The sequence below is a fragment of the Eschrichtius robustus genome, chromosome 3 (assembly GCF_028021215.1).
Source record: "Eschrichtius robustus isolate mEscRob2 chromosome 3, mEscRob2.pri, whole genome shotgun sequence".
NCBI classification, from domain to species: Eukaryota; Metazoa; Chordata; class Mammalia; order Artiodactyla; family Eschrichtiidae; genus Eschrichtius; species Eschrichtius robustus.
The window spans coordinates 109,782,714-109,844,776 of NC_090826.1; the positions used below are offsets into that span (position 1 = coordinate 109,782,714).

Sequence of the window (62,063 nt, forward strand, 5' to 3'; positions counted from 1 at the left end):
TGGCCATCCTCTATTCTAGGCCCTTAAGATGCTAACCTGGGCTTAGAGAGCAAATACCACTGGAGAAGTTGAGGTTCATTCCTTCTCAAGAATGCAAATTCCTTTTAAGGCAATGTGTCCCGCCTCTCCCATCCATATAAGGGCAGCTTTGGTATAATAGCTTCTGCAAAACAAGCCCCACCCAGAGCCGAGCTTGCTTTGCCTTTGTCCTGGGCTTTCTGCCAGGGAAGGGCACCTGCCAGACTGGCTTAGGCCAGTCTGAGTGAGCTGGTCTTGGGAGCCTGTACAGTGGAGGAAATGTTTGCTCAGCTCCACAAAGCCTACAGGCTGGCCTATGTATAGGGAGAGGAGAATGCATGGAAGCTTTTTTCGAACTCCTCATCCTCTAGGGGCAGGCAGGGTGATTCTGTCTTACCAATACTGGTCTTGGAGCTGAAAGGGGAGGGCAAGACTAATGTTTGAGGTACAACCATACATAACGCTAGGCAAAACTTCAGTTAAGCAGATAAACAGCTCCCAAGCCCCACCTTTAGGTAAATCTGAGAGAGCGCAGATGGGCGCGCCCTGAAAAGTCTAGGCCACGCCCACTTCATACCTTTGCTCGCTCGTTGGCGAACGGCGTCCTAGGGGGTGTGTCCTATCGTGCCTCCGCCCCTGACGCGCTTATACAAGGGAAGGTTCGGAGCGCGCCAGTCTAGGAGAAGCCGGACAGCAGGGCCCAGGGTTGGGGTCCTAGCTGCTACCCCAGCAGAAGATGAACGGGACGCATAGCTGGTGTACATTGGCGGATGTGCACCCGGAGGGGCAGACCGCGGTAAGAAAAAGCGTCCGCACCGCCTCCCTCGCGCGGTATTCTCGGTTTCTAATTCCGCCCTTCCAGTGCCCAGCGAGGAGTTTGCTGACATCACCTGGTGCAGCGCTCAGTGCGGTCAGCTCCTCGCGGTGCTTCTCTTTTTCTGCCGCTTCGCGGCGGGCGGTGGAATCCCGGGGAGTTGCGGGATGAAGACTGTTTTGAGGCTCGAGGACAAGGGGCGTCCCTGTCCTTTGGGAGGACACTGCGGCTCCTGCCCGGAACTGAGCGCGGGTCTCCGGGTGCGCGCTGCTCAGGAGTCCTGTGCGCTGCTAGATTGCGTCGTAGGAGAATGAGCTCCAGGGACGGGATCCCTGTGCTCTTTTGGACTTTGGTTCCCAACGAGGGGGACTAGGCTTTTCTGTGGGTCCTGGTGACCTCAGGGGCCCTTCAAAGAACTTCATGGGGCTTTGGGTGAGCACTAGCAAGACAAAGGGTAGAGAGTGAAATCCTAGGGATTGGACTGGAGGGTGGGGGCGGTAGAACTCCAGGTACGCTGAGATTGGCCAGGGACTCTTATCTTTCGCTAGGGGGGGATAGGGCTGTCTGCTTGGGGGCCATCTCTCTGCTGAAAGAGGATTTCTCCTCTTTCCCCCATGGAGGGTCTCCTGCTCCCCTCCCCCCATCGGCCAACCGATAGCTTCCTGAGACGTGTTGTTGGTTTTGCTTCCGTCTCCAGCCTTCAAGCCCGGGGCAAGTGGATGGAGGGGATGCCAGAACCTGGGCTGAGAAGGGGAGGGAAGTGACTTACGCGAGAGCTTCTGGACGGAATGAGTGGGGGAGAGAGGAGTGCTAACCCGTCTGCTCCAGTGCTAACCGATCTGCCCAGCTCCCCTCACTCCCTTGGTTCCCAGTACCTGGTCTCCTCCCCACCCCAGCAGACCGTAGGATTCTTCCTCTCCAGAGGCAGAGGAGGGTAACTTGTGGCTGAGTGTTTCTAGGTCTGCTGGGGAACTTAACCCAGAATGGGTGTGTATTATTTCATCAATTTCCAAGCTACTGTGGGGGGAGAATGAAATGGGAGACAAGGTGATGGGGCGTTTGTATGCCTCCCTTTCCCCCACTCCACTCCGATTCTGATTCCCTTCCCCTCTTCCTCTCTCAGCATGCCCTTGAGATAGAGCTAACCCATGCGCACCTGAATTATGGCTCTTCAAAGAATATTTGTTGAATAGTTTCTCATTTCAAGTTTAGGGTATAGATGATAACTTAATTCTGTTCACAGTCCCCTCTCTGTTTCTGCCCAGGCTGTGAGAGTTTCTACCACATTACAATTCAGGTCTTGCTACTGCCCAAACCCAGTACCTCCATCCCTCATCTTCAGTAGATGGAAAAAATCCATCCTCTATTGTGTCAGCCCCAAGTCCTACTGCATGAGCTTGCTCACTGTCTTGGGATGGTTGAGGCAGGGAACGGGGTATGACGGAAATAAAGGAGAGGGGTGTTTGGGCTTCTTTTTGCTTGCTGTAGAAAAGAGATCCAGAAAAGTCTTAAGTCTAAGGCATTGGCAGTGTTGAGAATGAATTGACACTCTCTTCTATCACTTGATGTTTTGCTGCTTGTCTGGCGGGGGAAAATAGTGGATTGAAAAATAGCAAGGAATTCAAACAATCTCCAGCCATAGATTAGTTTGAAGCTTATCAGAGACCTCTAGAATGAGGGGGAGACAGAAATTCCCTTTTATCCCTTCTTTCTAAGCTGGGCTTGAGAGTTATTTGACTTCAAAGGTGGGAATGACATAACTATTGCTGAGATCTGGCGTTAGAGACATTCCTGAGCTCTTAAGGAAGGGGAGGAGATCGTGAACAATTGATCAGTCAGGAGACAAGCTTTTTCCTGGATTCCTCTCCTCTGAGCCATCCTGCAGATAGAATTTATGGCTCTGGACAGTCCTCAGGAACCTCTTGTATATTCACACCATTGAAGGAGTGCTCAGTGCATGTGTCAAGTGAGTGAGTGAATAAATAAACGAACAGATGTTTCTTCTGGTGTCCGCAGCGTAGACAGTTTAACTGTCTGGTGTGTCCTAGTGAATGTCAGGACCCTGGGACTGTGTTGGTATTTCTCCACCAGCCAGGCCATATGCCTCAGTGCACTACACATGGACATGGAAATATGGCTAATTCATTCTCTGGGTTGCTTTTATTGTTGGAGGCAGATGCGGCAGGTATAGGGAGCCAGTGTTTTTTTTTCAAACTGCTGATCATAATCACATAATCACTGAGATCAACTTAGTGGGTCAGAACCAGCGTTAAAAAAGAAATAGATGTGCTCAGAGCAGGAGGCCTGAAGAAATGGTTCCTCTGTTTACAACACACCCAACAGGAATCATTGTAACAAGGGGCACAAAACTTGTGGCCTTCCTATAAACAAATACCCTACACATGTCCCCCTGTACCTCCACTGGGCAGGACCAGTGGGACAGGGCTCAATATTAGAGGAAAAGTTGCAGTATTAGAAGAGTTTGTCCTTTAGATCCTGTCTAGTCCATGCATGGGTGGGCCATGAGTGGTCTTATACTCATAAAGGCTTTGAACTCTCTTTTCAAAAAGAAAGAAAGAGGGCTTCCTTGGTGGCGCAGTGGTTAAGAATCCGCCTGCCAATGCAGGGGACACGGGTTCGAGCCCTGGTCCGGGAAGATCCCACATGCCGCGGAGCAGCTAAGCCCGTGTGCCACAACTACTTAGCCTGTGCTCTAGAGCCCACGAGCCACAACTACTGAGCCCACGCGCCACAGCTATTGAAGCCCGCGTGCCTAGAGCCCGTGCTCCGCAACGAGAGGCCACCGCAATGAGAAGCCCGCGCACCGCAACGAAGAGCAGCCCCCGCTCGCTGCAACTAGAGAAAGCCCGCAGGCAGCAACGAAGACCCAACGCAGCCAAAAATAAATAAATAAATCTATTAAAAAAAAAAAAAAGGAAAGAGATTCCAACTATATGCCATTCTGGAAAAGGTAAAACTATGGAGACAGTAAAAAGATGAATGGATGCCAGGAGTCTGCAGGGAGAGGGGAGATGAATACACAGAGTACAGAAGTTTTTTAGGGCAGTGAAAATGCTTCGTATGATATTATAACGATGGATATATGTCATTATACCTTTGTCCAAACCCATAGAATGTGCAGCACCATTCACTTCATTAGAGTGAACCCTAAGGTGATCTGTGGATGTTGGGTGATTACGATGTATCAATGTATGTTCATCTTTGGTTAAAAAGTACCATTCTGGTGAATGATATTGATAATGGCTATGCGTGTGTGTGGGGAGGTATATGAGAAATTTCTGTACCTTTGTGCTAATTTTGTTGTAAACCTAAAACTGCTCTAAAAACAATAAAGTCTTTAAAAAAAGAAATAGAATTAACACTCTCAGAGTGTTAGGGTAGACATTTTGGCAAAACTTTTGTTTCAGTTATATCTGTGTATACGTATTATATATATGTGTGTGTGTGTTTATTTGATTGTGATGTAAAATGTATTTTTTAGGTCAAAAAAGTTTGCAAGCCACTGTAGTGGCAAATAAAAGCACAGATTAACCTCAAACTCATTTTTTTTAGACATTCCCATTAAGTTCCCTTATTATAAGCAACAGAGAGTGGCTCCAGCTAACTTAAGCAAAAGAGGAATTTATTAGACGGAAATGGGCAACTCAGAGGATTTAAAGGAGAGCTTAAAAAGTCCAAACCAAGGGAGTCCTGGGGCCTGGGTAAGTGGAAGGTACTAATGGAGGGTTTCTACTTCTGGGTGAAGTGGTTCCAGCTGTTTTAGGTCTTTTTGCCATTCTGCTCAAGATTCCAAGAGGGTGTCACTGGCCCCTTCCCCCACTTGGCCAGGGCATGTTGGGGTTCCTTGATTGACAGGCCCACCAGATTGCCCAGTGAAGGAGGGAGATTCTCCAAAGCCAAACCCAAGTGCTGTTATCAGTGGAGGAGGATGGAAACTGTGGCAAGAGCAACAGTAGACTTTGATTTGCATGATCTCTGATTTTCTTTCTTTTTCCTTTTTAATCATTTTTTATCAAAGGAATATGTGTGTATGATTTTTAAAAGATCTATTAATATCAAAAGGCCTTTAAAAGAAAATTGTAAGCAGTTCCCTATGCAAGGCCTGCCCCATGGAAGTTACCACTTTTAACTCGTTTAGCTCTTTCTAGTGTTTACTGCCATGTTTCTAAATAGTATGCTTATGATTTATCAGTTTTAGACATCATTGACTTCCTATTGTAGGAATTATAGGAAGGTTTATACTCCCACTCCTTACATGCTCCCCTTTCCTTCTCTCATCTTCCCAAAGAAATTATATCACAATTTTTTTTAATATCGTTATTGGAGTATAATTGCTTTACAACGCTGTGTTAGTTTCTGCTTTATAACAAAGTGAATCAGCTATACATATACATATATCCCCATATCTCCTCCCTCTTGAGCCTCCCTCCCACTCTCCCTATCCCACCACTCTAGGTGGTCACAAAGCACTGAACTTATCTCCCTGTGCTATGCGGCTGCTTCCCACTAGCCATCCATTTTACATCTGGTAGTGTATATATGTCAGTGCTACTCTCTCACTTCATCCCAGCTTCCCCTTTCCCCCTGTGTCCTCAAGTCCGTTCTCTACGTCTGCATCTTTATTACTGCCCTGCCACTAGGTTCATCAGTACCGTTTTTTTAGATTCCATATATGTGTGTTAGCATACGGTATTTGTTTTTCTCTTTCTGACTTCCTTCACTCTGTATGGACTCTAGGTCCATCCACCTCATTACAAATAACTCAGTTTTGTTCCTTTTTATGGCTGAGTAATATTCCATTGTATATATGTGCCACATCTTCTTTATCCCTTCATCTGTCAATGGACATTTAGGTTGCTTCCATGTCCTGGCTATTGTAAATAGTGCTGCAGTGAACATTGTGGTACATGTATCTTTTTGAATTACGGTTTTCTCAGGGCATATGCCCAGTAGTGTGATTGCTGGGTCATATGGTAGCTCTGTTTTTAGTTTTTTAAGGAACCTCCGTACTGTTCTCCATAGTGGCTGTATCAATTTACATTCCCACCCACAGTGCAGGAGGGTTCCCTTTTCTCCATACCGTCTCCAGCATTTATCGTTTGTAAATTTTTTGATGATGCCCATTCTAACTGGTGTGAGGTGGTACCTTATTGTGGTTTTGATTTGCATTTCTCTAATGATTAGTGATGTTGAGCATCTTTTCATGTGTTTGTTGGTAATCTGTATGTCTACTTTGGAGAAATGTCTATTTAGGTCTTCTGCCCATTTTTGGTATATCACAATTTTTGACTAAACTATGATTCTATTAATAACATTGTGGTTAAGAGCCTGGTTCTGGGAATCTGACCCAGTGGACTAGAGTCAGGGCTTCAGTGTTTGCTTTGCCCAAGATCACTTTGGTAAATTACTTTATCTCTTCAGTCTCAGTTTCCTCCTCCGTAAAATGGGGATAATAATTTCACCCTTCTCATAAGGTTGTTGTGAAGAATGCATATGAAATATTAAGCACAATGCCTGGCACATGGTAGGTGCTCAGATGTTAGTTGTTATATTCTGTTACTTACTGGCTAGAGTGTTTTATCTTCCCCTGGTCAAGGGATGGAGAAAGAGTCTGGGAACTCTGTGGTCTGGTCAAGGTTTGCTCCTTCTCATTATGTTGATGTTTGCTCTTACATGTTCCTTTCCCCTTTCCTCTGCCAGTGGAGGGTCTTGAGGATTAGAAGGGACCTATAGGTAGACCCAGAGTGAAGACCTGCGTAACCTTCGCTAGTCCCAACTCAGCCAGGACTGTCTTAGAGTGATAATCAGGGTTCATATTTTAGCATCCCACTCTGGGCTCCTTTCCTCCTCCTCCTTTTTCTGAAATCATGGCCAAGGCAGCTGGTATCCCATGATGCACTGGACTCTGATAAAGTGATTCCCTTTAAGTATCCTATCAGTGTTACCCTTCCTTAGAATATTTGCTCTCCCCTCCCCCGCCCACCACCAGTCCTCTCTCCTTTTTTTATATTGGTCAGTCTACGCCAGAGAGGTTCTCTCAATGCCTGAGTGGATTTGAAATTTTATATCAGTTGCACTCTGAACCTTTGTCTTTACCCTGGAATAGGTGTCATTCCTTTAGGACCTCAGAAGCTGCATTAGTTACATGCCAAGTCTTTCCTGAGCCCGACTCTTTTTTTTTAAAACTAAAGCTGTAATTTACTGAAGGCTTACTATGGGCCTCATTTCTTTTTTTTTTTTTTTTTAATTTATTTTTGGCTGTGTTGGGTCTTCGTTTCTGTGCGAGGGCTTTCTCCAGTTGCGGCGAGCGGGGGCCACTCTTCATCGCGGTGCGCGGGCCTCTCACTATCGCAGCCTCTCCCGTTGCGGAGCACAGGCTCCAGACGCGCAGGCTCAGTAGTTGTGGCTCACGGGCTCAGTTGCTCCGTGGCATGTGGGATCTTCCCAGACCAGGGCTCGAACCTGTGTCCCCTGCATTGGCAGGCAGATTCTTAACCACTGCGCCACCAGGGAAGCCCCTCATTTCTTTTTATAACAGCTTTATTGAGATATAATTCACATACTGTACATATCACCCATTTAAAGTATACAGTTCATTGGTTTTTAGTATATTCACAGTTGTATAGTCATCAGCACAACTGATTTTAGAATATTTTCATCACCCCAGAAAGAAATCCTGACCCATTAGCAGTCACTCCCCATTTTCTTCCAACACCCCCCCAAATCCCACCAGTCTACTTTCTCTCTCTATGATTTGCTTATTCTAGATATTTTATCTAAAGGTAATCATATAATATGTGATCCTTGGTGACTGGCTTCCTTCAATAAGCCTGTTTTTAAGGTTGATCCATGTTGTAACATGAATCAGTATTTCATTCCTTCTTATGGCTGAATAATATTCCATTGTATGGATATATTATGACATGTTCATCGTGAATAAATGTTAGTGGACTTTGGGGTTGTTTCTTTTTTTTTTAAATTTTTATTGGAGTATAGTTGATTTACAATGTTGTGTTAGTTTCAGGTGTACAGCAAAGTGAATCAGTTATACATATACATATATCCACTCGTTTTAGATTCTTTTCCCATGTAGCCCATTACAGAGTATTGAGTAGAGTTCCCTGTGCTAGACAGTAGGTCCTTATTAGTGGGTTGTTTCTTCTTTTTGTGTATTGTGAATTATGCTGCTATGAACATTTGTTTACAAGTTTTTATGTGGACTTACATTTTACTTTCTCTTGGAAAGAAATACCTAGGATTGGAATTGCTGGGTCAGAATGTTTGCATTTTAAAAGGGGATTCATCTGGAGTCATTGATGCTTACTCCAAAGGAATGAATGAATTCTAAAACGGTGGAAGCCCTGGCTCTGTCATACCTGGGTGGGGAAGAAACTCCTGGGCAGAGGAACCATTCAAGTTTGGTGACTGCCTGTTCCTTCCACTCATGAGACCTGCCTCAAGCTCAGCCCATAAATTCCTCCTCACCCCATTCCATCTCCCCCATTCATTGCCAAGTTCTCACCTTCAGGAGCACTACAGCTGATGTCTCCAAGCCTGCCAGGAATTTGGGGAATCCTGGGCTCTGTGGGAGGATCTGGGTGAGGAGGCTTACCCAGTCACCAGGCATTGGGCGCCAGAGTTTGCCCATATTTCTCCCGGGTGGGAGTAGTGGGGCGGTGTGTGCACGCAGATGGTTTTGGTTCCACACACGCGTGCTCAGAGCAGGTGGGGCAGGCTTCCTCGCCTGCTGGTAATTATGGTATGTGCCTCTTTGCGTCACGATGCAGAGTCTTGTGAAACACCTTTGTCTCCTAGGGGTGGGGAGGTTTAGTTGAGGGAACAGGTATGTGCCAGGGAGGCTGTTGGCCCAGATTTAAGCCTAGCCAGCAGGGGCAGGAAGAGGAGAAGAAAATACAGGGGTAAGAAGAGGAAATGGTCTTCTAGGGCCTGGAGGCAAAGAAGCAAAAATCGCAAAGCAAGGTAATCAGAGACTAGAGAAGGGAGAGGGTGCTGGGGAACTGGGAATTCCAGGCTGGCTGGGCACTAGGTGGGTTTCTTGAAGGGAGATTGGCTGAGCAAAAGGGTGTCTTCCTCAGAGTGGAGAGTTCAGGAGCCCACCTCCCTCTATGTACACACTCTCACTTCCAGGCCCTGGTGATTCCAGGGAATGAGAAGGGCTGCCCCATTTAGGGTGCCACCCTAAATCCGTTTTTCTCATGTCACCTCCCAGACACCCTGGTCAGCCCTCTGCATAGAGCTTGTCCAGCCCATGCCTCTGGGCAGGTAGCCAGACAAAAAACAAATATCTGTTCTGTTGGTTAATCTGTGGGGAGGAGCAGGAATGATTCTTTGTGCCATCCCCAACAAAGGGCCATCTCTGACCTAGAGAACCCTGTGAAAGGCAGGACCAAGGATACCTGAGATCTGTGAGCTGAGTGGGTTAGGAGTCTTAGCCAAGAGAGGGTCATCCCCCAACCTCTGCATCTGGCCTCTTTGACTTTATTGGGGCTTTCCTCATCCTGACCTCTTGGGAACCATTGTTTCAAGGTGCTGGCTATTCCCATTTCTCAGAAGGGGAAGGTTGAGGTGGCTGCTGCTGTAGCAGCTTGAGAGACCATGTACATTCCCGGTGGGACCAGGGAACAGGATTGAGAGACAAAATGGTGGAGGAGGGGGTTATAGGGAGAGGATAAATTAAGGATGCTGGTTTCCAGCTCAGGGGCAATCTTCCACTTCCCTTACTTCCTTCTCGGAGTCCCTTGATCCTCACCTGCCATCCAGTCCTCATGGCCCTCATAGCAGCCTGGGGAGTGGGAGCTGGGGAAACGTATTTTCCCATAGCTCTTTCCCCTATTCACATGAGCCTCTGGGGCCTCCCTGATATATCTCCATATCACTCCTCCTTAACGTCTTGATCTCTAAGCCCTCAGCTATGTGTTTACCCCCTCCCCGCTCTGAGGAGTGAGTCACAGCTGGAGATTTGTTTGAACAGAGTGGAGAGGCTGCCTGTAATTTGAAGGTGGCTGGGCTTCTCCCCAAGAATGTTTATGAGGTTAGAGACTGCTTACCTTGTGATTAGCTCTGTTCCTTTTTCCTTAGAGAAGATGGCTCCCTTTCCTATCTTGCTGTTCAGAGAGTACCCAGTGGGGACCACCCTGCTAGACATCTTGGGGTATTCCTAAAGCTTCCTGGAGCCTGCTCGCAGCCTTGGGGTCACTCCAGCCCCAGAAAACAACCAATGGCACCAAGCAGAGAGGGGCCTGGGTTTTCCTTCTTGGCTATGGTTTGGGGTTGTGGGGTGAAGTCTGTGGCCTTACAGACTGGCTCCTCTGGTTCTAGAGGATGAGGTGCCAGAGAGAACCCTAGATTTATTCATAGGCTTCTTTTAGACAGTTTGTCTCACCTACTCTCCTCCCTTGCAGTCTTTCCAGAGCTCCTTGGGAAAGTTGATGCTGCCTTACTTTTGTGAAGTGATTTATGGTTTGCAAAGCACTTTCACACTGTTCCTACACATCTACCTACCCTGCCTAAAGTGTAAGCAAGGTAGGTATTATTACCCCCATTTTGTAGACGGAAAATTGCCCAGAGAAATAAAATGATTTGCTCAAGGATTAGTAGGGGTCGGACTCAGATCCCACCTCTAAGTTTAGTACTTTTTCTTTCCTTCTCTTTATTTTATTTATTTTATTATAGGAATGTCACACAAATACATGTTTGTTGCAGAAGTTTAAAACACTATAGAAGTATATGGACTGAAAGTCCCTTGACTCCCTTGACTTTCTCTAGCTTAGTGTATATGAATTCAGTGCTTTTCTGTTGTGCTTACTTTCAAGAAATGCCAACGTGGCATGGTGGGTAGGAGCACAGACTCTGGAGCCACAGGGCCTGGGTTTGAATCCTGGCTCTGCTCCTTACTAGTTATATGACCTTGGGCAAGATACTTAACTTCTGTGCCTCAGTTTTCTTGTCTATAAAATGGGAATTTATACCTACCATATAGTTGTGTTGTGAGGATTAAATGAGTTAATACATGTAAAGCACTTAGAACAGCGCCCAGTAGGGCTCAGCATGTAGTAATTGCTTTATTTAGGAACCGGCAATTACCAATACAATGAATATATGTATGTACTTAAATAAATAAGAAGTCATATTTTATGAATGAATTTGTGACTTGCTTTTTTTTCACTTAATATGTCTTGGAGGTCTTTTCCTGTCAATTTATAGAGGTTTATTTATCAGCAGTGTAGTATTTCATGGTGTGGATGTTACCATACTTGATTCACACACTCACTCATGAATATTTATGCTGTTTCCACGTCTTTAACTATTGCAAAGAGTATTGCAGTCAACAGCTTTACACACATATCTTTGGGCAAATGTGCATGGATTTTCATAGGCCATATTCATAAAAGTGGAATTACTCAAAGGGTTTATAAAATATGCAAACTCTTTATTAATATCCCCAAATTAGTTTCTAAAAATACTTTTATAATCTCCAACGATATACATGGGAGATTAGTCTTTTTCCCTGCATCCTCACCAACCCTAGGTATTATCAGTATCTTTAAAATTTGCCAGTCACTTGATCTAAAAATGATATTTCTGGGACTTCCCTGGTGGTCCAGTGGTTAAGAATCTGCCTTCCAATGCAGGGAACCGGGGTTCGATCCCTGGTTGGGGAACTAAGATCCCACATGCTGCAGGGCAACTAAACTGGTGCGCCACAACTACTGAGCCTGCACACCACAATTAGAGAGCCTGAGCGCTGCAACTATTGAGCCCACGTGCTCTAGAGCCCGAGCGCCGCAATAAAGAGCCCACACGCTGCAACGAAGATCCCACGTGCTGCAACTACGACCCAACGCAGCCAAATAAATAAATAAGTATTTTAAAAAATAAAAATAAAAATAATATTTCTGTAGGATTCACATGAAGTAACTCACTCGCTTACTGAAAAGCAAGAAAGGATTCTTGTGTATATGGGAAGTTTTTTTTTTTGGCCACACCGTGTGGCCTGTGGGGTTTTAGTTCCCTGATGACCAGGGATCGAACCGTGCCACGCGCCCTGCAGTGGAAGTACGGAGTCTTAACCACTGGACCACCAGGGAAGTCCCTATATGGGAAGTTTTAAAGCATAGCAATAAAATGGTCCTGGTGTACTGAACAACCAGGTTAAGAAACAGAACATGACCAATACTTTTGAAGCCCCCTGGGGTCCTTTCTGGATCATAACCCCTCTGCTTCCTCCACAGAATTTGTGAATTTTGTGTTTATTTTCTTGCTTTTTATTATACTTTTACTACATGCTCAAGTAATATATTGCTTAGTTTGACATGTTTTGAACTTTGTATACATGGTATCATCTATATTCTACTGCTTACTTTTTTGCATAACATTAATTTTGAGATTCCTTCATGTCAATGCATGTAGCTGTAGTTCACTGTACTAATATGCCAGATTTTATTCATCCATTTACTTGTCAGTGCATCATTTGGGTTGTTTCCAGTGTTTTGCCATTGCAAGCAGTGCTGCTGTGAGCATACTTCTATGTGTCTTATCTTACACTCTTTAAATCAAAATTTAATGAAATTCCCCCCAAATGATAACTCATTATTATTTTAATTTGCATTTCCTTGATTACTGGTAAGGTTGAGCATCTTTCATATATTTATTAGCCGCTTATATTTCTTCTTAGTGTTGCCTTTCTTGGTCTTCGCTCATTTTTTTTTTTTTTTCTTGTTTTCCCCTTTTCATGTCTGCCTTTTTCCAGTATTCCATACCACTTCTCTAAACTGAGGAGTCTTATGTTCTCAAAAGAAAGAGAAGTGGGAAAATCCCAGACCACAGTACCTGAAATTCACACAACACATATTCTTTGATATGCCCGCTCTAAGCAAGGCACTGTACTAAATAAGCCATCAAGGTCTTCAGGGAGCTTATGATTTTATTGGGGAGATGAATGAATAAGTAGTTATGAAGGAAGGGGGCCAGTGTTACAGTGTAGGATATGTAGGGTGCAGGGGGTGCAGGAGCAGGCTCTGACTAAGGAGTGCTAGGGTAGGACTCTTAGAGCTGAGCCTTCAAGGTTGACTGGGAATTCTCCAAGGAGGCAAGGGAGGGAAGCGTATCCCTGGAGGAGAAAACGACATGTACATTTGTGGGGAGGTGGGAGCGTGTATTGCATTGGAAAACTCATCAACAGAAATAGAAATTTGGATTTGGATGCCTTCCTGCAATTGGATCAGGAACGTTTGGGATAGCTAATGTAGGGTACAGGTGGGGTACTGGTGGGAGTCAAGACATTATGTGATATATACTGTGATAGGTCTGATCATAAGGGGACTTTAATGCTGCAATAAGGCGTTTTAAATTTCTTTGTTTGCTTTTTTAAAAAAAGCATACATTTATGTATGTTAAACAATAACATACATACATAAACGTGCATACATCATATATGTACAGTCAAGTAATTTTCACAAACTGGATACACTTCTCTAACCATCACCCAGATCAAAAAACAGATCATTACCAGTACCACAGAAGCCCCCTCTTGTCCCTTTCTAGTCATTACCTACCCTCCACCCTCAAGGGTAACCACTGTCCTGACTTCTGAAGCATATATTAGTTTTGCTTGCTTTTATACTTTTTATATAAGTGGAATCATATAGTATACTTCTGTGTATGACTTCTATTGCTTAACGTTTCTGTAAAGTTCATCCATGTTGCATGTACATTAGTTCATTCTTTTTCATTGTTGTACAGTGTTCTGTTGTATGACTGTATCACAGTTTATCCATTCTACTCCAAAAACATTTGGGTAATTTCTAGTTTTTGGCTATTATGAAAAATGCTACTATGAACATTCTAGTGTGTATATATATATATATATTTTTTTTTTTTGTATGTACATTGCACTTTTATTCATTTTTTAAAATTTTTTAAATTTATGGCTGTGTTGGCTCTTCGTTTCTGTGCGAGGGCTTTCTCTAGTTGCGGCAAGTGGGGGCCACTCTTCATAGCGGTGCGCGGGCCTCTCACTATCGCAGCCTCTCCCGTTGCGGAGCACAGGCTCCAGACGTGCAGGCTCAGTAATTGTGGCTCACGGGCCTAGTTGCTCCGCGGCATGTGGGATCCTCCCGGACCAGGGCTCGAATCCGTGTCCCCTGCATTGGCAGGCAGATTCTCAACCACTGCGCCACCAGGGAAGCCCCTAGTATATGTTTTTATGGGGAAAGTATGTATGCATTTCTGTTGAGTAGATAACCAGGTGTGGAATTGCTGCGTTATAAGGTATGCATGTGTTCATCTTTGGTAGATACTTCCAAAGTGATTGTGATAATGAGCAAACCCACCATCCGTTCTGATTGTTCCACAGCCCCCGAAACTTGGTATTTTTTTTTTTCATTTTAGTCATTCTGATGGATAGTTTGTGGTATCGCCTTATGGTTTTAGTTTCTAGTTCTTTGATAACGATGACTAATAAGGTGAAACCCTTTTCATATGTTTATTGGACATTTGGATATCCTCTTATGTGATGTATCTATTGAAGTCTTTTGCCCATTTTTCTGTTGGGTACCACTCTCTCTCCCTCTCATGTTCCCTCCCTCCCCACTTTCTTTCTTTCTTTAAATATACTTTTTATTTTGAAATAATTTTAGATTTACAGAAAAGTTGCGAAGATAATACTCATGTGCTCTTCACCCAATTTCCCCCAATGTTAGCATCTTAATAACCATGGTGCATTTGTCATAACTAAGACATTAATGTTGATACAATACTATTAACTAAATTATAGACTTTATTTGGATTTCACCAGCTTTTCCACTAATGTCCTTTTTCTGATCCAGGATTCAGTCCAGGATACCACATTGTTTTTTTGTCTTTTTGTTTTGTAGGAATTCTTAATGTATTCTGAATATCCTTTGTCAGATAGTCATAGAGTGAATATCTTCTACTCTGTGGGTTGTCATACTCTCTTAGTGGAGTCTTTTGATGAACAAAAGTTCAAAATTTTAATATAGTCCAATGTATCCATTTTTTATGGGGAGGATTTTTTTGTGCTGTGGTTAAGAAAAATTTTGCCTTTCCAAGGCCATAAAGATGTTCTCCTATAAAACCTTTATTGTTCTGCTTTTCACACTTACATCTACAATCCACTTGGAATTAATGTTTGTATATAGTGTGAAGTAGGAGTTAATATGCATCTTTTTCCATGACAAGGCATATTACTTTAACCTATAAGCATATGGAATATGCTTATGGAAAATATTTTGAAGAGGAGCATTATGTCAAATTTGAGGAACTGGCATTTTTGTATGTCTATGTGTATTAGTCACTGTGTTCTCACTTAAATGTTGTACTATCCATCTTGCCAACTACTAAACTAAGGCTGAGGGAGAATAAAATTAATACACACAACAAATAAAAGCTGGAGCCAGTGCTTGAGCCAAGGTCTAACTGTTCCAAATGCTATTCTTTTTCTGCAAAGAAGAGAGAAAATCAAGTTGGGCTTGAGGAGTAATGGACCAGGCAGTAAATCTGGTGGTGATCTAGGTACTGCTGTGTATCATGTCATTCTATCAAAATAGAATATATTTTCTAAAATAAAAAAATAAATATATAAAAAATAAAATGCAAAAAGTTGATAAGAACCTGTACTGGGGTGGGGGGTAGGCTGAATAAATTAGTCTGATCTATTCGTGGAATACTAGTAGCCATTAAAAGCAAATTTTGAAGAATATTTATTTATTTATTTTTAAAATGTTTATTATTTGGTTGTGCTGGGTCTTAGTTGTGGCAGGTGGCCTCCTTAGTTGTGGCACATGGGCTCCTTATTTGTGGCCCAAGGGCTCCTTAGTTGTGGTACATGGGCTCTTAGTTGTAGCATGCAAACACTTAGTTGCGGCATACATGTGGGATCTAGTTCCCTGACGAGGGATCAAACCCAGGCCCCCCGCATTGGGAGTGCGGAGTCTTAACCACTGCGCCACCAGGGAAGTCCCTGAAGAATGTTTAATGTGATGGAAATTAATGATGAAATATTAAATGGGGAAAAAAGCAAGTATATAACTGTATATAGTAGTATGCCTTTCAAAAATATACATAGAAAAATTATAGGGAATACACTAACATTTTAATAGTGGCTATTTTGGAGTAGTAGGATTATAATTATTATTTTTTTAATAAATGTATTTATTTATTTAATTAATTAATTTTTTGCTGCATTGAGTTTGTTGCCGTGCGCAGGCTTTCTCTAGTTGTGGTGAGCGGGGGCTACTCTTTGTTGCGGTGCATGGGCTCTAGGCGCATGGGTTTCAGTAGCTGTGGCTCACGGGCTCAGTAGTTGTGGCTCGCGGGCTCTAGATCGCAGGCTCAGTAGTTGTGGCTCGCAGGGTCTAGGGTGCAGGCTCAGTAGTTGTGGTGCACAGGCTTAATTGCTCCACAGCCTGTGGGATCTTCCTGGACCAGGGATCGAACCCATGTCCCCTGTATTGGCAGGTGGATTCTTAACCACTGTGCCACCAGGGAAGTCCAGGATTATAATTATTTTCATTATATTCTTTAATTTTTATCTCTGGAAGTATTACTTTTTTAAAAAAAGACAGTTGTAGATTCACATGCAGTTATAAGAAATAATAGAGTTCTCTGTACCCTTTACTTAGCAATCCTCAGTGGTAACATCTTGCAAAACCATAGTGCACTGTCACAATCAGGATAGTGACATAAATACAGTCAAGGGACAGAATATTTCCATCACCACAAAGATACTTCAGGTTGCCCTTTTAGAGTCACACCCACTTCCTTCCCATCTCCATCTTCTCCTTAACTCCTGACAACCCCTAATCTGTTCTCCATTTGTATAATTTTGTCATTTCAAGACTATTATCAATACATAAATGGAATCATATAGTATGTAACCTTTTGTGATTGACTTCTTTCATTTAGCATAATTCTTTGGAAATTGTTGTTGCATGCATCAATAATTTGTTCCTTTTTATTGCTGAATGGTAAGCATTCCATGGTATGGCTGTACCGCAGTTTGTTTAACCATTCACCTATTGAAGGGCATCTGGGTTGTTTCTAGTTTGGGGGTATTACAAATAAAGCTTCTATAAACATTAGTGTGCAAGTTTTTGTGTGAACATAAGTCTTCATTTCTTTTGGCTAAATGCCCAGGAGTATAATTGCTGGGTCATATGGTAGTTGTAGGTTTAGTTTTTAAAGAAATTGCAAATTGTTTTTCAGAGTCGCTGTGTCACTTTGTATTTCCACAAGCAATGTGTGAGTGATCCAGTTTCTCTGCATTCTTGCCAGCATGTGGCGTATTTTTTGTTTTAATCATTCTGATAGGTGTGTAGTGGTATCTCACTGTGGGTTTAATTTGCATTTCCCTAATGACTAATGTTGCTGAACATTTTTTATATGCTTATTTGCCATCTGTATATCTTCTTCAGTGAAATATCTTTTCACGTCTTTTACCTGTGTTCTAACAAAATGTTAGAGAATAAAATCTCTGTATTCATGAGAGATGTTAGCTTGTAGTCTGTTTGTTTTTTTCTTTTTAAAATTGTCTTTGTCTGGTCTTGGTGCCACACAATAGGAATAGATTCATGAAATGAATTTGGAGGTGTTCCCTCCTCTTACTTTCTGGATGAGATTATGTAGAAATAGAATTGGTGTTAATTTTTTAAATATTTGGTAGAATTCTCAGTGGAGCCATCTGGGCCTGGATAGTTCTTCTTGAGAATATTTTATTTTGGCCTCGCCACACGCTTGTGAGATCTCAGTTCCCCCACCAGGGATTGAACCCAGGCCATGGCAGTGAAAGCCTGGAATCCTAACCCCTAGGTCACCAGGGAACTCCCGAGAATTTTTAAATTATGACTTTAATTTCCTTATTAGTTATAAGCTATTCATATTACCTATGTCATATTAGATGAGCTGTGGTAGTTTGTATTTTTTGAAGAATTGATTCATTTTGTCTAAATTGTCAAATTTACATTCATAGAGTTTTTCATAGTATTACCTTATACTTTTAATACCTGCAGGGTCTGTAGAAATATCCTATTTCGTTCCTGATATTGGTATTTATGTCTCTCTCTTTTGTTCTTTGTCAGTCTTGCTAGAGGTTATGATTTGTATCGATCTTTTCAAAGAACTGCTCTTTGTTTCATTGGTTTTTCCCTATTGTTGTTCTGTGTTAAATTTTATTTATTCATGCTCTTATCTTTATTAATTCCTTCCTCCTGCTTGCTTTGAGGTTGGTTCTTTTTCTAAATTCTTGTAGTGAGAGCTTAAATTATCTGATATTAATACAGCACTCCTGCATTCCTTTGATTAATATTTGCATGATATATCTTTACCCATTCTTTTACTTCAGCCAGCCTATATTTTTATATTTAAAGTATGTTTCTTATAGACAGCATATAATGAGTCATGTTTTTTTTTAATCCATTCTGCCAATCTGTTTTTTATTTTTATTTTATTTATTTATTTATTTTGGCCATGGCCATGTGGCTTGCGGGATCTTAGTTCCCCAACCAGGGATTGAATCCAGGCCCCCTGCAGTAGAAGTGTGGAGTCCTAACCACTGGACTGCCAGGGAATTCCAGCCAATCTGTTTTTTAATTGGTGTATTTAGACCGTGTACATTTAGTGTAATTATTGGTATGGTAAGTCTGCTATTTTATTTTTGTTTGTTGTTTGTTCTCTCTGTTCTTCATTTCTCTGTTTTCTTTTCCCTGCCTTTCTGTGGGTTACTTGAGCACTTTTTATGATTCAATTTTGATTCATTTATAGTGTTTCTGAGTATTATTTCTTTGTATAGACTTTGTAGTGATTGCTCTAGTATTACCTGTTTAAGTGAGGTATAGAAACCTTGCCTTCCTTTACATTCCTTTACCCTCTCCCATTTATAATTAATTTAAATATTTCCTGTGTATTCATTTAGAATTACATCAGTCGGGGTTATAATTTTTAGCTTCCATCATCAAACATAATTTAGAAAACTCAAGGAGAGAGGGAAAGCCTATTGTATTAACCCACGTTTTTGCTATCCATGTTGTTTCTGTCTTCCTAATGTTCCAAGATTCCTTTTTTATTGTTTCTTTTCTGTTTAGAGAACTTTCAAAGCCATTCTTGTAGTGTAGGTCTACTGGTAAGAAATTCTCTTAATTTTCCTTTACCTGAGAATGTCTTGATTTCCCCCTCATTCCTTATGAATATTTTTCCTGGGAAAAAATGGATTGAGAGGTTTTTTTTTCCCCAGCACTTGAAAATAGTGTCCCATTTTCTTCTGGCCTTCATGGTTTCTGATGAGAAATCTGTTGTTATTCAAAGTGTTTTCCCCCTATAGGTAAGGCGTCATTTTTCTCTGGCTGCTTTCATGACTTTTTCTTTGTCTTTAGTTATCAGAAGTTTAATTACAATATATCTTGGCATGAATTTTGGGTTTATCATGTTTGCTGAGCTCCTTGAATCTGCAGATTCGTCTTTTGCCAAATTTGGGATGCTTCAGCCATTATTTCCTTGAGTACTTCTTCAACTTGCTCTCTTTCTTGTCTCCAACTGGGATTCTGATGACATGAACAGAGGAGATGACCTCTCAGGGCCCAAATCCAGCCTAGTTGTCTGTGCTCTTCCAATTAGAATACTATGGTTGAACCCAGGCCACAGCAGTGAAAGTGCCAAATCCTAACCACTGGACCACCGGGGAACTCCCGAGATTGTGTTTTAATCAGAATGCATGCCTGTGTCCTGGGGAAAAGGAGTCGGCAGCCACTCTGGCTATTTTGAAATTATTTTTTCTTCTTTCTTTTCTAATGTTCTCTTGACCTAGATGTCATGGAACACTCACTATGCATTCAGAAAATACTTACCTTTGTTAGGGGCTGTGGCAGACAGCTGCCCACAAGGAGTTAACAGTTAGAAGGGGTAATTCCTCATGGATCACAAATAAGTGAGAGGCACGTGACACCGGAGGCCCTGTGATACAGAGGGAGCTCAGGGAAGGGAGTAGGTGTTTCCCACAGGACGTAGGGAAGTGTCATGGAAGATGTGGCAATTGAATGCAAACTCTTGAGGGACTTGCAGATGCCCCTGGTGAAAATGGGAGGAAAGAACATTTTTTTTTTTTTAACATCTATGTTGGAGTATAATTGCTTTACAATGGTGTGTTAGTTTCTGCTTTATAATAAAGTGAATCAGCTATACATATACATATATCCCCATATCTCCTCCCTCTTGTGTTTCCCTCCCACTCTCCCTATCCCACCCCTCTATGTGGTCACAAAGCACTGAGCTGATCTCCCTGTGCTATGTGGCTGCTTCCCACTGGCTATCTATTTTACATTTAGTAGTGTATATATAAGTCCATGCCACTGTCTCACTTCATCCCAGCTTACCCTTCCCCCTCCCCGTGTCCTCAAGTCCATTCTCTACGTCTGCATCTTTATTCCTGTCCTTCCCCTAGGTTCTTCATAACCTTTTTTTTTTTTTTAGATTCCATATATATGTGTTAGCATACATTATTTGTTTTTCTCTTTCTGACTTACTTCACTCTGTTTGACAGACTCTTGGTCCATCCACCTCACTACAAATAGTCCAATTTCATTTCTCTTTATGGCTGAGTAATATTTCATTGTATATATGTGCCACATCTTCTTTATCCATTCATCTGTCGATGGACACTTAGGTTGCTTCCATGTCCTGGCTATTGTAAATAGAGCTGCAGTGAACACTGTGGTACGTGACTCTTTTTGAATTACGGTTTTCTCAGGGTATGTGCCCAATAGTGGGATTGCTGGGTCATATGGTAGTTCTATTTTTAGTCTTTTAAGGAACCTCCATACTGTTCTCCATAGTGGCTGTATCAGTTTACATTCCCACCCACAGTGCAAGAGGGTTCCCTTTTCTCCACACCCTCTCCAGCATTTATTGTTTGTAGATTTTTTGATGATGGCCGTTCTGACTGGTGTGAGGTGATACCTCATTGTGGTTTTGATTTGCATTTCTCTAATGATTAGTGATGTTGAGCATTCTTTCATGTGTTTGTTGGCAATCTGTATATCTTCTTTGGAGAAATGTCTATTTAGGTCTTCTGCCCATTTTTGGATTGGGTTGTTTGTTTTTTTGATATTGAGCTGCATGAGCTGCTTGTAAATTTTGGAGATTAATCCTTTGTCAGTTGCTTCATTTGCAAATATTTCTCCCATTCTGAGGGTTGTCTTTTTGTCTTGTTTATGATTTCCTTTGCTGTGCAAAAGCTTTTAAGTTTCATTAGGTCCCATTTGCTTATTTTTGTTTTTATTTCCACTTCTCTAGGAGGTGGGTCAAAAAGGATCTTGCTGTGATTTATGTCATAGAGTGTTCTGCCTATGTTTTCCTCTAAGAGTTTTATAGTGTTTGGCCTTACATTTAGGTCTTTAATCCATCTTGAGTTTATTTTTGTGTATGGTGTTAGAGAGTGTTCTAATTTCATTCTTTTACATGTAGCTGTCCAGTTTTCCCAGCACCACTTATTGAAGAGGCTGTCTTTTCTCCATTGTGTATTCTTGCCTCCTTTATCAAAAATAAGGTGACCATTATGTGCATGCGTTTATCTCTGGGCTTTCTATCCTGTTCCATTGATCTATATTTCTGTTTTTGTGCCAGTACCATACCATCTTGACTACTGTAGCTTTGTAGTATAGTCCGAAGTCAGGGAGCCTGATTCCTCCAGCTCCGTTTTTCTTTCTCAAGATTGCTTTGGCTCTTCGGGGTCTTTTGTGTTTCCATACAAATTGTGCAATTTTTTGTTCTAGTTCTGTGAAAAATGCCATTGGTAGTTTGATAGGGATTGCATTGAATCTGTAGATTGCTTTGGGTAGTATAGTCATTGGAAAGAACATTTAAGGCTAAGGAAATGATGAGAGCAAAGTTACAGAAGTGGGAAGACATGGGACGTATTGGACCAGGGGCAGTGAAGAGCAGTAGCAGGAGATGTGAGTTGACTCAGACTGTGGAGAGCCTTAAATGCCACACTAAGGGTCTGGCTTTTATTTGGTAGGAATTAAGTGTTTTTGTAAAACTAGCTACATTGCCAGGATTGGGAAGGCTTAAGGGCCATGTGGAAGTGTCTTCCATTTTTCTTAAATTTGGGTTCATTACAAGAAGTGGGAGGAGGCTAATATTTGAGTACCTCCCTCTTATGTGGCAGAGAACAACCTCTATACATTTTCAGTTAATCTTCAACCAAAAAGCTCTCAGTTGGATGGTATTCCCATTTTATAGCGAGAACACTGAGAGTTAAGTATCTGACTACAGAGACTGATTACTTCTCCACTAATTCACTCTTGTGTAGGAAGGACTATTGCCTACCCAGAAAAGCTTCTCCCAACTCTCTGGGCAGAGTCCATTCTTTCCTCTTTCTTTCTTTCCAACAGACATTTGGAAGGTTAGGAGGGTTCCTTAAAATGTGTAAAGAGTAAGATGACATTTATACTTCTGGACCTCATGGCAGGGTATGACCAGATGACCTGAAGGTCACTTTCATCTTGGCTAGTTCAGCACCCATCTTCCCATCGTTGGATGGGAGAGGCATATACTCCTCTTTTAGGCTGCCATAATATCAAGGCTGGAAGGAGCCTTAGAGATACTTAGTCCAACGCTTATTTTTCCAGTGAGATCCAGAGGCCCAGAGTGGCTAAGCCTCTTGTTCACCTGTACACATAACATGGGTTATTGGCAGGATTTGGTCCACTCTGCCTTGCTGATTCTCTCTCAGTGTTATTATCTCCCCAAATCTCCAGCCCCCCACTTCTCCCTCGTATTGCATGCTTTCCCCCTCGGGTTTTCTATCTTCCTCACAATGTGTTTTTTAAAACTTCTTTGAGTTATGAAAGAACATCTGCTTTTCCCTTTGAAGTTAGGTGCCTGCTTTCATTTGGATAATTTCTGTGCGGCTCATAGAAATAGGGGTTTGGATTCATGTACCTTCCTATGGTTTGGTTCAGGAAGGATATCTTAGTCTTATAAAGTGTATCAATAACTACCTGGTTGGCTGTCAGGTGCAGAAATTCTGGATTGGGGATGACCAATCCAGGGATGCCGTCTTCAGGGTTGGGGAAAGGAGAGTGCATGCAATGTGCTTCCTGTAATCCAAGGACCAGGGTAGCCCCTCTGGAACCACACGGAGCAGTGTGCTGTGTAGTCTCTGTGCATTGTAAAGAGCACTGTCAAAGTCCCCGGAGACATCCTTATCACCTAAGAGCGAACTGATCTTGGACAAGCTGATGTCACCTCCCCGGACCTCAGCTTTTCTTGTCTGTGAAATGGCGATAATAAGGCCCACTCCACAGGGCTGGCAAAAGTGCATGTGTACTGGTAGTAGACTATAAAGGTAAGAGGTTATTGTTGCTGTCATTGTCATTATTAGGGCAGCGTGGACATTCTCAGGCTGACTCTCCAGGGTGAACTGACAGGAGATGAACTTGAACGCATAGCCCAGAAGGTATTGAGGTTTCTGGTGGGGCAAGGCCTCCTCCCCTCCGCCAGTTCTCCTTCCTTGCTGCTGACCCCTCGTCCCAGTGCTGGCTGGAGCCATCTCCTCTGCTGCCCGGGAGCATCTCCTTTCAGACACACCCAGCTGACCTCAGCATTGTGCACTGCTTTGGGGGATGGAGAGACCCCCATTAAAATTAAAACTAACCTGCAATTTCAACTAATTTTCCCCGTCCTGTGTTCTTGCTGCTGCTGTGTTCGTCCTGTGGCTTTTGGTAGAGGTTCTGAAATGAATTTTTGGAGGGGAAGATCGGACTAACCCTTCAAGTCTTTTGAGGAGCAGTTCTTCTGCATTGGTTGAGGGACAGAAGTTCTGTGCTTGTCGTATGGTTTCTGAGCCACTTTTCTCTCTCTCTCCGGTAGGCCGGCAGGAAGACCTATGCCATGGTGTCCGGCCGCTCAACTGGTCATTCTCTGGCCTCAGAACTGGTGGAGTCCAACGATGGACATGAAGAGATTATTAAGGTAAGCTTAGTTCACCTCCACTGTTTCTCCCTCCTCTCTTTCTCCCTATAGACACGGGAGAGAGAACGGCTGACTTCGTCAAAGGGACCTTGTGGTTTGACTAGGAATAACCAGACCTGCAATGCTAGCTCCTGACCATCTCCTGGAAAGATCTTAATTAACACCAGGAGACCACAGTCAGTCTGTAGTGACTTTGGTGCTACCCGGCCCTGGGCATGGGGATGGATGGGATGACCTTTCTAGGTGCTTATCCACTGTCCATGTTTAGCTGCTGGAAGTTGTGGAGACAGGGGGGAAGTGTGTTTATGGAACTTATTTTTAAAAATTAAAACAATTTTTGTTATTTCTTTTTTAAAAACAGCTTTTTGAGATATAATTCACATACCATACAATTGATTTGGTTAAAGTGTACAATTCAGTGGTTTTTAGTATATTCACAGAGTTGTGCAACCACCACCACTACTAATTTCAGAACATTTTCAGTCACTCCTTCTAGCTCCTGGCAATCACCAATCTACCTTCTGTCTCTATGGATTTGCCCCTTCTAGACATCTCATATAAATGGAATCATACAACGTGTGGCCTTTTGTATCTGGCTTCTTTCACTTAGCACAGTATTTTCAGGGTTCAGCCACGTTGTAGCATACATCAATACTCACTGCTTTTAACGGCTGAATCATGTTCCCTTGAATGAATATACCACATTTTGTTACCCATTCATCAATTGATGGACATTTGGGTTGTTTCCACTATCTTTTATGAATAATGCTGCTCTGAATATTCATGTACAGGTTTTTGGGTGAACATACGTTTTCAGTTCTCTTGGTATATACCTAGCAGTAGTGAAATTGCTAGCTCATATGGTAATTCTATATTTATATTTAATCTTTTGAGAAACTACCAGACTTTTTTCCAAAGCATCTGCTCCATTTTATATTCCCATCAGTGATGTACGAGGGTTCCGGTTTCTGTACATACTCATTAACACTTGTTATTGTCCATCGTTTTGATTATAGCCATCCTAGTGGATGTGAATTGATATCTTGTTGTGGTTTTAATTGTATTTCCCTGATGACATCTTTTCTTATGCTTATTGAGAAATGCTTATGCCATTTGTATATCTTCTTTGGAGAAATATTTATGCAAATCCTTTGCTCATTTAAAAATTCAATTGTGTTTTAATTGTTAAGATTTAAGGGTTCTTTTATATATTCTGGATAATAGACCCTTATCAGATATATGATTTCGAAAAAAATCTTTAATTTTTTCCCATTCTCTGGGTTTTTCTTCTTTTTTTACTTTTTCTTTCTTCTTCTTCTTTTTTTTTTTTAATATTTATTTATTTATTTGGTGGCACCAGGTCTTAGCTGTGGCAGGCGGGCTCCTTAGTAGCGGCTCACCGGCTCCTTAGTTGTGGCATGCAAACTCTTAGTTGCGGCATGCCTGTGGGATCTAGTTCCCTGACCAGAGATCGAGCCCAGGCTCCCTGCATTGGGAGCATGGGGTTTTAACCACTGCACCACCAGAGCAGTCCCCTGCTTGCCCCACCTTTAATGGTAGTTTATAACATCTTTGTATCCATAAATGGGTGCATAGTGTTCTAGTATACACATACCATAATTTCTTTAATCCTCCATTGTTGGACATTTTGTCTATTTCCATTTTTTGCCGCCATAAACAATACTTTGTTGAGCATATATGTTACTTATTTGTGAATGTGCTTTGTAATACAAGTGATAAAGAAATACTTTCTCAGTTGTTAAAGATTCAAGCATGGTATACAGAGAAAAGTGTGTAAATCCCCTTTTACAACCCCCTTTCCATGAATTTGCATATATGTATGTGAGTATTTATGCTAGTTTAGCTAAATTTATTTCATTAGGATGAATTTCCAGAAATAGATTTGATAGGTTAAAGAGTAAATATAGTTTTTTTAAAAAAATTTATTTAGTTTTGGCTGAGTTGGGTCTCAGCTGCTGCACGGGCTTTCGCTAGTTGCGGTAAGCAGGGGCTACTCTTCATTGCGGTGCGTGGGCTTCTCATTGCGGTGGCTTCTCTTGTTGCGGAGCATGGGCTCTAGGCGCGTGGGCTTCAGTAGTTATGGCACGGAGGCTCAGTAGTGTGGCGCACGGGCTCCAGAGCACAGGCTCAGTAGTTGTGGCACACGGGCTTAGTTGCTCCGCGGCACGTGGGATCTTCCCGGACCAGGGATCGAACCCGTGTCCCCTGTATTGGCAGGCGGATTCTCAACCACTGTGTCACCAGGGAAGCCCCCAAAGAGTAAATATAGTTTTAAGTCTTCTGATCGGAACTACCAAATTGCCACCCAGAAAGGTGGTGACAATTTACCCTTCCACCAGCAGCGTATGAGGCTGCCTATGTGGAGTTAATTTAACTGGAGATTTCTTTTTATTGAAGTATAGTTGATTTACAATGTTGTGTTAGTTTCAGGTGTACAGCAAACTGATTCACATTCTTTTCCCTTATAGGTTATTACAAAGTATTGAGTATAGTTCCCTGTGCTATACAGTAGGTCCTTGTTATTTATTTATTTATTTATTTTGTCTGTGTTGGGTCTTTGTTGCTGTGTGCAAGCTTTTCTGTAGCTGCGGTGAGCAGGGGCTACTCCTCGTTGCGGTGCGCGGGCTTCTCACTGCGGTGGCTTCTCTTGTTGCAGAGCACGGGCTCTAGGCACGCAGGCCTCAGTAGTTGTTGCACATGCGCTCAGCAGTTGCGGCTCGCGGGCTCTAGAGCACAGGCTCAGCAGTTGTGGCGCACGGGCTTAGTTGCTCCGTGGCATGCGGGATATTCCCTGACCAGGGGTCGAACTCATGTCCCCTGCTTTGGCAGGAGAATTCCTAACCACTGAGCCACCAGGGAAGTCCTCTATTTTATATAATAGTATATATATGTTAATCCCAACCTCCTAATTTATCCCTCCCCCCACCTCCCCTTCGCCTACCATAATTTTGTTTTCTGCCTATGGGTCTATTTCTGTTTTGTATATAAGTTCATTTGTATCATTTTATTTTTCTAAATTCCACATATAAGCAGTATCATATGATATTTGTCTTTCTTTGTCTGGCTTACTTCACTTAGTAAGATAATCTCTAGGTCCATCCATGTTGCTGCAAATGACATTATTTCATTCTTTCTTATGGCTGAGTAATATTCTATTGTGTGTGTGTGTATGTGTATATATATACACCACATCTTCTTTATCCATTCATCTGTCAATGGACGTTTAGGTTGCTTCCATTGGAGGTCTCTTAATTAGTGTTGTTTTCCTTATTTCAGGTGTACTTGAAGGGGAAGTCTGGAGACAAGATGATCCATGAGAAGAATATTAACCAGCTGAAGAGTGAGGTCCAGTATATCCAGGAGGTGGGAACCCCTTCCCTTTGTGGAAATGACCTAGGTCATTTCTCTGAACCTCACATTTTTTTGGCTCCCTTCTTTTGTAAGTTCTGATTTTCTCCCTTCTGCTCCCTTCGTATCTCCAAAGCACCACGCCCCCTCATGTGTAAATATCATTTCTGACCCTTCCATTAATCAACCAATCCATTAATCAACAAATACTTATTAAGCACCATGCACCTAGCACCGTCCCACCCAGTCATCCTGCCTAAAGTTGCCAGCCTTGCTTCCTTACTTTTTTTTTTTTTAACATATTTATGTTATTTATTTATCTTTTATTTATTTTTTTGGCTATGTAGGGTCTTAGTTGCGACACACGGGACCCTTGTTGTGGCACGTGGGATCTTTCATTGCGGCGTGTGGGCTTCTCTCTAGTTGTGGCATGCAGGTTTTCTCTTCTCTAGTTGTGGCGCGTGGGCTCCAGAGCATGTGGGCTCTGCAGTTTGCGGCACGCAGGCTCTCCAGTTGAGGTGCACGGGCCCTGCAGCATGTGGGATCCTAGTTCCCCAACAAGGGATCAAACTCGTGTCCCCTGCATTGGAAGGCGGATTCTTTACCACTGGACCACCGGGGAAGTCCCCTCCCCACTTTTCTTAACCCTCACTCTGGCTCATGTTTCTCCTTGGCACTTGTCACCATGACATATTACATGTTTTACTTATTTGTCTTTTGGGTTGTGTGTCTCCACAACTAAAATGTTAGATACACCAGGGCACGGTTTTTATTATTTTGTTGCTTGTGTAGGAGGGACTGGGTTGCAGCCCCACTTGACTAGAATCTCTCCTTTCCCAGCCAGTACTTAGAACAGTACCCGACTCATAGGAGTATGGGTTGTGGATAGACACAAAGGTGGGTGAGTTGGTGTGCTCTCTTTCCCAAAGCTAAAGCCTCTTGCCCTCTCCTCCCAGGCCAGGAACTGCCTGCAGAAGCTCCGGGAGGATATAAGTAGGAAGCTCGACAGAAATCCAGGAGATTCTCTCCATCAACAGGAGATACAGGTAATAGGAAATGGTCCATGGTTGGGTCCCCACTGAGGAGGTGGGGTTGTGCCATTTACCAGTCACCCAGTGGGTGCCGAATCTAATGCCGCTGCCAGGAAAGGCGAGAATACAAGTGACGCTGGCTTCTCTGAGCACTCACAACCTTGTTAGGACTCTCCAGCAGATGGACACTTGTATTCACACTAATCAGCCTACATACAAGCACACCTGTTCCTAAAGCATGTGCAAAAATTGAATTTATATCAATAAAATTATTAAGTTAGTGGCAGGCCATCTTATATATAAGGATTCTGTGATCAATCTTCTTGTAATACAAAGTCTTATAAAGAGACAATTAACCTATAAATCCAAACTTCTCATAAGCTGATCTTGCTTAATTTGGTGATGCTTGTGGTGTAAATTGGAAGTCTTGGTCCTTGTCTATTATTACTGTCTGTGTCTATAGCTATCTCTACCCTGGGACAGGAAGCTCCTCCAGGTTAGGGTTCACCCCCCGACCCTCGTCTCTGTGTCCCCACACCCCAGCCCAGGGTCTGGGATGCACAAGGTCATCGGTAAATGTTTGTTAGACCAAACTGATTGGAGCATCCCTCTTGGGATGGATGATCCTGGGATCCTGTTTTTCAGTTCTTCAAAAATTTGAGGATAGAAATGTCCCCAGGAGAGCAGAACTATCTCTTCCATGACTTCACCCTCATCTTCCCTTAGATTCCGAGCTGTGTCTCCTTCATTTGCTTTTGGTTTGGTTGCGGTGGTCTTTCTCCAGTAGATCCTGCCCTCGTTCTCCTAAGGGGAACAGTGACCTAGCAGCTAGTGCCAGCAAAATTACCCTTCGTCTTGGGCATGTGCTAGGCTTGTGTGGTGGATTCTCCCTAATTCATTTTGCTTTGGCTGGAGATAAGACTTTCACTGCCTGAGTTCACATCTGGCTGGTGGGAGGTGCTTCGTCTGGTGACTGAAGAACCTAATGTGTTCAGAGCCCAGAAGTCCAGGCACCTTGTTTACACAAAACGGCAGTCGTATGATGACTAATCAGGCTTTGGGTTGGAAAGAACTGCAGCAAATGCTGCTTCCCCTTTTGATTTATGCTTTGTCAGACCTTGTCAGGATCCCCAAGGGGCAAAGGAAACTCTTTGTTTATGGCAGACAGCTGCTTGTATTTCCTGGGCTTCGAGGAATGGGCCTGCACATTTTCCAATCTGCTGAAAGGTTTTAGCCTGGGGTTTCTTTCCTCCTCCCAACAAAGCTAGATAGAGTATTCCCTCTCAAGGCTGCACATGTTTCTCCACTCCCTCTTTTCTCCATTTTCCCACAGAGCACTAGATGTCTTTTTTTCTTTTCTCTTCTCCCTTCCTTCCTTCCTTCCTTCTTTTTCTTCTTCCTCTTCCTCCCCCCTTCTCTCTCTCTCCTCTTTCTGTCTTTCTATCTAAGATTTGAACTCTTAGAAGAATAATGTTTCAAAAATACATGATACTGCTTATATGTGGAATCTAAAAAAAATGGTACAAGTGAACTTATATACAAAACAGAAATAGACCCACAGACATAGAAAACAAACTATGGTTACCAAAGGGGAAAGCAGGGAGGAGGGATAAATTAGGAGTTTAGGATGAAAATATACACACTACTATTTATAAAATAGATAACCAACAAGGACCTACTGTATAACACAGGGAACTATAATCAATATTTTGTAATAATCTATAAGGGAAAAGAATCTGAAAAAGAATAGATATATATATGTATAACTGAATCACTTTGCTGTACACCTGAAACTAACACAAGATTGTAAATCAACTATACTTCAATTAAAAAAAAAAACAAGGAGAAGAATGTTTCAAAGTTGATTGCTTGGGACTGTTTTCACTACCAACTTTATTTTTCTTTGAATAGGTGGTGCTAGAAAAGCCAAATGGCTTTAGTCAAGGTCCCCTGACTCCACATAGCAGCCCACCCAAGGTAGGTAACAGGGAAAATAGTGGTAACTACTGCTTGGCCAAGAGGCAGGAAATAATCCTTCCTGATCCTTTGTTTATTGCTTTCTCTCTCTCACTAAATATGAGAGTGATATTTACTTGCTGTAAAAATTCAAACAAAGGAGAAATATATAAAGCGGAAATTTTCCTTCCCCAATCCCACTCCTTGTAAGTATTCAAGGTTAACAGATTGAAGTGGGTGGGTCCTTTTATTTATTTATTTATTTATTTAATTTTTATTTTTTTGGCCATGCTGCGTGGCTTGTGGGGTCTTAGTTCCCTGACCAGGGGTCGAACCCACACCCTTGGCAGTGAAAGCTCAGAGTCCTAACTGGACCGCCAGGGAATTCCCGTGGGTGGGTCCTTTTAGAGCAGTGCTTCTCAGCCTTCATTGCCCATTAGGATGGCCTTGGGAGCTTTAAAGGATGCAATATCTGTGTGCCATGCCTAGAGACTGTAATTTAACTGGTCTGAAGTGTGGCCTACGCATCAGGACTTTTAAAAGCTCTTCATGTGATTCTAATATTTAGCCTATTAGTTCTATTAGTTCTAATATTCCAGTCTAAAGTTCTAGAGTGTTTTTCTATATACAGACAACCATATTTAAAAGCCATATGTATGTGTGTGTGTGTATACACTAATATATACACATGCACTATATATACATACATGGATAAATGTATGTATATAATATGCACATACTTTTCACAATTCCAGTCATGATAAATACATTATTTCTTGCTTGCTTTTTTATTTTTTTAAGCTGAAAAGTATATATAGCCTTCTTTCCATATTTGTATGTGTAAATCTATCTTGTTCTTTTGAAATTATTTATTTATTTATTCATTTATTTTTGGCTGCTTTGGCTCTTCATTGCTGCGCGCAGGCTTTCTATAGTTGCAGCAAGCTGGGGGCTACTCTTCGTTGCTCTGCAGCATGTGGGATCTTCCCGGACCAGGGCTCGAACCCGTGTCCCCTGCATTGGCAGGCAGATTCTTGTTTTTTTTTTTTTTAAAGGTATCTTTTTTTTTTTTTAATTAATTAATTAATTAATTTTTAATTTATTTATTTTTGGCTGTGTTGGGTCTTCGTTTCTGTGCGAGGGCTTTCTCGTGGCTTTCTTGCTGCGAGCGGGGGCCACTCTTCATCGCGGTGCGCGGGCCTCTCACTATCGCGGCCTCTCTTGTTGCGGAGCACAGGCTCCAGACGCGCAGGCTCAGTAGTTGTGGCTCACGGGCCCGGTTGCTCCGCGGCATGTGGGATCTTCCCAGACCAGGGCTCGAACCCGTGTCCCCTGCATGGGCAGGCAGATTCTCAACCACTGCGCCACCAGGGAAGCCCCGGCAGGCAGATTCTTAACCACCGCGCCACCAGGGAAGCCCCTATCTCATTCTTTTGAACAACGACAAAATATTTCCTTCCATGGCTGTACTTTTTTTTTCCCCCCCAACTTTATTGAAGTATAATTGACAAATAAACATGGCTGTACTTTTTTTTTTAAATGACATTTGCTATTATATTTTTTGTGATTACATAATAATTTAAGACACACATATTGTAGAAAATTAGGGAAATTCAGAAACACAGAAAAGTTGAAAGAAGAAAAAGATATCAATTGTAATCTACCCAGAGAAAAACCAGTTTGGTGAAATTTCCTTTGTTTTTCCTTCAGTGCAAATATATGTTTATGATACTGAGATTAGACTGTATATAGCATTTCTTTGCATTTGTTTCTTTGCTTGGGCACGTATATTTTTGGATTAGGTTTGTTTGGCTCTCAAGTGCAGAGCTGAATCAGACCCTCCCATCAGTTCAGGGCTCGTTATCATCATTGGTCCCATAAAGGCCTCTCACTGCTTTCACTTTTTTTTTTTTTTGTCTCCCCAACCAAAAGGTACTCACTCTAACATATTCAATATATGATTTAAATATGCCTATTAAATATGTTTTTTAAAATTAATTAGTTTATTTGTTTTTATTTTTGGCTGGGTTGGGTCTTCGTTGCTGCGTGCAGGCTTTCTCTAGTTGTGGCGAGCGGGGGCTACTCTTCATTGCGGTGCACGGGCTTCTCATTGCGGTGGCTTCCCTTGTTGTGGAGCATGGGCTCTAGGCGCGTGGGCTTCAGTAGTTGCAGCACGCGGGCTCAGTAGTTGTGGCTCGCGGGCTCTAGAGCGCAGGCTCAGTAGTTGTGGTGCACAGGCTTAGTTGCTCCATGGCATGTGGGATCTTCCCGGGCCAGGGCTTGAACCCGTGTCCCCTGCATTGGCAGGCGGATTCTTAACCACTCCACCACCAGGGAAGCCCGTTTTTAATTTTCATAATGGACTTGTGCTGTATTTCTGTTTTTTCCTTTTTTATCCAACACCATGTTTTTAGGCTCTATCTACGTTGCTGTGTTAAAATCTGGTTTGTTGTCTCTAGCTCCTGCATGTAAATTTTTATAACTCCCTTTTTTTCTCTTCATACTGTATCATTAAATTTTTCCATGTCATCAGAGAGTCTTATGAGAACGCCATTTGAAATAAACACATAACAGTTGTGCTCCAGGAGGAGCCTTTTCAAACATTCTCACCTGCCCAGCAGCATAGGCGCAGACATAGGGGAACTGACCAGATAACTTACTGACGGCTGGATTTGGAATGTTGTGATTCTAGCCACTTACTTTAGATGTGCAGTTTGGATGTTTCCCTTCCCCGAATCACCATATTTGGCAAATATGCTGTTGGCAACAAGTTATAATAACACCTGGCACTATCTGTTCAGCCTTTCTTCTCACAAGCTCCAAGCCCTACCGGATATTATCTTAGTTTTGAGGCAGGCTGTAAGGCAGGGCGTGGTAAGGAGTCTTCTCCCTGCTTCCCAGATAGAGAAACAAGGCCCACAGGACTCAGTGATAACACAGCCACCCAGGGACCCTGTCCCCTCCTCCCAGCTGAGCTCTGTGCTCTTGTTTGAAGGTGCTGCTACTTCCCGCTGTGCAAGACCGGGAGGGACTTTTCTGTCAGACTCAAGGGAGCTGGTAACTGAAGTGCAGCGAGATTGTACATGCCAGCTCAGCCCTAACCACCCCCAGTTCGGGTGTGCCTGGGGGAGAGGCTCACAGTAACCTCAGTGAGACACCTTTTCCTCCATCGAATCAGATTCCTGGACTTATTGGGTGCTTTTGCCTTAAGCTGCCCATCTGTCAGTAACCCTTTATCTGCTGATCTTTGTGCTAAGTGCAGAGAACCACAAAAGGCTTGCCTTTGGGACATGCCCCTCATGATGAGTGTGGCACAGTCCCTGCCCTTGGGGAACTGTAGTCCAAAGCGAAACATGGTCCCTGCTCTCAGAGAGCGCTAGTCTGACGGAAGCAGGACAGACACATGAGAACGGCATAAACATACCTGTTCATTAATCAGTTGATACATGTATAAAAATTACTAGTGTGTCCTAAAATAATCAGGTGATTGGAAGCTAGTTGAGTTCTTTAGGGTATGAGAGTGTTTTCGTATGAATAACTCAGAACTCCTTGGTGCCTATGACTGACTAACTCTCCCCTTGTGCGACGTGAATTCTTTTGTGAGGGTGGTCTGAGCAAGATGGTCCAAACAAGTGTGCGTTGTCAGGGGGACCTTCTCGTACCAAGTCACAAACATAGTAACTTCACCTTCCCTTCCCTGCTCTGGCTGCAGGTGGACACCTATAGAGATGAAGATGTCGAGAGCTTGAGGAGGACCGTGCAGGACTTGCTTGTCAAGCTGCAGGAGGCTGAGCGGCAGCACCAGTCAGACCGTGTGGATTTTGAGGTGAGATTTGGGATCTGGGGAGAAGGTGCCCTAAGGGTTGGGCCACTGGATACAGGTGCAGATGAAGTCTTCCTGGCTGGAGTGCCATCAACTGGAAAGGCTAGGCTCTGCGGCCTGGAGTACTTCCTGTCTGCTTTGCCCTTTCCTGGATATTTATAGTTTTTGTTGTCTAAGGCTAGCTCTTGAGTCTCTGCTCTACTGGAGCAGAGTGGTGATGCTGGTCTGGGAGAGCAGGTACTTCAGAAGTCCTTTCTATAAGGACTGCTGGGCTCTAGGCACCATGCAGGCAAGGATTATTGCTGTCAAGTTCACCACTGCATCCCCAGTGTCTGGGACAATACCTGGCATCAGGTGGGTGCCTCTTAAGTGTGGACAGGATGAGTGGATGAATTGGTGTGGTCTTAGGAAGAACTGTGCCCATGGGGTCAGGGGACTTTAGATCAAGACTTGGCTTTACAACACAGAGCTCTGTGATCTTTTTTTTTAAATTGAAGTATAGTTGATTTACAATGTTTTTAGGTGTACAGCAAAGTGATTCAGTTATATACACATATATATATTCTTTTTCAGATTCTTTTCCATTATAGGTTATTTCAAGGTATTGAATATAGTTCCCTGGGCTATACAGTAGGTCCTTGTTGTTTATCTACAGTATATATAGTAGTAGTATCGGTTAATCCCAAATTCCCAGTTTATCCCTACTGCTGCCCAGAGCTCTGTGATCTTGAGTGAGTATCTCAATTATTGTTATAAAAGTAATACTAGGTTATTGTAGCAGATTAAAAAAAATACAAAAATCTCTATATAGAGAAAGCCCCCCACTATTAAAAGTATGTGACGTCTTCCATGCTTTCCAGACAATTGTTTGGGTATAAGATGAGGTACACTGGGCAAACAGAGCAGTTTTCCTAGCTGCTCTATGTGAGAGTAGCCATCTGTTATGTGCTATTGTTCACCCACACGTAAAGTACTTTTTAGGTCAGAAATATGTAATGATAGGATTCTGCCCTGCCCAGGCTTGCTAGGGTCTGGTGGAAAGAGGAATCCCAGCCTGAACTCTTCTGTTTTATGGACTAAGAGAGAGAATTTTTTTTTTAGGCCACGCCACGCAGCTTGCGGGACCTTAGTTCCCTGACCAGGGATCGAACCCGGGCCCCCGGCAGTGGAGGCGTGGAGTCCTAACCACTGGACCACCAGGGAATTCCCTAAAAGAGGGAATTTTGAGAGGTGTATTGAGGGTGAGGACGAAGGGCAGTGCGAGTGATCAACTGCCTCAAGAGTAGTCGAAGTCTTACCTGAGTGAGTAGTTTAACCTCCCTAACCATCAGTTTCAAGTTTTGTAAAAAGGGGTCATGAAATATACCTCACAGGTTTGATGTATGGATTGAGTGAGGTAATATATGTAAGTATATTTATTACTCAAAGGGGTTTTAGAAACAAAAAATATCCTATATTTTTCTTAGTGATCAGTTTAACACGTGGGTTTTCCTATCCTAAATAATTTGGGCTTAGGGTAATACTAAGATTAGTTGGTCTCAGAACAGAGTAGCTGTGCAGTAAAGGAGTTTGTTGTATCTATTTCAGATTCCACAATTTGGATTATTTGGTTGACAATGAATTGGTTCAATGACCAGCTGTTCCTTACCTTCTTGGAGTAGAACAGGAGGAAGGGGAGGTCGAGGCTGTAGCACTGACCAGACTGTGAATTTTAGAAAGAAATTTCTACATTGAGAGACATTGTGAAGTCCTGGTTGGTTTTGGCAGCATACGGGGGGGCTCTGCTGGCCCTGGGTTTCAAAGCTTGAGCAAAAGTGTCCTGAGTAAAAGCCCAAGGCTAGAAGACCCCTGACAGCTGTTAACCACACGCCCATGGCTTCTTACAGGGGGCTGCCCTTTAACCCCAAGGCATGCAGCACCCACCTGCGATAGGAGATGCTCCTTGGGTTTCTCCCGCTCTTGGGGTAGGTCACCACACCCTCTTATGATTAAGAGGTTCCCTTAGGGCAGAGCTGGCTGGAGCTGTGGGACTCAAGTGGCAGAGAGGGGTGTGTTTTTCCTCTGTGATCCTGCAGCTGGGTGTGAGGATCATCTGTGGCCCGTTAATGCTGTACTCCGAGCACACATCAACCTGGGTGCAATGTTTGTGTACAGAAATGAGAGGCCTTATTTTTACATTCCCGCCCATGGGGCTGGCCTGTTCCAGGCTAATATGAGACATTTGAAGGCTTTTCTCTGTCTCTCCTGGTGAATTAGACTTTCTGGTCTCCTTTTCTGAACATGCGGGGGAGGAAGGGCAAGGCTGTCAATTACCATGAGGAAAACCTCATGCTTTCCCGTTCTGCTGGCTCCTGGCCGTTAGGAAGGATTTGCCGTGAGTTCGCTCTGGACAGAGCTGTGTGCAGCATGGACACATCCCATCACACATCATCCCGTGCTTTGCTTTCTCCTCCTTGATTCTGACTTGGGAGGAGCCACACAAACTGCTTGCTGGTGTTCTGTTTTACCAGGTCTGGTTAGGCTTTCCGGAGGCTACCTGGATTCTTTTTTAGTAACTGACTGGGGAGTCAGTGTGGGGTAACTGGGAAGCATTGAAATGGATGATGAAGGAACCGGGTTCTGTCATTCATTGGCTGTGTAACCTTGAATAGGTCAGTTGATCTTTAGTTGTGAAAGGAGAGGGTTGGACTAGATGACCATCAATTCCATTCATGATATGATGGAGCGGCGGCTGTGTGCTCGGTGTTGTGCTGAGCTCTGGAAAGGTAACGGTGCCCAAGGTCTCCGCCGTCATGAAGTTGATGGTCTCCTGGGGGGTGCACACAAGTGACCGGGCAAAATCTGCTCAGTGCTATAAGAGGGAAGGGCTGTGTGTCTTCTGTGGACACACAAGGAAGGGCTCCTCACCCGAGCTCAGAGCTCCCTAGAAGAAGGGGTGTCTAAGCTGAGACCTGAAGGATGACTGGAGTTGGCAAAATGCACGTGGGAGGAAAGGAGGCAAGTTCTTACTTTTTCACTACAAATTCTGCTTCTCTCCTTTCCAAGTTGGCTTATCATCTTTGACAAAGAGCAAATTCTTCCTGGTGCTAGTAGCCCTTCCGGGTGCCATTTGGGCCTTTCCAGTATTGCTGGAAGTGAGGACGAGGAAGAGTGGGAGACAGAAGGAAGGACATGGAGATCTCCTCCCCTGGACTTTTTGTGTTTGCACGAGGAGGAAAGCTGAAACACTGGGTTAAGCTTGGGTGGCACTGGAGGGCTGGTGGGGGTGTTGACGAAGTCAGCCATCTGGAAAGCGGTGCTTGTGGGTTCCAGGTGTCACTCTAAAGTAGAGCTTGATCAACTATGGGACAGTTAACCCTGCCAGTGGAGTGAATCTGCTAGTCTCCTGAGTGGTCCTGGAACAGTGAGTGGGAGACAGCGGTGTGCTCATCAGGGTTGCCTCCCTCCTCCCATCACTGCACCCAGATTCCTGTTTTTTTGTTTTTAATATTTATTTATTTATTTGGCTGTGCTGGGTCTTAGTTGCGGCGTGTGGGATTTTTAGTTGTGGCGTGCGGGATCTTTAGTTGCGCCATGTGAACGCTTAGTTGCAGCATGTGGGGTGTAGTTCCCTGACCAGGGATTGAACCCGGGCCCCCTGCATTGGGGGTGCAGAGTCTTAGCCACTGGACCACCAGGGCAGTCCCCCTCTGGGTTTTCTTTTCTAAGGTTTTTAATCCATGTTTGTTCCTCTGCATGCTTAACGCCTCCCCATCCTGTGTCACAGGTCACACTCAGTCGGTACCAGAGAGAAGCAGAACAGAATCGGGTGGCCCTTCAGAGAGCAGAGGACAGAGTGGAGCAGAAGGAGGCAGAAGTCGGGGAGCTGCAGAGATGCTTTGTGGGAATGGAGACGGTAACTGTTGGAGTCTTGCTCTTCCGCACTCAGACTCCTGGGCCGGAAGGTGCCTGGGGATTGACTGAGGTGGTTGCAGAGACTGTCCTTTTCTGAGCAGCTCCAGAAAAGCACATTTCATAGCTTCCTTTGGCAAATACCTTCGAGGACCTCTTAGGCCTTAAGGAATGGGGTGGTCTTTCTCTGTCTAACTTAGCCCTTGATAACTAGAGTTGAACCCATTTCCATTTCAGGCGGGTTCTTGTATAGCTGCCCTTTGGCCTTTGAAGATGGTTCTTCAGGAGCCACTCAGCCTGGTTTCTCGGGGACTGGTAGCCATAGTTGGCAGGGGGGCCTGGATAATGCAGGGCCAGACCCTCCCTCTGGGCAGCTGGGTGAGGCTGAGAAGTTTCTATGTGCCGGGGTGGGAAGGGTTATCCCGGACAGGGGAGAGTGCCCCATCAAACCAGCTTGGGCTGCTGCTCTTTGGCAGCTGTCCCAGGCCCAGCAGGGGCTGACTGCCAGCCCTAGTGCCCATCTCACCCCAAACGCAGAAACTGTCGCCATCTCCTCATCTTAAATTTTCTTTCCTTTGGCCCATCCAGGAGCATCAGGCCTTATTGGCAAAGGTCAGGGAAGGGGAGACAGCTCTGGAGGAACTTCGGAGCAAGAAGGTTGACTGCCGAGCAGAACAAGAAAAGTAAGGACTCTGGTTCACTGTGAGGTTGGGGTGCAGGGAGGGGAGGGCACAGACCTGGGGAGGAAGCTGGTGCTGATGTCAGATCTTCCAGCTCTGACTCACTGTGTGTCTACTCAGTGTGGGGCCCTGCCCAGGGAGATACTGTTGGGGAGGCTGCCATCTCCAAGGAGCTCATTTTCCAGGGAGTAATAACCTGAAGAAAGGGCTTCTACAGTTTTAGAGCAAGGGTCAAGCAGGAGCTGACAAAGTGTCTGCCGTTGTGGCACATCATTCCGTGGTTGTCACACTGGACGTGGAAGTGGTAATATTACACCACAGCTTACTCCCCCCCTAAACAAAAACCAACTGTAAACTATCTGAGGGTAAAATTGAATACTTTCCACACAAGTTTTGCTGATGAAAATACAATGAGCAGCTTCATGGAGAGATACTGAACTTCTTTCATCTGAACCAACTCAGAAACTGAGACCCACCTGTCCGCAGTGGCATCTAGGGGATCTCTGAGATCCTTTCTACTCCAGGGTTAGAGGATTTTGCAACTTCCCTCTGATCAGAGGGGATCAGAGGCCCCAGACCAGTGAAACCTACAGAGCAAAGATTGAGCCACTCTTGGACCTTCACAAATTTAGAAATTTTTTATGCTGTTGGCAAATAATATAGAAGATCTCAGATGGTAAATCAAATTTTTTAAAATAAATTTATTTATTTTATTTATTTATTTTTGGCTGCGTTGGGTCTTCGTTGCTGCACGCGGGCTTTCTCTAGTTGTGGCGAGCAGGGGCTACTCGTCATTGCAGTGCGTGGGCTTCTCATTGCGGTGGCTTCTCTTGTGGCGGAGCATGGTCTTCAGGCTCACAGGCTTCAGTAGTTATGGCGGGCGGGCTCAGTAGTTGCGGCTCGCAGGCTCTAGAGCGCGGGCTCAGTAGTTGTGGCGTACAGGCTTAGTTGCTCTGCGGCATGTGGGATCTTCCTGGACCAGGGATCGAACCTGTGTCCCCTGCATTGGCAAGTAGATTCTTGACCACTGCGCCACCAGGGAAGTCCTGGTACATCAAATTTAACATTAGTATATTGGTCTGGACTTCATTGTATAATTTGGACCTTTCTAAGTTAAACAGACATTACCTGAAGGGCCTTCTAAGGAATTCCAAGATAAACAGACACAATCCTTGCCTTCTTAGACCCCTCAGTCTGCTGGGGGGTCCTTTTCTCTCCTTTGGGATATCCTTGATCTAGGCCTGCCTGGCATGAAAAATGCAGACATCTTATTGTAGCCTTCTTTCAGACTTCACAGCAGAATTGCTTTATTTTTTAAAAAAATTTTTTATTTTTTTATACATTTATTTATTTATTTTTGGCTGCATTGGGTCTTCGTTGCTGTGCGCGGGCTTTCTCTAGTTGCGGCGAGTGGGGGCTACTCTTCATTGCTGCGCACGGGCTTCTCACTGTGGTGGCTTCTCTTGTTGTGGAGCACGGACTCTAGGCGCACGGTGTTCATTAGTTGAGGCACGCGGGCTCAGTAGTTATGGCTTACGGGCTCTAGAGCGCAGGCTCAGTAGTTGTGGCGCACGGGCTCAATAGTTGTGGCGCACAGGCTTAGTTGCTCCATGGCATGTGGGATCGTCCCGGACCAGGGCTCGAACCCGTGTCCCCTGCATTGGCAGGTGGATTCTTAACCACTGCGCCACCAGGGAAGCCCCAGAATTGCTTTAAGTTACTCAGCACTCCCTCCTCAATGGTGGAGATGCTCATGGGCGGGAGACTGAGTGGAAGGAGCAGGAGAAACACAAAAGACCAGATAATCCAAAACCGAGACTTGGGGATGGCAAGTGACAGCTATGCATCATAAATGCTGATTTTCTAAATAAAAAGAGACTGAGTAATAGGGCACTGGAGAGCTGAGGGTGACAACTTAGAATGTTTGAAGCTTAGGAAGGATGAGTTTGGAGGCTCAGATTGCACTGTCCCCCACGCCAAGCACTGCCCATCTTCTAGCAGTGGGCGCTTGTCTGTTTCCTCAGGCAGACCCAGAGAGTAATGGGTACCAGCAATTCTTTAGCGCTCTGAACTCCTGGACACTCTCCCCAGCCGCCTGACCTTTGGAGATCTTGGCCCAGTTTGCTTAGAAGAGGCAAAGGAAACAGCAGTGTCTGCAGGAATCAGGAGACTTAGAAACAGACTTGTGTGAAGAGGCTTTAAGGGTCCTCAAATCTCATCTCCCTCTTGATATAAAATCCCTGCCAAAGCTTGATGGTCTAGGGTATCATAATCCCAGCTTGTACTTGAATCTTTCCAGGAAGGAGGAGTTCATTACACACGAGGCAGTCCACTTTCTGACAACTTTAATACTGAAAAAGTCTTTCCCGTGTTAATATAAGAACTCCTTCCTTGAAACGTCTACCTATTGGCCTTAGTTTTATCCGTAGAACTATCCAGAATGACTTATCCTTTCTAACCTTTCCGAGCCTCAGTTCCCTTATTTGGACTAGATGATCTCTAGTGATGCTTCTGATGTGTTGTTCTAAGGTGTCCCACCACCTCCTCCTTACAGCAGACCACTGGGGAATCAGGCAGAGGGAATCATGCCTGATCGAAACCCCCTGAGCCCAAGGCCCTTACTGTGACTGGGTGGAGAGAGCATCTTTTCCCCTTGCCTCAGCCTTCTGGTCTTAATCCCCAGAGCTGCTAACCTGGAAAAGGAAGTGGCTGGGTTGCGGGAGAAGATCCACCACTTGGATGACATGCTTAAGAGCCAGCAGCGGAAAGTCCGGCAAATGATAGAGCAGGTAAGCAGGGTTAGATCTTACCCTGCTCTGGGTTACCCCTCTGGAAGTTTCCACATTGTCTAGCCCTGTTTTCCTATCAAGTCTACACCTTTATTGATTTATTCTCTTGGGTATCTTGGCTTATATTCATTAAGTGTCCCATAAAACATTTATGGCAACCGATTACTAGGTTAGGGTGATTGGGATTTGCTTTTCTCCCATCTTCCCCCTACTTTTTTGGTTATTTGCCTTGTGCATTCCCATGGGAAAAGAAGGAAAAGGTTATTCTCTCCCACACTTTGAAGAGTGCTGGTAAATGAGTAATTAAGTCCCAATAAACTCACTTATCTGTATGTAGATTTTCAACCTTTGCACCTCATGCACATTTTCTGCCTGCCCTTGCCTGAGCTAGGGTAGCACACTCAGAATATGCTATTTTGTAGAATCGTTTTGAGAATTTAAGATACCCTAATTGGGAGGGCATAGTTGCTGCATGTCAGCTCCATGAGGGCTAGGATTTTTCTGTCTTGTGCACCGCTGTTTCCCATTCTCTAGAACAGGGCCTGTCATATGGTAAGCACTCAATAAATATCTCTTGAACCAATACATAATTTGTATTTCCCAAAGTCAAATGGAATGGGTTTTGAATCGTCCATTATTTTGGATTATCAGGGTGGTGTTCCCCTCAAACCCCTGCCCTCACACCTGGGATAATCAAGAGTTTAACAGTGACTGAAACAAGGCTTTTATAGAAAAGCTAAGCCAGTCACGAGAGAGGTACAAAACTCTGCCCTTTGTCTTTGCTGGCTCCCCCGGCAGCGGGGCGAAGTGCGATGAGTATGTAATGAGTCATTTCAGAACAAGCTCCAGTGTCTGCCACGTCTTTGCAGCTCCAGAATTCAAAAGCTGTGATACAGTCAAAGGACACTGCCATCCAGGAGCTCAAGGAGAAAATTGCCTACCTGGAAGCCGAGGTGTGTGTTCTGGGCAGCCCTGGGAAGGGAGCAGACTCTTGAAGAAAAAACTGGACATAGGGAGGGAGAGATTCTGGAGGGGGTCTCGATCCTGTCTAGCTGCTGCTTGGAAGTGAGTAGCTGGGGTGGTTGGATGATCTTCAGTTCCGCTGAGTGAACATTTTCTAAGACTCTTCAGGGAGTTGCAAACAATGGTAAGACCTGTCCCCACTCTAAAAGGATATATCCTCATGGTGCAAGCCCTGTGCCACATAGCAGCATGGAGGCCGGCCCTTCATTCTGACTATATGGGCTTGGCAGAGGAGCTGACAGTGGCGCTGAGCTTTGAAGGAGGATGCATTCTACAGGTGGAGTCTTCTCTTTGGCTAAGGCGATGGGCTCGATTAGCTAATGAGTTCTTGGTCGGATTTCTACCATACCTCAGGGCCCTTCCTGTCCATTGACTGACTACCTGAGATTGCTTTGCAGCCATTGTGTGAGGGTCCCAGCTAGTGGGGGAGATAAAAAGAAATGGGAGACAGGGTTGTTTATCTTCAGGGAGATTGCAGTCTAGATTTATAGATAAAATACATTTTAAAAATACCTAAGAATACTTTATAGAAAAGCATATGGACAAACATAAGTAAATATCTCAGCAGACTATAGGAAATTATATGCAGGAAATGTATAGAGAGGATTTACAGGAGATGATCAGTGCTGCACAGTTATTGAGAGAACACGCCTTCAGGGAAGGAGGCTGGGGCAAGTACTGGAGGGAGAGGGCATCCTGGTGGCACACACGGTAGGGGTGGGGGTGACAGCAGCGCATAGAGGTGGAGACCAGAATGAGCTGGTGAAATGTGGCACGTGGCAAACCAGAGGAAGCCCAATTCTAATCTCATAACTTGTGTTACAGAATTTAGAGATGCACGACCGGATGGAACACCTGATAGAGAAACAAGTCAGTCATGGCAACTTCAGCACCCAGAACCGGACCAAGACTGAGAACCTGGGCAGGTGAGTGGGCATGCCTGGAGTGGGCCCCAGGTAGGAAGTGAAGGAAAGAGGGACAGAGCCGTGGGAAGGAGACCTTTAGTGCCAAGGCCAGGATGAGGCTCTTCTAAATCCAGCTTCATTCTCTCAGTCTCGAATCTGACCCATTCTCCACCTGAACCACTTTCTAACCAGGTTAGAGTAGAGCCTGATACCAGAACCCCAAAGAGGCCCATGAACAATGCTAGAGGCATCTGAACCCCCTGAAGTTGTATGCAAAAATTGTGAATGTGTAGTAAGGGCATATTTCCAGGGAGAGGGCCTTTTGTTTCCAAGAGATTCACAAAGAGGTCCAAGACTGAAAAAAAATCAAGAATCAAAGCCATACCCACTCCTAAGGTGTTCAGCTGCGCCTTCTCTTTTCCCCACCCCTGCCACCGGACAAAAGTACCAGTCCCCTAATCTCTTAGCACTGACAATTACTATTTCAAGGCATTAGAACCAAGAGATCAGCGGGCCCTGCAGGGTAGACTCCAGAGGCAAACTGGAGGGGCGGCTCTGTGAAGGGTGGGCAACAACAGGGCACTCAGCGCTTCCGACTCTCTTTTCAGCGTTAGGATCGCCAAGCCCCTCAGCCTAAAGCCCATGCCTCTCATCCGAGTGGTGGAAACATGAGCTGCAGGAGACAAGATGCTGCTGTTGCTGGTGCCTCTGGCCTGAGGAGGAGCCCACCACCCCTGGAGGCTGCCGGCCCTGACTTTGACTTCCCGACTGCTCCCTTCATGGTTCCGAACGCCCATCCTCTACGCTGGGCGGACGGGGGATGAGCTCCCCCTCTGGACACTGCAGCCTCTGGAGGCCGGCGATATCCTGCCCGCAGGAGCCAGGGCAGTAGCCTTATTCCCATAGTTACTATTTTTCTCTGTAGCAGAGCCTCCCTTCTGTTGTAGGCTGGAGTTTGTAGCCCGGGCCGGTTATTCTGCCCCAGAAGCCAGGCCCTCCGCAGATCGGGAGAGGTGACAAGATCTGCCTCAGCCCTAGAGGCTGGAGGCACAGACGTCAGCAGTGATTGGAGAGTGTCCCTGGGGCATGAAGTTCCTTCCTTAAACACAGCTCAGTTCTTAGCAACAAACTGTTTGTTTTTCTAATTGCTCCACCCTCACCCCATGCTGACCCGGGCCTCCTGCAGACAGACAATGGGGCTACCTGTCAGGGCCTGTGAACCTCAACTTTGACTGGACAGGCCTTGTCTTTTGGGGAGGGGGAATGTCCTTCAGGGAGTAGCTCTTAGCAGAAAGGTTCTGTGAGGCCACGGACAGTTACGGGCGACTTCTGTCTGCTGTGAAGACTCCCAGAATCTCTTAGGGTTTCCCCCTAAGTTGCAGTGCAAGATACACCTCATTCTTCTCGACTCAGCGCCTAAAAACTGTTTTCACTGGGTTACATCCATCTCAGTGAAGAAACTCTCGTGGTATTTATTTTGCTAAGTTATTGGTGTTTTTGCTTACATCTCACAACTGATTAAATACCAGAGTTCAGAGTTCTACAGCCTTCTCTTGCAGTGTTTGGATTTGCTCGACAGAGGGAAAAGAGTGTTCCCAGTGGACTTGTCGAGTTCAGAATGATGTCATAGTCTTTTTCTCTCTTTCCTGCTGCTTTTCCCTTCCTCCTCCAAACCTCAGGAAGGCAAGTATTGATATATTCTCCCTGAAGCATTGGGGTCTGAGTGTCTGTTGTTTGGGGGAAGAGAGCAATCAGGAGGGGTTGAATTCTTCCCTTAACCCCTCTGTACCCCTCTGCTCCACAGTCAGTTTGTTATCCTGGCTCTGCGTGAACCTGCCACTCATCGAGTTTCTTTAGGGCTCTTCCTGCAGCCTTAAGGAGGAGATAAGCATCAGAATGTGGTACCGTAGGACACAGAAAAATGAAGAATAAACATTAAGTCTTTAGGTTCTACTTGGCTCAAAACCAGAAGCCTTAAGTCTGCGGTTTCTGTGCATCAGGGCTGAGCTCCCATGCTGGCTTTGTCCATCGTGTTCTGGTGTTCTGGTGTTCTTCACGCCATTCCCATTTGTGAAACGAGGGGGTTGGACCAGATAATCTCCATGGGCCCTTCCAGTTCTGATATTCTTTCCTGTGGCATGTTCTTTGTGTGGTGAATTTAATAAATTATGTTCATGTGTCTTTTCGAGCTCCTGGCCTGGTTTCTTTCCACTTTTCGGGGAGGAAGAAAGAGCATAATTTTAGTGCCTCTTGCAGATGGGCACCCTGCTATCCACATCTGGGAGGTATGGAGACATCCCCAACACGATGATATGGGGACTTTGTGGCATTCAGAGGAGTTAGCATGTCCCTGTTAAACAGCTCACCTCCATGGTCTGAGTCCCCATGGCAGGAGGTAGCCCCTAACTTGAGCTCTGACCCTGTCTGGGGTGGTGGCCTTGTGGGATCCCTAAGGTTGGCCACTGCGTGTCTTCCTCAGTTGGAAAAGATCTGCTCACAGACAGAGGTCCTGTGATTACTTAGAGATTTACCAATCAGCACTGGAGGGAGATGACTAACTCCATGTGCTTCGCAGAAATGAAAAGTACTCTGGAAATGCTGACTGCAGCTGTTTGAGGCTTTAGTTTTGGGCTATCTCTAGGCATCATTCAATTAATCCACTGATCATCTTTTTCCTTCTGCCAAAAAATGTAGTTGACTGCAGGGCCCAACGGGGGACATAGCTGAATTTACACGAAACTTCCCTGGACCAAAGAAACTAGAAATGGAACCCCCGTCATCCCTGGCCGCATTTCCTCTCTAGTCCCCTTTCTCCTTCAATCAAAAGAATGTAAATTTTTCTCTTGTGACTTTTCTTCCCAGCTAATTCACATCCAGGCTTCAGCTAATTCACATCTCAGGTAATGCTTCTCAGCTAATTCACATCCAGGCTTCAGGATGCACTGGAAACCTCCTTCCATTCCAGACCTGGGTTTGTCTTCTGACAGCCTGGGTTCTCTTCCTTCTCTGGAAGTCTTGCTTGGCCTGGGTGTATCTAGACTGTGCTTGTTCTCCGAATATTAAGAGGGTGGAAGCAGGGTGCGGTTGCCTGAGGTGCCAAGGCGACTTGCGTGGCTGGAAGGAGACAGGAGCGAGTCAGCCGCCGCACAGGAGAGGGGGGCTCTGGGCTGGGTCTCAAGGACGTGGTGGGATGAGCAGAGCTTCGGCTTGGAGATAATGAGGTGGTCTGGAAACGTTCTGGAGATTAGAACAAGAGCTCTAACGGCAGTTCCCTGGCGGTCCAGTGGTTAGGACTCTGCGCTTTCACTGCCTCGGGCCGGGGTTCGATCCCTGGTCAGGGAACTAAGAGCCCACAAGCCACGTGGCACGGCCAAAAAAAAAAAAAACACGAGAGCTCTAAGAGATTTCTGGGACCAAAAAGTGCCCCTGGTGTATATTTCCCCGAGTTTAGTTGTACCACTGCTGAAAGGAACAGGGGCTAAGAAGCGTCTATGGGAAGAAAAAGTAGCTGAGGGAAAGGTAGTTTATGTCCCGGCAACTTTTCCATTAGAGATGGAGAACGGGGACTGGAGGAGGACAGAAGCAGAGCCCAGGGCCTGAGAAAGGGCGTGGTAAGAAGCTGCTCCTGACTTCAGCGGCCTGTTTATTGCCTGCGTTATGTCATTTGTAAGCCAACTCCTCTGTGCTCCTTGAATATGCTGTAGAGGGAAGATTGAGTCTGACTCCCTGGGACCTTTGCCATGACAGCCTGTTTATTTGCGCTGGGTATTGAGAGCTGCCCGGACACGCAGCCGTCATCAGCAGGCTGCTGTAAACCCGGAACCTCACCCCAACGTAGGAAAAGCTTGCAGGAGCACTCCTTGCCCCTGTCCTCCCACCTCTTCATTTGTCCCCTCCCTGAGTAGGAAAAAGCCTGACAGGGACATGGTATTTCAACCAAATGGTACATTGGACCTCTTTTGGGTTGTTTTTCTTCAGTTTTTTATTTTTTATTTTTTTACTTAAAAAAAAAAAAATCTTTATTGGAGTATAATTGCTTTACAATGTTGTGTTAGTTTCTGCTGTACAACAAAGCGAATCAGCTATATGTATACATATATCTCCCTATCCCCTCCCTCTGAGCCTCCCTCCCACCCTCCCTATCCCCCCCACCCCCCACCAGGTGGTCACAAAGCACCGAGCTGATCTCCCTGTGCTATGCTGCTGCTTCCCACTAGCTAGCTATTTTACATTTGGTAGTGTATATATGTCAGTGCTACTCTCTCACTTCCTCTTTTTTAAAACTAAGTATCTAAAGCCAAAAATTGATTGGCTTATTTTCAACTCTATTTAAAAAAATTTTGTATTATGAAACGTTCCAAGATGTACTCTGTAAAGATGCTTTGACATGATATGGCTTAAAGCAACTTAATTTGACTGAGGAGGGTAATATCCCTTGGGGGTAGAAAAGCAAATTTCTGTCTTTAATCAGCTCTTCAATGTGTGTTGCTGTTTTTTGTGGGGCCTCTGCTAATCCCGTGGGCTCCCTCATTCCTCATTGCCAAGCCTTGCGGAGCTCGGGCCTGAGTCTGTTCAGGCTCTGACCCAACAGCAGATGTTAGCCTAGGGCCCTTGGCCTCTTTTCCATGCTTCGATTTAGGACTCTCACTTCGCAAGGAGAAAGTGTTTCCTATCTTCCCTGTCCCAGTTCTAAGCCCCATGGCCTTGAAACTCAAAGTTGGAGACCTAAATATTCTCTAGCCCCTCTTTCTCCAAGGAAAATCCTTATCTAGCCTGAGGCTAAAGGAGATGTGTTTTCAAAAGGTGAGAAATTTCTAACTCTGTGTGCTCTGTGGGTTGGCAGTGAGACCTACTTTGAACTCTAAAACGTGTGTGGCCTTTCTTCTGGAATCTCTCTTCCTCTGGAGCCCTCTGGGACATGGGATTGAGGGTAGATGGTGGTAGGATAATTTATTTCCTGACCAGGTATTGGTCGCCAAGTCTTAGACCACAGGATCTCACAAGCTGAGGGGAAGGAAGTAATTTGTCCTCTTGACTTAATCTGTCAATTCAGGGGGGTCATTCTAGGCCAAACTCGCATATGTCTGCAGGAGTTTGAGGACACTTATATCTGTTTTATATCTATTTCTATGTGTTTGTGTTTGAACTGGCCTGCTATGTAAAACATATGACTGTGGGGGAAAACTGGAAAAACACTGATGTTTAGGAAAAACTCAGTTTTTCACCTGTATGTCTCCTTTACTACATACACAGAACACTTCACTTCTGGTCACCAAGTATGTGGGGTTTTTTCCCCCTGTAACAGGCAGTTCTCTGCAACACCAGCTGGGTGTCCTACAATTTAACTCAATTCTGACACCATCTACCTGGAGATAAGGTTAAGGGCTCAGTCGCAAGAGACTGTCCCTCCCCAACCTCAGATGCCAACTGCAAGTAGCAGGTCCCTAGCTGGACTTTGGTCTGACTTGCCTGCAAACCAGAGGTTCCCACGACCCCCTCCTTGGGTTCGATTAATTAGCTAGAGAGGCTCACAGGACTCAGGGAAACACCTACTTACCTTTACCAGTTTATTAAAGGATATAATAAAGGATGCAGATGAGCAGCCAGATGAAGAGATCCATAGGGTGAGGCCTGGGAGGGTCCCGAGTACAGGAGGTTCAGTCTCGGTGAAGCTGGAGTGCATCACTCTCCCAGTATAAGGATGTGCTCACCCACCTGGAAGCTCTCCGAACCCCATACTGTTGGGATTTTATGGAGTCTTCCTCGTGCAGGCATGATCAATCGTGAACTTCATTTCTAGCCCCTCTCCCCTCTCTGGATAAGTGAGGGACAGGGCTGAGAATTCCAAGCTTCTAATCATGGCTTGGTCTTTCTGGTGACCAGCCCCCATCTAGGAGCCCGGCCGGAGTCCCCTCATTAGAATAAAAGTTGATCCTAGTGCATTTATCACTTAGGAATTGACAAGGGTGTTTGCCAGGAACCCTGTGCCAGGAACCCAGGGCACAGACCAATACATAGGTTTTCTATTATCTCACAACTAGTCTGTAGATCTATCTCCTTGGATATGTTTTAATCTCAGGGTCAGGAGGACCGAAATTGACTTCCTTCGAAACTACCTTCCCTTTTCAACTCTCATACTTCCTCTTAGTAGAGAGAATCACTTTCTTCAGTGATTTAGAGCCATCTTTGACTCTTTGCATTTCTTTATTCCTTATATCTAGTTTGTCAATATGTCCTAATGTTTCCTCTTTTGAGATATCTCCCAGACTTGCCCCTTCCCATGTTCTCAGCCTCATCTTAGCCCATCTCTTTAAGCCTGGATTACCACAGAAGCCAGTCCTCACTGGTACCCCACCTCTAGCCTAACCTGCCCCAAATCCACCCACCTCACCACTGTCATTTGAATTTCTCCCAGATACATTTTCATCCTATCAGCGGGGTTATTTAGCCAGGACAAAAGAAGGCTGACGGAAACATGATAGCAGTCTCCAAGAGATGAAAATCTGTCCTGTAGAAGGAGGTGCAGTTTCACTCCACCTAGCTCCAGAGGGCAGAACTCAGACTTGTGGGTGGTACCTGCAGGGAGATGGCTAAGAAACAAACAGACAATTAGAGTGTCAGTTGGACTGTCTTGACAAGTTAGCAAGTTTCCCTACATATGCCAGTAATATCCCAGTTAGAAAACAATCTAAAATAACAAATACAAAATACCTAGAAATAAACTTTATTTGAAATGTCAGTGATCTATGTGAAGAAAATGACCACATTTTGTTGAAAAATATGGGAAACTTAATGAAGAAAAACTTTCCTGGATGGCAAAGTTTAAAATCGTAAAGATGTCAATTCTTCCTTAATTTATTTTTAGGCTTCGTATACTTACAGTGAAAATTCCAAGAGTCCTTTTAGAATTGGATATAATTATTTTAAAAATTCATCTGGAAAAATAAACAGGGGAGATGGCAAAGAAAATTTTGAAGACAGAGCTTAATTGGAGGATTATTGGCCTTGGCGGATAGTGAAATATTACATAGCTAGGCAGAAATAGAGTCAATTTTATATAAGCATTAAAAAAAGGATAAAAGAAGCATTGCAACTCAATGGGGGAAAAGGCGTTTGAAGAGTTGGTTAAGAATTTAGAAAAAAAAGAAAAAAGAATTCTAACCTTAAACAGTACACCTGAATAAATTCTAGGTAAATGAAAGAAATTAAATACTACAACTTAACTGTAGAAAAACTAGAAGAAAATACAAATGAATATCAACTCTGAGAGGAGATCCATTTAGAATTTTAGTATTAAAGGTCATGAAGGTATATGTCAATTATATCCCAATAAAAAATAAAAATAAAGGTCATGAAGGAAAATATTTTAGTTCATAAAAATGTAAACTTTCTAAATTGAAAAACTAAAGAAGGCCAAAAAATGAGGAATTATTAGTGGCAAATATGATGAAGAGGCAACATTTTTGTTGATAAGCTCATACTGATAAAAGGACTAAGATCCTTCTAGATCACTGGTCAGGATAAGAATGGATAGTTCATACAAGAGTTCATATTCTTTTTTCTGCCCATGTTTATTAGGCTCCTACTCTGTGCCTTGGACTGAGGATTCAGGTGGGTTTACGACAGTGAGCAAGACAAGCTCAGTCCTGTCCTTGGAGCCCTTATGTTAGGTGGGATAATGTGGGTTGCAAATCAGAGAAAATGCAGCTCCGATTGGCTTAAGCAATAAGGGATCAGTCTGACTGGCTCAGGTGACTAAAAAGTCCAGAGACGCTTTAGGGTCAGGTGAGCCTTCATAGAATAATTTGAGGTCTCACCAAAGACCCAGTTTTGTTCCATTTCTTCTCTCTGCACAAGAGATCTGTGCTTCTTATAATAGTGTAAAATGGGAAACATGTGTCCAACAAAAGAGAAATAGATAAGTACATGCAGATGCAGCCACTCTAGAATATTATGCATTCACTACAAATGGCCTTTATGAAGACTATGTCACATCAGGGAACTGTGCTTAGAATGTTAAGTGATAAAAAGTAGGACACAAAATTTTATGGACACTTATTACAGCTTAGCAAAAGAAAAAAAAAATGTTTCTAAAAAAAAGGCTAGGACTTCCCTGGTGGCGCAGTGGTTGAGAATCTGCCTGCCAATGCAGGGGACACGGGTTCGAGCCCTGGTCTGGGAAGATCCCACGTGCCGCGGAGCAGCTGGGCCCGTGAGCCAAAATTACTGAGCCTGCGCGTCTGGAGCCTGTGCTCCGCAACAGGAGAGGCCGCGATAGTGAGAGGCCCGCGCCCGCGATGAAGTGTGGTCCCCGCTTGCCACAACTAGAGAAAGCCCTCGCACAGAAACGAAGACCCAACACAGCCATAAATAAATAAATAAATAAATAATTTTAAAAAAATTTATAAAAACTCCAGCAGAGACCTGTGGCAAGGCCCACCCTACTTATCTCCCCCTCCCCCTAACCTCCTACCACTTTCCAGCAGGATCTTCAGCTGGACTCATCATCGCCCCCCGCCCCCCACCACGCCGCATTTTTTCCCAATGCAAGCTTTCTTTATGTCCTTTCTCTTTGAACCTACCTGCCCCAATCCCTCAGGGCCTGGTTCTAGCTCCACATCCTCCCCACCCTTCTCTGTTTCTTCTTATATCACTGTCTGCCTCTCTCACATTCGCATTTCACATGTTCCATTATCTATTTCTATTCATTTCATTTCTATCGATTTCTATTCCACATGGCGGTATTTTTTTCCTCTACTCACCTGACAAGATTCTAAACTTCTGGAGGACTGCAACCCTTTTCTATATTTTTCCATCCTGGCCTCCCCTAGCACCTGGCACATTATTGTACAAATAATAGTTTTTTTTCTCTTCCTTATCTTCCTCATCTTTTTTTTTTTCCTCCTAACAATAACAACTAACATCTGTAAAGCAGTTTACAAAGTGTTTTCATGTACATTACATTCCACAAGCTGCATGATACGCCTGTATCAATTATCAATAAATATTTGATGGATTAATAGGACAAAAGAGGAAGGCATTCCAGGTGAAGGAAATAACACCAGCAAACGTACAAAGAGAGGAACGATCCCGGCATGAACAGAAGGCAGTGTGGGAACACAACCCTGCTGGAGAGGGAAGAGTGAACACTATAGAAAATTTGGAAAATGAAGAATAAAGGTAACAAAAACCAACAGAAAAATAAATCCTGCCTTAACACTAACATGGTTAGCAGTTAGGTGTATTTATTTCTAGCCTTTTTTTTTTAAAGTGTTTATTTATTTATTTATAGCTGTGTTGGGTCTTCGATAATAATAAGATAATAATGTCTACCTAATAAGAACATTTACTGAGTGCTTACTGCCATTTAGTTCCCATTTTACAGATGAGGAAATTGAGACACAGAGAAAGGATGCACAGGTGTGTGGAACCAGGAGTCGGTCATAGAAAATCTTGTCCCAGAGTCCTTGTGAAACAGGAGGGAAGGGGGCAGGGCACAGCCTTTGAAAGAACGACATAGCCCGAGGACATGACATAAACTGATTTGAACCAAATGGGCCCAAGATGGCAGACAAGTTGACTTCCACTAGACCTTGAGCCTCAGTATATGCTCACTGTAACACATCAGCAAGCTAAATTACACACCCATAGGCACCATGACAGTTCCAAGGCTGACCATAAGGATCAAAAAGTGGGCGGTGGCCCAATTCCTGGAAATCCCCACCCCTTCCTGAAATAGCTGGAATACTCCTCCCATTCATTAGCCTATGAAATTACCCACCCTGATAAAAACTGACAAACCCATACCCTGGTGCCTTTCTCACCTTCTGAGGTGGCCCACACTCTGTCTGTGGAGTGTGTGTTTCTCTCTAAATAAGTCCACTTCTTACCTATCGCTTTGTCTCTCACTGAATTCTTTCTGCGATGAGACATCAAGAACCTGAGCTTCATTAAGTCCTGTGATCTCAGTTGGAAGACTGTGGGTTTTGGCCGCGTTCGAGTCCCAGCCGCATGGGTTTGAGTCCCAGTCAGGGTTTTGGCCGGGTTCGAGTCCCAGCATGTGGATTCAAGTTCCAATCTGAGGTGCATGGTTTCACCTGTGCTTAATGGTGTGCTCTATAACTTCACAGGTGTGGCGATTGCCAATATAAAACCATATCTAAATATCATGTAATGTGTCTGGCAGTGTCAGCAGACACTGAATATGCTAGTTTTGTGAATAAATCTTTTTGAGCATCTAATATGTCAGTGGCATAGGGTTGGGCTTTGGGGATATTAAGAGGAAAAGACTCTGCCCTCAAGTTACTCCGAGTCTTAATAACACCACCAGATATTTGTGTGCCAAGAGGCAAACAGACAATCATAAACTATCAGTGCTAAAGCAAACTTTAGAAAACATCCAATCCAACTCCCTCATATTCCAGAGGAGAAAACTGAGGCCCAAAAGTGGGAGTGTGGTATGAGTAACTAAAGGTTGAAGCTTGGACAAAAATCCTGATCTCCTACAATGTAGTGGTGTGTCCTTGGCATAAGAAAGTGTTCAAAAAAGACAAGAGAGATGGTCCTTATCCAAGACCTGTGTGCAATTACAAAGTGGCTTTCCTTGGGAAGCAGAAAATGGGAGAAGTGGTCAATGACGGATGGAGAGAAGCCCACCAGATCCTCCCGGCTCAGCTGGCTCACCTGGTCTGCAACTTTTTAGCATTCTCTGTTTTCCTAAATTTCAACTGGCAGTTTCCTTTTGCTTTCCTGTCTTCTCATGAGGGTGGGTGTTCCATTCCTGCTCACTTCTCTAACTAGGGTGTGTCCTTAGCTAAATGACCATACCTCTCTTATCCTCAGGCTCCTTCTCCACCAAAAAACAACCACCACCACCAAAAAAAGGGGGTTCGGCCAAGGTTCCTTCCAGTTCTAAAATCACATGGGTCCTGGGACTTCCCTGGCGGTCCAGTGGTTAAGACTCTGTGCTTCCAATGCAGGGGGTGCGGGTTTGATCCTTGGTTGGGGAACTAAGATCCCACATGCCGGCGCTGGGGGGTGGAGGGGGGCACAGCAATGTTTCAGAGCACATTTCGTCAGCCAGTGAACCTGAAAACAAGAGGAGTTTCTTTGTTTGCCAAGCAGAGGTGCTTGCCACAAGAGGGCAGCAGGGCCTTGAGCACCTGGGCAGGTGCCTACCGTGGGCCCCACAGGAAGACAAGCAGGCTCTCTCCTCTGACCGTGCCTAGGCCCCCGGAGTTTTCCTGTTGTAAATCCCAAACTCACTTATTTAGCAAAGGGCAGCCAGCCAGATTGGAGTGAGACAAGGGAGCAGTTTTGCAAATTGTCTAGCACCAGAAAGATGAAAGACCAGGCCTAAAAAGAAATTGGATTCTAGAAAAATAAATACTTTATGAAAAATTGAAAACGTATCCCTGTCCTAGTTTAAGTTGCCTACGGCTCACATCATCAGAGGCAGAGCTTTGAGAAGAGCTGGGAGTATTTTACAGACCAGTAAACATTTTAGCAGACTGAAAGGCTTAAAGCTCATTTGGAAGGCTTGTGTGTTAGACCAGCATTTCTCAGAGTTCCTTGAGAAATTTCAGTTCATTTTGCTCATGTTTAATAAGCTCTTAAGAAAGAATTCGTTCTGGAAGTTTCCAGAAAGCTCAGCCAAACCAACACTAAATTAATTAATTAATTAATTAATTAAGGAGAGGATGAAAATAATCAAAATTATCATGTGTTTACTGAATGAAGGGCACCGGCCTTGGCACCTGAAGGGTCTGAAAGGATGGAGAGGAAGCTCAGGGAGGGTGGAAAGGAGGGCTGGGTTCTGCCTTGGCTTATCCTCTTCAGAGTTCCACTCAGCAGTAATCACATTTCAGATCATCACAACAGCCCAAAGATTCCACATGGCCTGCCCAAGGGCCTTTCAAATATATAAAAGAACTCTGTTCCTTGAGAAGACAGTTCCCATTAGATTATAATCTTGCAAAATACGTAGAATACCCACAGAACAGGATATATAAGGCCATGAGCTTTATATAGGAAGATAACATTGCTTATTCACCAGCAATAGAGCTAGAGCTTTGTTTTTGTCCCCCTTTTCCAAGGCCAAGGAGGGATCATTTTTGGGATTAAGCTGCCCACTGCCTTACTCAACCAGCCTCATTTCTGAGCCTCTGCTACCTTGCCAGTTGTTTCCAAAACAGAAGGACTTGTCTTTCCTCACCTCTCTGCCTTTGCATATGCTATTCCCTCTGCCTGGAAATCTTTTCCCTGCCTTATCTTTCCAGCAAGCTTGTACTCATTCTTCCAAACCCCACTCAATGATACTGGTGAAATCTTCCCTGACTCCCCAGAGAATCCCGAGAGACAGCTAATCATCCTTCATCTGTGCTCCCAGAGCAGCTGGTATAAAACTTATCACACTGTACAGTAATTGTTTGTTTTCATGTCTGCTTCTCCCCTCAGACCTGAGAATTCCTAAAGGGCAGGGGCTGATGATTTATCCCTGTATCCTCAGTCCTATATTGCCTGGCACACTGTGCATACTCAGTCAATGCTGGCTGAACGGAAATGGATTCTCTTTCCTGTAACCAGCAGGGTGTTTTGCAAGGTGACTGACCAGGATCACTGAACAAAAGACAATCATTCCTGAAGGGAGCCCTGGGGCACTTGCCTAGTATCAGGAGCTAAATACATATAACCGATTGCTAACATTCAATTGCATTGGAGGGCACACATCACTCAAAACTTGATGGAGGCCGTTTGTCTAGAATCCATTTTATTTACAGCAGAAGATTACCTGTAAGGAGACACCTTCTGATAATGTGACTAAGCTCTGGGACACGAATTTAAGGGAGCGGTGAGTGTTCCATGTTGAAGGTCTTTATAATCTATGATATGTTTTGGAAAAGACTGTCCAGAGTGAGTAGGTTAAATATGAGTAGATGATGGGAATTCCCTGGCGGTCCGGTGCTTAGGACCCTGTGCTTCCACTGCAGGGGGCATGGGTTCGATCCCTGGTCGGGGAACTAAGATCCCGCATGCCGCATGGCACAGCCAAAAACCAAAAAAACAAAACAAAAAAAACCAAATAAATTGAATAGAAGACCTCTGTTTTCGAGTTTATGTAATAGAATGGCTCAGCTCTGGGCTCTGGACCTGGGGGCAGGGGCTTTGGTAGCTGCAGCGGGAATGACCTGTTCCTCTAGGAATGGGTGTTTGGGTTGGATACATAGCTGCCATTTCTCTACACAGCAGCTTTGCCTCATTTGCAGACATCTGAGGGATCAGTAAATATTAGTACATATGTGTTGTCAGTAAATAGAGTTTGCGAGAGCTGCCAACACCCCCCGATGCTTTGTGCTTTTGCTTCTCTCTGGCTCCGAGTCTTCCTCTCTGCCTTCTTGTCCCAAAGCCTCTGGGCATGGATGTGGGGAGAGACAGCTGTATTGAAAAAGGACCAGAAGACAAAGGAAGGAAGGGGAAGGTAACCTTCAAGAGGAAAGTAAATGGGTATCGTCGTTGATTCCATTCCAGGCAGGGGATTCCCTTGCAGGGCATTTTTCGGAGACAGAATTTCTTGATCCGCGCCTCGGTCAAAATAACAATGAATATGAGGAAAGAGGAGAGAATGGCACATGATCTGGACAGAAGTGATAGCTGAGGCTGGGAAATGACTACCATCGACAAATCAAAATAGGTAAAAGTTCAACATTATGGTTATTAGAACCATGAATTTATATTGTACATTTCTCAAGTTTAGCACAATTTCTTTGCTCTATATCTTAAATAACCTCACTATTTTATTAATTTTTTGTGTGTGATAGAATATACACAGCGTAGAACTTACCATTTTAACCCTTGTTAAGTGCACCTTTCCGTGGCATTAAGTACATTCACATTGTTACGCGACCGTCACCGCCACCCGCCTCCAGAACTTTTTCACCTTCCCCGACTGAAACTCTATACCCGTTAAACACTAACTAACTCCCCAGTTCCTCTCCCATTAAGCTCCTGGAAACTACCATTCTTTCTGTCTGCATGAATCTGACTACTCTAGGAACCTCACTGTTTCGTAATTAAACTCTTTTCATGAGAGTGTCCTGCAAAATCTTATTTCTAAAAGTATCTCTACATATAGATGAAGTAGGTATCATCATGCCTAGTTTGTAGTTGGAGAAACCAAGCTGAAGAGAAGTTCAGTGCATCAGATACAAGTGGCTGCTTCTCCAAATCTATTCTGCCCTTTTCCCATTCCCTGTCACCCTTCTTTCTTTTGGCAAGTCCCAAATTTTGTTCTGGTATTCACAGGCAAGCTATGCACACAGGGAAGGGGCTACTCTTAGCCCCAGGAGTAAGTCTTGATGCATTTGAGTCAATCACAGTAATTTCAGTTCCTTTGCCAATGATTGGTGTAGGGGATTAGTAGGTGATACACTTTTGGCTTATGAGACATGAGAGAAAGTGGATGCAAGGATTTTAAAAAGGGTTTCTTTGTTTTGACAAATACACACTTCCTATTTTCTGCTTCTCAGTATGCTGGCCACATGTGTGAGTGATGCCTGGAGCTCAGCAGCCATTTTGGCACCATGAGAAGAATTAGCCACATCACCCAGATAATACACTGAAGATGGCAGAGGGGAAGATGGAAAGAATCTGCATCCTTTATCACGTGAATGAGCTTCTGAATTAACCAACTCTGGGACTCCCCACTTTTAGTCTTGCTATTTATGTGAGATCATAAATTTCCTTATTATTTAAACCACTTTTGCATTTTCTGTACTTGCAGCCAAAATCATATTATTGATAAATGACTTGTTAAGGATTAAAGCTAAACAGGAACCAATGCAGAGGAACCAAGTCTCACATGCTTTTCCACTGGATGATGCTATTGACTCAGCATTGGTCTTTTTGTTATGAACTATCCCAACCTATTGTATTATTTCTGAACTGTTGGCTCTGGGAAGCAATTTCTAGGAAAAGGGACCCCTGGAAAATTGAGTTTCATTTTGAGAAAAGAAAGGGGAGGGGAGACACTGGAGAAAATGAAGAGAGACACAAATAACAGAGCGACAATTGCCTAGGGAGTTGCAACTGGAAGGATGGTAAAAAATGATATTTGGGAATAGCCCTGTGAAACATGCCAGTCAGGTGTGGTGAGATGGAATGGGAGAAAAAAGCCAGCCAGTATGGTTGTAAGAGCCAGGGAGCTTTTCTCTCCAATGGGGAACCCAGCAAATCTCAGAGAGCTGGTGTGTGACAAAGTAGAAGACAAGGGCATCATATGAAGATGACCAGGTAAAGGGCTTTGAAATACTGCAACTACAGAATCCTGATAGGGAACTAACATAATTATAATTACACACGAAGCTGACATCAGCGCTCACTAACGTTAAACCTGTGGCAGATCGTACTAGCTATTCTTCAGAGTCTACACAGCAAACTTTCTTTTAGACATGTGAGCTGGGCATGTGATCCTGGTTTGGACAATCACAGTTCTTCATTCTCCAGGGAACTTCAATCAGTCCAGGTGGTAGGCATATGACTCAAGGAATGGCCAAAGCCCTTCCCTAGGAAATTAGATACAGACACTGAGAAAAACAAGGTGTTTTTTGCTAATAGACAAAGAGAAACAGAGATGAGCAAAAATGAAAGGCAGAAGAAAAAGAGGGAGATGACCTCGAGTTCTCTGTGTCAAACCTTAACACCTAGGTTCCTATAGCATTTGCTTTAAATCTATGAGCTATCCCAGTGTGGCAGATTATGTTTTCCAGAAATGGCCACCATGATATATCCCATCCCATATACTCTAATTACAGTGCAACATCGATACTCCTTCCATAGAGTGGTGATGTCTATATCCCTTGCCCTTGCACCTGGACAGACCTTTATGACCACTTGGACCAAAAAAGTATGGTGGAAGTTATGCTATGTGACTTCTGACACTGAGTCATAAAAATGCCATACACTATTGCTTTATTCTCTTGGGACATCTGATTTTGGAAACCAGGCACCATGCTTGAAGAAGCCAACAGCCACATGAAGAGACCATGTATAGGGTCATGCCAACAGCCCTAGATGAGGTCCCAGCAGACAGCCAGGCTCAACCACCAGAAATGAGACATTTCCAGATGAACCCAGCCATCGAGTCACCCCTAGCCTTTGTCTTCCCAACTGAGGCTCCAGACATCAAGGAGGGGCAGAGACAAGTCATCCCTATGTATCCTATCTGAATTCCTGACCCACAGAGTCCAATAGAATAATAAATTGATGGTATTAGACCACTAAGCTTTGGGATGGTTTGTCACACAGCTACAATTAAGGAAATACCCAGTGTCCTCCTTAGCTATGTGAACCAATAAATTCTCTTTTTTGCTTAAGCTAATTTGAATTGAGTTTGTCACTTGCAACTAAAGGAATCTTGACTCATAAACCCTCTAGTCTCTAGGTCTTATCCACTCTAGCAAATCAGTTAATTCAGTTTACCAAAGAAGTGATTTTTCATGTGGTCTTCACAGAAAAAAGTACAGAAAGGTAGTGAAAATGAAAGAAGAGTCAGAATTAGTGCAAAGACCTAAAAAAGGGCCCTCTTTTTGTTTTCTTCAACTCATGGCTCCCTGGGAAATGGCATGCCTTATTTCCTCATTCACGCCATTTAATTTTTCTACTTAGGGTTGGGTGCTGGCCACTGATCTGCTGAGTGACTTTTGACAGTCATTGTACCTTGCTGGATCTACTTCCTTTTTCAAAGGGTGATAGTGGAGGGAGCTGTTCCTTTACCAGCAAAATGAGGAAATAGGGCTAGATGTGATATTAATTAGTATTTTTTAATTGGGTTATAATTGTTTTACAATGTTGTGTTAGTTTCTGCTGTACAACAAAGTGAATCAGCTATGTGTATACATATATCCCCTCCCTCCTGAGCCTCCCTCCCTATTAGTACTCTTAATAATAACTCTGTGCTAAGTATTAATATTATGTTAGGTGTTTCCCACATATTCTCATTTGGTCCCCAACATGTCCCTATGCAGCAGGTATTATTAGCCACTTTATGGTCCTTTCCTAGACTAACATTCTATCAACCTTTGTTGAGCTCCTTCTCTTGTGCCTCTCACTCTGATACACTCTGAAGGCATGACAAGTCACATGTGACAAGTTCCTTGTTTTCAAGAAGCTTAAGTTCAGATTGGAAAGGTAAAGCTAAACTAAGTATTAAATTGATCTAAACTGAGTAGCACTGACCATAGATGCAACAGGAGTTATATTCGTTATCTATTGTCCGGTAACAGATTACCACAAATTTAGTAGCTTAAAACAATACACATTTATTATCTCACAACTTTTGTGGTCCAGGAGTCAGGGTTCAGCTTAGCTGGGTCCTCTGCAGGGTCTCACAAGCCTGCAATCAAGGCACTGGCTGGGCTATGTTCCCTAGTGGAGCCAAGAATCCTCCTCCAAGCTCACGAGGTTGTTGGCAGAATTTCTTGCAGGCTTAGGACTGAGGGCCCTATTTTCTCGCTGTCCACTTGGGGCAACTCTCAGTTCCTAGAGGCTCCTGCAGTTCCCTGTCATGGGCCTTCTCCACCAGCAGTTCACAACATGGCAGCGTTTTTCTTTAGGGCCAGCAAGAGACTCTCATCCCAGTCAGCTAAGAAGGAATGTTATATAATGTACCTGTAACCATGGGAGTGACACATCATCGTCTTCACTATATTCTATTGCCTAGAAGCAAGTCACGGGTCCTGCCCACACTCAAGGGGAGGGTATTACACAAGCGTGTGACTCACTGAAGGGCAGATGGGGGTCACTGGAAGGTGTATTTGTTAAAGGGATTTAAAAAAGAGAGAGGGGACTTCCCTGGTGGCGCAGTGGTTAAGAATCCGCCTGACAATGCAGGGGACACGGGTTTGATCCCTGGTCCGGGAAGATCCCACATGCCGTGGAGCAACTAAGCCCGTGCGCCACAACTACTGAGCCTGCGCTCTAGAGCCCGCGAGCCACAGCTACTGGGCCTGCGTGCCACAACTACTGAAGCCCGCATGCCTAGAGCCTCTGCTCTGCAACAAGAGAAGCCACCGCAATAAGAAGGCCGCACACCGCAACGAAGAGTAGCCCCCGCTCGCCACAACTAGAGAAAGCCCGTGCCCAGCAATGAAGACTCAACGCAGCCAAAAATTAAAAAAAAAAAAAGTGCTTAGAAGAGTGGCACATACTTATGTTGAGAGAGACAGTCCTTCATGGGTCTTTCATGCTTCTACCCATCTTCCTGGGTATGACAAGAATGCAAAGCCCTGACCGCTTTTTACCAGGGTCATTTCTCAGGGTTATGTTTACAGTGAGCAGCTGTGAGTAATGAAGTAAGCTCTCCCTCCAGGACAAAGAACAGGTTTGCTTACTGCTTCCTACAAAACAGCAGGTTCCCCAGCTGTGTGTAAGCCCACCAAGTGCACAGCATTCATCTGAGCCTTTCATGTCATCCCTGTGGCACTTGGGGGGGCAAGAGGAATTGACACAAAGGGGCTGAAGCTCAAGTTGCTCCCTATGTCGCGAGTAAAAGTCCTTTGCCTCTGACCCAGGAATCTTGTGTCTTTTATCAGCATCCGTGAACCAGTAACAGACTAATTTATTAGCCTGCCAGTAGAGTAAAATCAAATACCAGACTTGAGCAGTAAGTGCTTAAGTAAGCTATTTTTCATTATTGTTGCTCTTGCTCTTCTTACTTGCCTTTGCCAGGCATTCTGCACAATAT

General features: G+C 44.2%; 1 protein-coding gene, 1 non-coding gene and 1 pseudogene across 4 annotated transcripts; 2 read left to right on the forward strand and 1 right to left on the reverse strand.

The window, feature by feature from the left end:
• Positions 1 to 677: 677 nt before the first annotated feature.
• On the forward strand, positions 678 to 44,428 carry TUFT1 (tuftelin 1). 3 transcript variants are annotated; one of them, XM_068540795.1, is made up of 13 exons: positions 693 to 814; positions 23,268 to 23,342; positions 23,756 to 23,857; positions 27,155 to 27,241; positions 28,183 to 28,272; positions 30,169 to 30,234; positions 33,926 to 34,039; positions 37,803 to 37,931; positions 38,516 to 38,610; positions 41,291 to 41,396; positions 42,266 to 42,349; positions 43,245 to 43,345; positions 43,933 to 44,428. In XM_068540795.1, exons 1-13 carry the CDS (start codon positions 755 to 757, stop codon positions 43,994 to 43,996), a joined length of 1,173 nt encoding a protein of 390 aa, XP_068396896.1. In that variant the 5' UTR covers positions 693 to 754; the 3' UTR covers positions 43,997 to 44,428. The 3 variants fall into 3 exon arrangements, with proteins under 3 accessions (XP_068396898.1, XP_068396896.1, XP_068396897.1); XM_068540797.1 differs by lacking the exon at positions 23,268 to 23,342 and having other exon boundaries at positions 678 to 814; XM_068540796.1 differs by lacking the exon at positions 30,169 to 30,234.
• LOC137763229 (small nucleolar RNA SNORA11) lies at positions 3,114 to 3,236 on the forward strand (annotated as a pseudogene).
• TRNAW-CCA (transfer RNA tryptophan (anticodon CCA)) lies at positions 35,167 to 35,239 on the reverse strand. The gene has a single exon. It is a non-coding gene; the product is annotated as a tRNA-Trp (tRNA).
• Positions 44,429 to 62,063: the final 17,635 nt, after the last annotated feature.

Excerpts from the sequence above, each read along its gene's own strand:
- TUFT1 (XM_068540795.1), top strand. The coding sequence starts at position 755 with ATGAACGGGACGCATAGCTGGTGTACATTGGCGGATGTGCACCCGGAG. Across the intron at positions 27,242-28,182 it reads AGGTCCAGTATATCCAGGAG|GCCAGGAACTGCCTGCAGAA; the intron begins GTGGGAACCCCT and ends CTCTCCTCCCAG. Across the intron at positions 30,235-33,925 it reads CACATAGCAGCCCACCCAAG|GTGGACACCTATAGAGATGA; the intron begins GTAGGTAACAGG and ends CTCTGGCTGCAG.